The 72089-nt window shown below is 41.8% G+C and overlaps 1 protein-coding gene across 2 annotated transcripts; it reads right to left on the bottom strand.

Annotated features, from left to right (window-relative positions):
• Positions 1-29646: 29646 nt before the first annotated feature.
• LOC308267463 (UPF0547 protein C16orf87) lies at positions 29647-60458 on the bottom strand (the record flags this gene model as incomplete). 2 transcript variants are annotated; one of them, XM_080702192.1, is made up of 4 exons in its annotated part: positions 29647-29765; positions 36899-37081; positions 49965-50061; positions 60393-60458. In XM_080702192.1, 4 exons carry the CDS (start codon positions 60456-60458, stop codon positions 29647-29649), a joined length of 465 nt encoding a protein of 154 aa, XP_080558318.1. The 2 variants fall into 2 exon arrangements, with proteins under 2 accessions (XP_080558318.1, XP_080558319.1); XM_080702193.1 differs by lacking the exon at positions 36899-37081.
• Between the last annotated feature and the right edge of the window lie 11631 nt (positions 60459-72089).

Raw genomic sequence — 72089 nt, 5'->3', positions numbered from 1 at the left:
ATATAAAATAGGTCTGAGAGTGTAGCCCAGAGGTAGAAGGGTTCCATCCCCAGTACCACCACCACAAAAAAAAAAAAAAAAAAAGTTCAAGGTGGATTGGATTGGATCTTTGCCTCTCCCAAATACTGGCTGCTGCCACTGCCATCCCAATTCTCCCCTCAGCACCTTCCTTACATAGTATGTTGTCCAGAATTCCTAAGCATATGCAGCAAGAACAGTCCACCTTTAGGGATAGTTCTTCAAAACTTCAAGGTGGATTAGATAGGATCTGTCTGCCTCTCCCAAATACTGAGCACTGCCATCACCACTGCCATCTTGTCTCCTCTTCAATATGTTTTAGCAAAAGAAAACAGTACTTGTCTTTTGCAGAGGTTGTGAGCCTGAGCACTCAGCAGCAATGGATTTTATCTCCCCTCCAATAGTAGAGATCCACAGCCTGACCATTTAGAGCAGGATCTGCTGTTCTGAGTGTACCATGGCCCCCAGCACAGCAAAGTGGAGCGCAATGGCCAGGAGCATTGAGTCCCCCAAGGCACATGGCTGGGCATTCCACCAGGCAATACTGGGCTTTTTCCATCATGCCTGGAATATTTTTCTTACAGAGTGTGTTGTTAAGAATTCCCAACATGCACGGTTGAAGTGGTCTACTCTCTAATCTCTTCTGGGATGTTCTTCCAAAAATCACTTTTCTTACATGGCAGGTCCCTTGCTGTCATCTTGCCTCTAATTCTGCCATTATCCACTCTCTCTCCTATATTATAGATAGGAAGCAATGACTGGAAATGTCTCTGTATGTTGTCCCAATCAGATATTAAACCAATATCTGTTGGGCAGGGCTTCTAAGAGGAATGCATGTCCTATTCAGATATGCTGGTGCCCGCAGCCACAGCTTCAAGGAGAGAATCTTAAAGGCAATAAAAACAAAATACCAAGTGACATTCAGAGGCAAACCAATTAGAATCACTCCAGACTACCCAAACCAAATCATGAAAGCCAGAAGAGTCTGGGGTGGCATATTTCAAACTCTGAAAGAAAACAACCTGTAGCCAAAAATTTCCTACCCAGCAAAAGTATCTCTCAAATTAGACAGGAAAATAAAAATCATCCATGTGGCAAGCAGAAGCTGAAGTAATTTATGCCTTCCAAACCAGCATGAGAGAAATACTCAGAGATTAACTGCAAAGAAGAAATAAGTAATACACATCAGAACCAGAGAAACAAGAATTTCCATCAAGCAAACAAGTAGGAAAAGAAGAACAAACACTACCTCAAACAGAAGTTAAAACTTAATGTTAGGAATTAATTTTCATCTCTCAATAATCACACTGAACATAAATGGCCTCAACTCTCCAATAAAAATACATAAGTTGGTAAAATGGATTAAAAACTAGAATTCATCTATCTGCTGCCTGCAAGAAACATACCTTAAAGATAGTAACAAGGTAAAGGTAAAGGGCTAGAGCAAAGTAATCCATGCCAACAGAACTCAAAGACAAGCAAGAATAGCAACTATAATATCAGACAAGTTAGACTTTAATCCCAAGCTTATTGGAAGAGACAAATCATGTTATTTTTTTACTGGTAAAAGGAACAATCCAGAAAGAGGAACTAATGGTAGTCAACATTATACCCCAAGCACAGGTGCAGCTACTTTCATAAAAAAAAAAAACTCTTTGTGACATTGTCACACATTATCCCAATACAATAATGCTGGAAGACTTCAACACAACTCTCACACTATTAGACAGATCAAGACAAAAGGCCAGTAAAGATGTCTCACACCTAAAGAATGCTATCAACAAAATGGACCTATTAGACACATATAGAATATTCCACCCAACTACAGCAAAGTTCACATTTTTCTCAACTGCTCATGGAACCTTCTCCAAAATAGATGACATTCTGGGTCACAAAAGGAGCACTGGCAAATTAAAAAACTGTGACATACTTCTTGTGTCTTTTCAGACCATAATGGAATGAATCTAGAAATCAACAATAATATGACCCAGAGAAACTACATAAACATGTGGAGACTGAACACCACACTGCTGAATGAAGAATGGGTCTTAGAAGAAGTAAGGAGTGAAATAAAAAAATTTCTAGAAACAAAAAAATAAAGATAGAACATATAAAAACCTCTGGGACACTCTGAAGGCAATATTTAATATTTTTAAGGAAAATAGCACTGAGTGTTCACATAAGAAGAACAGAAAATTACTAAATAAATAACCTGACACACATAAAAGCCCTTGAAAAACAGGAACAGTCTAATCGCAAAGCCAGTAAAATGCAGGAAATTATTAAAATCAGAGCAGAAATCAATGAAATATAAAATAAAAAAAATATAGAAAATCAACAAAAACAAAAGCTGGTTTTTCAAAAAAATTAAAAAATTAGATGAGCCGGGCGTGGTGGCGCACGCTTGTAATCCTCGCACTTGGGAGGTGGAGACAGGAGGATTGCGCAGGTTCGAAGCCAGCCGCGCTGGCGTAAGAGACCCTGTTTCAAAAATATAAAATAGGTCTGGGAGTGTAGCCCGGATGTAGAAGGGCTTCCAGGAACCCCAGTACCACTAAAAAAAAAAAAAAAAAATTAGGTGAACCACTAGCCAACTTAGCCAAAAAAAAAGAGAGAGAGAGAGAGAGAAAGAGCCAACCAAAATTATGAATCTAAGAAATGAATAAGGAGATATTACTACTGACAGTGTAGAAATCCAGAGGATTATCAGAAACTACTTTGAAAAAAATTATACTCCAACAAAATAGAAAATCTGGAAGAAACTTACAACTTTCTAGATAAATATGAGCTTGCTAAACTGAGTCAAAAAGATATAGAAAATTTAAAGCAACCAAGCAATAAAAAAAGATTCATGCAGCAGTAAAAGGCCTACCATCAAAGAAAAGCCCAGGGCCAGGTGGTTTCCCAGGTGAATTTTATAACATCTTTATAGAAGAGCTAATCCTGCTACTCCTCAATCTATTTTGAGAAGTAGAAAAAATGGGACTATCCCAAATACATTCTATGAAGCCACCATCACATTAATACCAAAACCAAATAAAGACAACTCAAGGAAGGAAAACTACAAATCTTTATCTTTGATAAACTTGGCTGCAAAACTGCTAAACAAAATACTAGCAACATGCATCCAAGTGGAATGCTTGCCTAGCACTGCTAGGCAAGTGTAGCAAGGCTCTGGGTTCAAGCCCCAACACTTTAAAAAATAAAAAAATAAAAAATAAATAAAAAAATGTATTTAGGCTATAGCTATAGCTCAGTAGTAGAATGCTTGCCTAATATGCTAGTTGAATCCCTAGTATTATTTTTAAAAAGTGAATCTTTTCACTATTATTGTATAGAGTGATCTATGATCAGTGATCTTTGATGTTACTATGTTACTACTATAAGTGCTTTGGGGAGTCACAAACTGCACTCATATAGGACAGCAAACTTAATAAATAAGTGTGTGTCACTGCTCCACCCCCACCCCAACCCCCACCCACCACACACACTTCTTGAACCTTACTATTCCAAGACACAATAATGTTAAATTTATGCCAATTAATAACCCTATAATAAGCTGGCACAAAGGTGTGTGCCTACAATCCCAGGTACTCAGGAAGCTGAAGCAAGAGGATCACATGTTTGAGGACAGCCAGGGTAATTTAGTGAGACCCTATCTCAAAATAGAAAATAAAAGGACAGGGAATGTAATTCAGTGGTTGAATCCTTACCTCACTTATACAAGGAACTGGATCAATCCCCACTGTTGTCACCCCCCCAAAAAAAAATCCTATAATGGCCTTTTGATTTGTGTGATGTCTTCACATCAAATCAAAACCCAGAAATGATTAAGCTTAGACAGGAAGCTATGTTGAAAGCTGAGTAAAAGAAACTGAAAGTTAGGCCTCTTGCACTAGTTTGTCAAGCTGTGAATACAATAAAAAGTTCTTGAAGGAAATTAAAAGTTCCCCTTCAATGAACACACAAATGAAAGAAAATCAGATTTATTGCTGTTATGAAGAAAGTTTTCATGGTCTGGATAGAAGATCAAGCCAACCACAACATTCTCCTAATTCAAAGCCTAATCTAGAGCAAGGACTTAAAACTCTCTTCAATTCTATTAAGTCTTAGAGGTGAAGAAAGTACAGAAGAAAAGTTTGAAGCTAGCAGAGGTTAGTTCATGAGGTTTAAGAAGCCACTTCTAAATATAAAAACCCAAGGTAAAGCAGTTCTGACATAGAAGTAAAAGTCCCGACATAGAAGCTGCAGCAAATTATAGAGCTAGCTACAGGGCTGTCTCCACTGCTGGAGATAGCCGCACTAAACAGATTTTTCAAGGTAGATTAAACAGTCTTATATTGGATCTAAAAGCTATCTAGGACTTTCATAGCTGGAGAGAAGTTTATGCTTGGCTTCAAAGAACTGGCTAAATCATGCTAAGGGCCAGTGTAGCTGATGACTTTAAGTTCAAGCCAATGTTCATTTTAATATTCCAAGAAATCCTAGGGCTTTTAAGAAATATGTTATATCTACTGTGTCTATATTCTATAAATGGAACAACAAATCCTAGTGATAGCATATCTGTTTATAACATAATTTACTAAATATCTTAAGCCCACTGTTGAGACGTACTGCTCATAAAAAAAGATCCTTTTAAAATATTACTGCTCATGACAACACCTAGTCACCCAAGAGCTCCAAGGAAAATGTACAAGGTTAACATTTTCATGTATACTTAACAAAATTACTCTGGAGCCTGTGAATCAAGGAGTAATTGTGACTTTGAATTCTTAAGAAATTTTGTAAGGTTATATAGCTGCCACAGTGCTTCCTCTGATGTATTTGGATAAAATGAACTGAAAATCTTCTGGGAATAAGTCACCATTCTAGATGCCATTAAAAACATTCCTATCCAGGTGTGGTGGTGCACACTTGTGATCCCAGTACTTGGGAGGCTGAGAAAAGAGGATCATATGTTCAAGGACAGCCTCAGCAAATAGTGCTACTCTCATTAACCTAGTGAGACTATTTCTTTCTTTTTTTTGGGGGGGGGGTGAGTCTGGTGATGGAACCCAGAGGCATTTGATCTCCGAGCCACACCCCCTTCCCAATTTTTTATTCTTTATTTTGAAACAGGATCTCACTGAGTTGCAGAGGGCCTTACTAAGTAGCTGAGGCTGTCCGCGAATCGCGATCCTCCAGTCTCAGCCTCCCAAATCTGGGATTACAAACATGCACCACCACGCCTGGCTAGTGAGACTATTTCAAAGTAAAAAAATAAAATAGGGCAGGGTATGTGGCTCAGAGGTAGAATGTTCCCAGGTTCAATACCCAGTACTATACATATAAAATAAAATAAAATAAAATAAAATAAAATAAAATAAAATAAAATATGCTGGTATTGGAAAATTGCTCCAGTATTGATTTCCAAAATGTGAAAAGCAGAGTATAGGTGCTGTGCAGGCACTCAGGCAGAGAGAGGCAGCAGCTTTACTTGTTACTCCTCAGAGCTACCCCTCCTCTCTGCCCTTTGTCCAAATGTTTGCCCAAAGTAAAGCCTTTAGCCTTAAAAATACATAAAGACAATTGAAAACCCTAAGATCACACCTTGCTCCTAGAGATTACACACAGATACACAAGCTGTAATTTGTGCCTCTATTCTTTAGGACCCAGAAAGGTAAACCCCATGTGCTACTTCAAAACCCCCATAGTTGATGGGCAATCAATACAGCCCAATACAACCAAGGTAAAAAGCAAGGTAGATTATTGACCCTTGCATCTAGTAAGTGCACTGCCTGGAGACAAAGAGGCCTAAAAATTAAGTTACTAGCCTATTACCTTGGTAACACTGACAAGAACATAGCAATCTATATTTAAAGGCTGGGGTCAGGGAGGGAACTTTCTAGCATGTCTGCAAGGTATGCTGCTTTTCTTCTCTTTTCTTTCTATTTCTCACTGACTTTATAATTAATAAACATTTGTTTGAAGCTGCAACCGAGCTATTAGTTTTAACTCCCCAATTCAATAAATCTTAGTTGAATTGAGGAAAAGTGCCATTACAACCATAATAGAAAACATACTTCCTTTATTTATTTATTTATTTTTTTTTGTGGTAGTATGGATGAAACCCACAGTCATTGTACCTCCGAGCTACACCCTCAGCCCTATTTTTTATTCTTTATTTTGAAACAGAGTCTCACTGAGTTGCAAAGGGCCTCACTAAGGAGCTGAGGTTGTCCGTGAACCCAGATCCTCCTGTCTCAGCCTCCCAAATACTGGGATTAAAAGTGTGTGCCACCATGTCCAGCAAACATTCTTGATTCATTGGTCAAAATACCAATATCAATGGGAGTTTGAAAGAAGCTTATTCCAACTTTCATGGTTGACTTTGAGGAATTCAAGACTTTAGTGAAAGAAATAGCTGCAGATGTGGAGCTTAAAAGCCATGTGTGGTAGCACTTGCTTATAATTCCAGTACTTGAGAGGCTGAGACAGGAGAATCACAGGTTTATGGCCAGCCTCAGCCACTTAGACCCTCTGCAACTTAGTAAGACCCTGTTTCAAAATAAAGGATTAAAAATAGAGAGCTAGAGATGTAGCCCAGAGGATGTCCTTGGGTTCAATCCCCAGTACTTAAAAAAAAAAGTAGAGCTTGAAGATGTGACTTAATTGTTGCAATTCCACAATAAAACTCGAAGGTTCTTTTAAAAAATTGTTCCCGTTTGGTACTGGGGATTGAATCCAGGGGTGCTCTAATGGTGAGCTATATCCCTAGTCCTTTATTATTTTAAGAAAGGGACTCAGCTGGGAGTGGTGGCTCACACCTGCAATCCCAGTAAAGTAGGAAGCCCAGTAAGAGCCTTTTAAAGTTAGCTTCCCTAACTTTATTGTTAGGAATTTAGACTTAGGGGGAAAAAGGAATTCCCAACCCCTTCCCTAGTTGCCCTCAAGTAAGCTGACACTTCCAAAGTTAATGGAGCCATTTCCTAGGAACCTGAAATCTCCCTAATGTAAAGAAGAGAGAGCTTTGCTGGGCCATTTAAAGACTATAGAAGAGCTGGGCATGGTGGTGCATCCTTGTAATCCCAGCATTCGGGAGGCTGAGGCTGGAGGATACAGTTCACAGACAGCCTCACCTCAGCTACTTAGTGAGGCCCTTCACAACTCAGTGAGACCCTGTTTCAAAAATAAATAAATAAATAAATAAATAAATAAATAAAGCTGGGCATGGTGGCACATGCTTGTGATCCCTGCACTTGGGACGCTGAGACAGGAGGATCATGTAGTTTCAAAGCCAGATTCAGCTACTTAGTGAGGCTCTCAGCAACTTAGAGAGACCCTGTTTCCAAATAAAATATAAATAGGTCTGAGAGTATAGCTCAGAGGTAGAAAGCCTCTGGATTCCAACCCAAGTACCAATATAAAGAGAGAAAGAAAGAGAAAGAGAGAAAGAGAGAAAGAAAGAGAAAGAAAGAAATGAGAAAGAAAGGAAGAAAGGAAGAGAAAGAAGTAAAAGAAAAAAAAAGCTGGGTGTGGTGGCACAGGCTTGTAATCCCAGCATTTGGGAGGCTGAGACTGGAGGTTCACGGTTCATGGACAGCCTCAGCTACTTAGTGAGGCCCTTTGCAACTCAGTGAGAGCCTGTGTAGATCCCTAATGGAGCCACAACCCTGGTGGAGTCATGACAGGCTCCACAGTTGCAGAAAACATGCTAGGCCCAAGTTCCAGTTTCCCAGAACTGGTCAGTCTGGAAACCTGGGCCTGGGGTGGAAAATTCCTAACTATCCCAGGGGCCATAAAACTAATCAAGAGTCATTATGCGCCCCTCTCTTACTCAAGATAACCACTGTGGTAAATTCCTTCAGAAACCACAACCCCCGTAACCAAACTGTATAAAACCGACTTTTGGACATGGGCTTGGGGTCCTTGCCAAAACTCCATTACATTGGAGGGGACTCAGAGCCTAGCTCAAGCTAGTTCCCCAATAAACCCCTTCCTGTTGTTTGCATTATTGTGTGTGGTGGTGGTCTCTGTCACCCTGGGGTCCCAGACTTTGAGTATAACACCTGTTTCAAAATGTAGAATGAAAATTACGGCTGGAGGTGTAGCTCATAGGTAGAATGCCCCTGGGTTCCATCCCTGGTACCACAAAAAATAAAATAAATAAATACAAAATTTAAAATACACTAAAAAAAAAAATAAGGCTAGGGGTGTAGCTCAGAGGTACAATGCCCCTGGGTTCTGTACCAGTATTGGGAATGGTTTAGGAAGATTTTAGAAAGTTCTGATTATTAATAGATATATTTCAGAAATAATTGTGTCAAAATGGCAGACCTGGAGAGAGAAAGGCTTGGCTTTGGTCAGGAAGCAAACAGCTATTGAAACTTAGATTGACTTAGCTAAAAGTAATTAGCAAGTCATTAGGAGAGGGGAACTAGGCCTTTCTCTGTCTAAAGGCAGATCTACATGATTAGATAATCTAGCTAGGATAGGAGGAGGGGGTCAACCTCACCTTTCATCATGACCTTCGTGAAAAGAGACCTAGGCGGAAAGGACACCTGGGCTCCACCTTGGCAGGGAAATAAGGGGACTAGGTCAGAATTACGTGAACAAGATGGAGGTCATGTGTATAAAAAAGGCCGGGTCCACGTGTGGTCCCTTTGGTGAATTCGCTCGAATCTCCCCCACCCCCGTGCCATTTCTGAATGGCATGGGGCTTTAACTGTCTTCTGTATTTCTATCTTTTTAATAAACTTCTTTAAATCTTCAGCAAGAGTCCGGGCTAATGTGTATTCACCCTTAGCTCAGGACAAGAACCCGCCGTTTTCCTGTTTTGGGTTTTTTTGTGTTCTGAGGGGAACTGTGGAGAGCCCCTTGCCACGGGACTAGCTATGGAAGAATCTCCAGGGGAGGGGAGAATTCTCCATTAAATAGTATAGGGGACGATATGGGACTTTGAACCTCCTCTTGGCTTAGTGGTGGCCAGTATGTGATCTGGGATCCGCACCCTTCAGGAGTAAGACCCTCACCACCTATGCCCACATAAGGGGAGCAGGACCAGTGCTTGGTCCTTATTGAGGCTTCAAGGAAACCCACTATTGTCTTGTTAGGCCCAATGAGTGCCCATCCATTCTGCCCACATCACAGACAGTACACTCTTTTAAAAGCTCTATACAAAGTTAAATCTGAAAAGAAATGCCCATGGCCCACCTTCAGAAAGCTCCCCAAACAGGAGATGCCAGCTGATAAGTTGGGTCCTGCACTCATGTGACTCTGTGTCACATGACCTCTGCAGGGCAAGGGAGGGGCTGAAACCCCCGCGAGAATTGGGCATTCCCGCGAGTAAACCCCTATCTCGCGAGATGCATACCTTGAAAAGGAGAGCCCGCATCCTCAAGCTTCGGACAGGCGCGCGGGCCCCACGGTGCCTCGCCCTGATCCCCGGGAGAGCCGTGCCATTAAAACTTTACATGCCATGTGTACCGGACCTTTCTCATGTTTTTCACACTCTGCCATACTCACATTATTTTTTATTTTACTCACATTAATTTTTTATTTTACTTATCATTTGGTGCCAAACCGGGAGAACTCTTGGGTTCCTCCTCTTTTTTTTTCTTCTTTTTTTTTTCTCTTTTTATTTTTACTCTCTTTTTGAGCCCCAGACTCTCCGACCCGCCAGCAGCTCAACTGCGAGGTCCCACACCAGCGCTCTGCTTGCAGGCATTGCTCCAACCACTGCCGCCACTGCCGCCCCGTGCCTGCCTGGACCGTAAGCCTTCTTCCCCAGCCCCGCGCTCTCCGGGAGAGCTGGCGGCCTTCTTCCCACCCCAGGCTCTGCTGAGAGTCCGCGGCCATCTTTCCAGCCCCGAGCTCTGCTGAGAGCTCTCGGCCGTCTTTTCGGCCCCGCGCTCTGCTGAGAGCCGGTGGCCATCTTTCTGATCCCGCGCTCTGCTGAGAGTGCAGCCATCATTCCGGCCCGGCGCTCTGCTGAGAGCCAGTGGCCATCTTTTCCCGCCCACATGCTCTCTTCTGGAGCGCCGACGGCCATCTTCCACTGCTACCGCAGCCGCAGCCACCACCGCCGGGGCATGCAGGCTCCGCCGGCCGCCAGGCTGCCAGTTCCACCCACCCCGAGCCAGGCTCCTTGGGTGATGCTGGCACCTGCTCTGCCCACCGACCGCCTGCGTGGGCCAGGACCTCTGCCTGCTGCTTGGACCTCCTAAAACCGCCGTTCCAGCTCGGCGCTCCAGTCACCGCCGGGATCTCTGGCCAGTTTGCCCTGCCTGCCCTGAGCCAGGCTCATTGGGTGGCGCACAGCCGGCCTCAGCATCCGCCGTAGTCACCTGTGCCAGGCATAGCTCTACTCACTGCTGCTGCTCCGTTCCGCCCGCCCAAGCCAGGCTCACTGTCAGTGCTCCTCGGGGCCCAGCCTCAGCGTCTGGCGCACGCCTGGAAGCCATTTTGTCTCCACGCCATGCCGCCTGCGTGCCACCATTTGACCCCGCCTGCGCCAGCCGCCAGTGCCGTCCACACCAGCCACCGGCATCCATGCGCCCCAGCTCCACCGCACCCCCAGCAGCTTCTCAGCGCTTCTGTCGCAGCCAGCGCTGGCTGGCAACACTTCACTCTGGTAAACTGCCTCCTTCCCTTGGTTAGCGGGTTCCGGACTTGGGTCTTCTGGTCCACTGGGACCCCAAAATCCAAGCGCTTGGTGACCCATTGTCCCCTGGTCCACTGGGACCACCCTCCGGATGACCAGGTCATCCTCCGGTTTTGAGAAGGAATGAAGACGTTCTTCCCTATCTCTGAACCTCCATTTCTGAACGATTGAGCAGGGAAATCGGGGACGCCCATTTCCTGTTCTTCGTTTCCACCCGCGAACCAATTATGGGAAGTCGAACCTTTATACTAGCAGATGCCCTGAGAGCCTTGTCTGCCTTGATATGAGTTGGGAAATGGGTTGTGGTGGCCCAGGAATAGTTAGGAACTTTTCTAAGCGGTCTGGTATCCCTCCAAATGCTCTCCCCCATCAGCTTCCATTTATTTTCCCACCAGCTGCCATTTTGTGATGGCGCGTAGTCGCTGCCTGGTGATGTCACAGTCACCATCTTGGCCCGCGCCAGACTGCAATTTTGCTGGGCGGCCCGCTCGGGCGCGCCCTAGGTGCTGCGGGAAATGCCCAGCTGGGGCTGGGGCGACACCCTCTGCCCGCGGGGAGTCTGCGTTGCCATTCTCGCTGGACACCCGCCCCAGGAACGCTCTTTGTGTGTGAGTGTAGGTCCGTCGCAGCTGACAGAACCTTAACATGGCATCTAATGTTTTAATTGAAGAGAGAAACAGGTGGAGATGGAGCGTACACTCCGACTTTGCCAAAAAGCGGATCCCTGGTAGCTGCCCTTCGGCTGGCAGTGGTGGCTCAGCCCTCTGGTGCGCCACCTAGGTGTGGAGGACTGCAACGACGACTACCTTTAGGAGCCTGCCTGAAGTGGGGCGAAGCCATGCCCACCAATCAGACTGTGCCCGGCGTGTGGCCAGGAGGGCCACTGGAACAGTGCCCTTGGAAAAGGATGAGCCCCAGGTGCCTCAACACAGGGAGAGCACCTTTCCAGACCAGGCCCCGCCGCTGGCCCTACTCAGCCTGGCTGAAGACTGACGGCTCCTGGATCCCTCAACCTCCATCCTCTTTGCCAGCTCAGGGTAGCTCTCCAGGTACTGAGTAAGCCAGTCTCCTTTTTGGTCTCCTGCTCAATCTCATGATTTGTTTTTTTCTTTAATAGCCCTTGCCTGTTCAAGCCTCCTCAAGCGCACATCACTAAGCTGTCCAGGGTAACCTCCAATTCGCACTGCAGCTATGCACCCACCTGTACCCCCTTCTGGGGGACTGGACTCCCGACTCCTCCCGTCCTGGGGCCCCTGACGACGCCCCTTGACAGCAGGAAGAAGCTAGAGGGTCCAATCGTCATCCGTTATCCCTACCATCAAAAGGCCGGGATGATAAGTTGGGTCCTGCACTCATGTGACTTTGTGTCACATGACCTCTGCAGGGCAAGGGAGGGGCTGAAACCCCCACAAGAATTGGGCGTTCCCGCGAGTAAACCCCCATCTCGTGAGATGCATACCTTGAAAAGGAGAGCCCGCGTCCTCAAGCTTCGGACAGGCGCGCGGGCCCCACGGTGCCTCGCCCTGATCCCCGGGAGAGCCGTGCCATTAAAACTTTACATGCCACGTGTACCGGACCTCTCTCGTGTTTTTCACACTCTGTCGTACTCACATTATTTTTATTTTACTCGCATTAATTTTTTATTTTACTTATCACCAGCCAACACCAATTTCTAAATTGGTAGTGATTTTTTTTCTTGTAGTTTGAAACAGGTTCTAGGAAGATAAGCTAGCTTGTTTTTAGGGACAGCATGTAGGAAGTGTTGCCATTGGCAACCACAGCCTCATGCAGTAGTTTTGAATCCCCTGCAGCTACTGGAAGCCTGAATGGATAAGTTTCTCCAAGAGCTCAAGAAAAAGCCTAAGTTAAAAGTTTCAACCAGATAACAGGCAGGCCTGCTCAGTGAATGGCCACATGCAGGAGGCATTGTCTGGCACTCAACAGGCAGTTACAGCTCTATTTGCATAAGGAATCCCTCAGGGGAGGAAGCTCAGGAGGAGGACACACCTGACCACTGGCAGCTCAGGATTCTTAGGCCCCTCAGAAATTGGAATAGTTTCAGGGAAGAAAATTAATAAGATTTTGTTGAGAATGGCAATATTTTCAGCTAGAAAACCTCATTGAGAGAAAGGACACAGTGAAAGCTCAGCTGCAAGGCAGAAGGGAGGTGGCTAAAACTTCAAGCTTGCACTGGCTTTCTGGTGGACAGTGATGCCACTTTAACTTCTCCATGTTATCCCAGCTGGATGCCCCCCAGCTGGGCTTCTAGCCTTAGGGGTGCAGGGAACCTCATCTGGACAGAGAAAGGCCACACAGACCCCTCTCTGACTTTGTTTGTTTGTTCTTTTTGGTGGTACTGGGGATGGAACCCAGGGGCCTTCTACCTCCAGGCTATACTCCCAGACCTATTTTATGTTTTTTGTTTGGAGACAGGGTTTCTTAAGCCAGCAGAGGCTGGCTTCGAACTTGTGCAATCCTCCTGTCTCAGCCTCCCAAGCGCGGGGATTACAAACATGCGCCACCACGTCTGGCTGACCTCTCTCTGTCTTAAGATGAGATTCCAGCAATATCCTAAATGCTAAGGTAATTGGTTTTAGAGTGGGAAACTCTGGGAAGGGGGGGGGGCGACCTTGCCCAGACAGGCCACTAAAACCCCACCCTTTCTCTCTCAGATGGGATCCCAGCAATCCAAAGTGAAAGCCGGATCTCTACTCACATGTGTTCTCCAAAACTGGGAAAAGTTTGATCCCAAAATGCGAAAGAAAAAAGCTCTCATTTCTTTCTGCACCCAAGTATGGCCACAGTATGTGCTAGGGGATGGAGACACGTGCCCCCCTCAGGGAAGTCTAAATTATAATACTATATGGCAAGTAGATCTATTCTGGTAGAAAGGAAGGTAAATGGACAGAGATAGCTTATCTTCAGTTGTTTTTCTACTTACAAGACCATCCAGATTTATTTAAAAAGTGCAAGACTGGAGCTATTGTGGCAGCTTTGGCATAAACAGAATCTAAAGAGCAAATAGGACAGGAAAAGCAGAAGAGGGCCTTGTGGGAGCCACAGCCCCCACAGGACCCCCTCTCGTGCCCAAGGGCCAAACCAGAACAAGGTCCCTCCACATCAGGGTAGCAACCCCGATATGCAGGAGACCCAAGAGGTGTCCTATATTGGAAAATGACAGCCTGATTCTCGGGAGCAGAGAGGGATGTTTCCTCTCATCTCAGTAGGGGGAGGAAGGACTGGGCCAAAACTGGCCCACCAGCCTTTCTTGCTAGCAGAATTGAAAGAAATTAAAAAGGATTTGGGAAGTTATATGACTGACCCTGATCACTACATAAAGGCATTCAAATTACTTAGTTCATTGTATGATCTTACTTGGAGGGATGTTAAATTACTTCTTGAGAAAACCTGACTTCAATAGAAAGGGAGAGGGTATATATGGAGGTTAGAGTGGTAGGGGATGATTATTTTGAGGCCTCCATGAATGAGGAATCAGATGACAGACGGAATATTCCCACAGGAGAACAAGCAGTGCCACTCATAGATTCCAAATGGGACCCCAATATCCCTAAAAATGAATGGGATAGAAATCATTACCTGTACTGCATACAGGAGGGATTGAAGTGAGCAATGGTTAAACCCCTCAATTATGGCCAATTGGCAGCTATACATCAAACTCCTGAAGAGGCTCCTATGGCTTTCTTAGAAAGATTAAAAAGAGGCTATGATGAAATTTACTAACATAGCACCAGATTTCGTAGAAGGGGAGGCTATTCTCAGAGACAAGTTTTTAACTCAGTCAGCGCCAGATATAAGGAGGAAACTCCAAAAAGTGACATCAGATCTGGGAAAAAATATGCTAGAACAATTAGTACAGGCTGCCCATTCAGTTTATTACAATAGAGACTTGGACAGGAAGAAATGGGAAGAAAAATGCCATAGAGAAATTCGAGCAGCGATGTATTCAAATACTAAGTCCACAGAAACTCTGGTACTGAGGCATGATGCCCCCATAAAAACCCAGGCATATGGTTGCTTCAGGTGTGGAGAGCCAGGGCATTATAAAAGCCAGTGCCCTCCAAAAGCTTGTCGGCCTCCAACACCCTGCCCAAAGTGCAAGGGGGATCACTGGAAGTCTGATTGTCCCCAGATACAAAGGGATTGAAGGACATCAGCACCAAGCCCCCAGTGATGGGCCCCAGGGCTGCCTCTCCAGGCCCCCACCTCCTGGGTAAAGACCGAGGAACCTTGGGTGACTTTAATGGTGGGCTCACAAACTGTCCGGTTCTTAGTGGACACAGGCGCCAGATTTTCCGCCTTGCCATATTCCCCTGGTCCAAGATCCTCTCGTAAAGTAATAGTTCGAGGCATCTCTGGCAAGCCCTTAGAACACTTTTTTACTAAAGAGTTCCCCTGCTCCTGGGGGGACCTGCACTTCTCCCATTGCTCCTTAGTTATCCCAGAGACACCAGCCCCATTGCTAGGAAGAGATATAATGTCAAAAGCAAAGGTAAAATTGATCCTCCCCTCAGATACATCGGGGTGCTTCCCTTTGTTAGAGGTGGATATTAATCCAGCAGTGTGAACAGATGGGAGAACAGTGGGACGAGCCTTGTCAGCTAAGCCTGTACTCATTAAGCTTAGAGATCCATCTGCCTTTCCCAGGCAGAAACAGAAACTTCTTAGGCCAGAGGTTAAGGACAGATTGTTGCCGATTGTAAATCGTTTACTAGGCCTAGGTCTATTAAGAGAGTGCGCCAGTCCATATAATACTCCTATTTTGGGTGTAAAGAAAGGAAAGGAAGGACAAATGGCACTTGGTACAAGGTCTCAGACTGGTGAATGAGCTAGTAATTCCACCCCATCCAGTAGTCCCTAACCCTTACACTTTATTGACTCAAATTCCAGGTGGGACACAATGCTACTCAGTACTGGACCTTAAGGATGGGTATTGGTGTGTTCCTTCCCACGAAGAAAGTCAATTACTCTTTGCCTTTGAGGATGGGGGGGGGTGGTGGTGGTGACAGGGGCTCAGAGACAGTCCGCACATATTCAGACCGGTATTGGCTAAGGATTTAGAGGACTAGGACTTTCCCAAGGTCACGCTCCTTCAGTAGTAGATGATCTACTGATTGCCAGCCCCTCAAAAGAAAGCTGCGAGAAAGCAACACAGTCTTTTCTCAACTTCCTCACAGAGAGAGGTTATAAAGTTTCAAGAGAAAAGGCTCAACTCTGCGAGGCTAAAGTTACCTACCCGGGAGTCATACTTGAAGGGGATTCACATTCCCTGGGACCAGAGAGGGTGCAGCCTATTTTGGGCTTCCCCTTCCCCTGTACCCCAAGACAGCTTAGGGGATTTGGGAGAGCATCAGGATACTGTCATACATGGATACCGGGCTTTGCTAAAAAGGCCCGACCTTTGTATCACCTTCTTAAGGAATAGCAAGAGTGTTCTAAACTCCCTGAGTGGTCCACAGAAGCTAAGCAAGCATTTGAAATTTTAAAGCAAGCCTTAAGCCGAGCTCCAGCTTTGGGATTGCCTATCCAAAAGGAGTTCACTTTGTATACCTCGGAAAGGAGGAGGGTTGCCTTAGGAGTGTTAACACAGGACCAGGGAGGAACTCCACAGCCATTGGCTTATCTCAGCAAAGAAATTGATTCCATGGCCCATGGATGGCCAGCTTGTCTCAGGGCAATGGCAGCAGTAGGGATTTTGATTCCAGAGGCCCAAAAACTAACATTAGGGTGACCTCTCATGGTACAAACCCCTCATGACCTCTGAAGCTTATTAGAATCCAAGGGACATTTGTGGCTGTCAGATAGCTGCATTCTTAAATACCAGGCTATTTTTATGGAGGGGTCAGACATAGCACTCAAGAAATGCACTACCCTTAACCCCTCCACCTTTCTGCCTGAGGATTCCAAAGGCCCGGCTCATTCTTGTGAAGAAACATTAGCCCATCTCTGGGCTCCTAGACCAGATCTTTCAGACAGGCCTCTTCTAAACCCTGATGTGGAATTATTTACTGATGGCAGTGCTTTTGTGAGAGAAGGAGTACAATATGCAGGCTAAGCAGTCACCACACCCTTTGAGGTGAAGGAGGCAGAACCTTTGCCCCCCTCCACCAGTGCTCAGTTAGCAGAGCTCATAGCCTTGCCAAGCGCCCTTAATCTGGCAGGGGGAAAGAGGGCAAATACTCACACCAATTCAAAATATGGCTTCCTAGTTATCCACGCTCATGCAGCCATCTGGAAGGAAAGGGGACTGCTCACATCATCGGGATCCCCATTAAACATAAGTCCCAAATTCTAGACTTATTAGGGACAGTCCAAAAACCCAAGCAAGTGGCTATCTTACATTGTCAGGGTCATCTGAGGGGAACAGACCTTGTTTCTCAGGGTAATAACTTAGCCGATAAAGCAGCACGAGAGGCTGCCAGCCGTCCATGTCAGACACTCTGCCCTGTCCTGTGGGAAGGGTCCTTGCTGCCTGATGTGAGACCAGTGTATTCCCAAGAGGAAAGCGCTAGAGCCCAGCAGCAAGGATGTAAGATGGATAGTAGGGGATGGTGGATTACGTCTGACAATAAACTCTGGGTTCCCCAGAGCATGCAGTGGAAGATACTTAAAACTCTCCATCACATGCACCATTCGGGAAGGGATAATTCCTTAAAACTGGCTACAAGGTTGTTTACTGGAGAAAAGTTACAGGAAACTATGAGTTGTATTGTGCAGGGATGTGAAATTTGTCTTAGAGTTAACCCTAAAAATAACTTCTTAAGCCTGCCAGGAAAGCACTCTAGAGGCACATATCCAGGTGCGGATTGGCAGCTTGATTTCACTCACATGCTCCAGGAGGTTGTAAGGGTACTACTCCAAGAAATTATTCCCCGTTTTGGAGTTCCCTGCTCATTACAGAGTGATAATGAACCAGCATTCAAATCAGAATCACCCAAAATATCATGCAAGCTCTGAGAATAGATTTTAATTTGCACTGTGCGTGGCATCCCCAGTCCTCAGGAAAAGTAGAAAGGACAAATGGGATTTTAAAGTGGCAGCTTCTCAAACTAACCCAGGAGTTACAGGCCCCCTGGTGACAATGATTTCCAATGGCCCTAATACGGATTCGTAATATGCCTAGCCAACTGAATCTCACCCCCTTTGAAAAGCTATATGGAAGACCTTTCCTGACTCAAGATATAGTCTTAGATACAGAGTCTCAAATATTAACAGACTATGTTACCCAATTGGCAACATATCAACAGGTCTTAAGTAAACTCCAAACAGCACCAGAGGGAAAAGGGGACCCTTTGTTTTGTCCAGGGGATCTGGTACTAATCAAGTCCATAGGAAAACAGGAAAACCTCTGGACTGGCCCATATCCTGTTATCATTTCTATTCCCACTGCTGTTAAGGTACCTGGCATTGATTCATGGATACATCATACTAGGGTTAAGAAGTGGACAGCAGAAGGCCCGCTACCTGCTCCTGCTGTGACCTCTGAGGTTCTAGAGACCACCCCAGACTATTCCTGCGAGCCACTGGAGGGACTCAGACTTCTTTTCAAGAAGAAATCTCCTGATAAGTAGTCACAATTAAGGGGGACAATTTAGTATGCCCCTTTCTCCACAAGAATTCCATAGGTTTCTCCTGGACTTCACCCACCCAAGAGCTCACTTTGTTCTCTCGTGGCCCCTTAGATACTCCAGAACAACTCTTGCAGGTGTTCCACAAGGGTGGCTCCAGGGTACTTTCCAGGAATATACAGACACTCAAATTTGTTTCTTTTCACTTTTCCTAATTATACTCGTTTATCTGGACTAAACAATGAGGCAATTCATTTTTGCTATTTTTCCAATTGTTATGTGTTCACTTCCTGAAGGATGTTATCTTTTTTTTTTTTTTTTGTGGTACTGGGGTTCCTGGAAGTCCTTCTACCTCCGGGCTACACTCCCAGACCTATTTTTGCATTTTTATTTGGAAACAGGGTCTCCTAAGCCAGCGCGCGGGGCTAGCTTCGAACCTGCGCGATCCTCCTGTCTCTGCCTCCCAAGCGCGGGGATTACAAGCGTGCGCCACCACGCCCGGCCATGAAGGATGTTATCTTATAGCCTTTAGCTACAGCGGTGACACAGTGGTGATAGGAAGTTCCTTGATATTGCAGTGCTGGACAAATTGTACTTCTCCCATAGGCCTGGTAATATGGGTAAAAGATTCAAAAATAATATTTTCTTATACAACTCAACAGTCGAGATTTAAAAATTTAACAGATCAATCAAAGCCTTCTAATACCAATTTTTCTATTACTTTACCTCAAGCCACTATAATAGATACTGGCACCTATAAGTGCATTAAAATCCCAAAACAGTACTCTAATGATATACCATATAAGGAATCTTCTAAAATATTTATTCAAATTACCCCAAAGCCTCTTTCAGGTCTCCACAGTACTAATTTCTGGGTTCACATGGCACAAAATATACTAAATACATCCCACTTCTGTATGTTTAAGCCAAAGTCAGCAAAACAGGTTTTAACATCTCATTTAATTGGTTTAGGGCTAACTGAAAAGGATATTAAGAGGCAAACAAATCTTAATGTAATGTCATTTCTGAATTTTCATGGTTATAAGTCTAATAAAAATGTTCAGACAGTGGAAGACCCTATTCCAGCCTCAATAGCTGTCCCAGGAGACTGTGTGTGGGACCTGGCCATGTAATCTCAAATGTAATCATATGATAACCGGTCCCATTCCAGCATCAAACTTGCATCTCCTCTTAGGCAGGTCAGTTTTATGCTTTAATTTTTCTTATTCTGGCTTTCAAAGCTTCTGTTATATAGGCAAACTCGGGATGATTCTACCTACTCCACCAGTGTCCTCCCATAAACGAGTCACTCGGTCACTTCCTTCTTTACCCCCAGATTGTAATGACAACCTCCATCTTTGGTCCCCAGGCCTTGTTGCAGGGTTGTCAGTCACCTTATTAGCCATCCCTGGATTAGTGTTAGGGGCCTATATACGAATCAATGAACTTGCTTGTTTATTCACTAAAACAATGATTCAGCTTTGGCTTTGGCAGCTATCAATATGGAACTGGGTGAAGTATGCCAAGCCACTCTAGAAAACAGGGCCACCATAGATTATCTGCTTTTGCTTCATCATATAGGGTGTCAAGAATTCCCTGGAATGTGTTGTTTTAACATTACTGACAATTCAAAAAAGATAACCAGTCTAATATCAGACATGCAGAAAGAATTAACACATATTCAACAATAAAAAGGTTTGTTTGGATATGGTTCCTCATGGATGACATGGCTTATGCCATTTATAACTCCCCTTCTCATCATCCTTGTCGTTTTACTTTTGGGGCCATGTGTACTAAATTATATGGCAAATTTCATTTCTCATAGGCTGGAAGCTTTCAGACTTCAGATGGTATTACAGACAGACCCTGACAAGGACATCTATCAAAGCCCTTTGGATGGTCATAGAAAACATACAACATGGGGCCATCTGATTCCTCCATACTAATTACATACATGTGTGCCCTAAGCTGGGGCCCCCTTACGTCACCCCTGTTTAGCTCGAAGAAGCCAGATGAGTCGTCGCCCTTATTCTTTTGCTATGGGTACACGTATGTAATAATACTAATGGGAGAAAATTTATGGGAAATTAGCTCATGTTAAATATTTGTAAAATTGTAAAAGTCAAAATGTACTTTCTATATTTACCTTTACCCTGACAAGTGTCAGGAAGTTACTAGACAGAGGGGGGAATGTATCAGTATTGGAAATGGCCTAGGAAGATTTTAGAAAGCTCTGATTATTAATAGATATACTTCAGAAATAATTGTGTCAAAATGGCAGACCTGGAGAAAGAAAGGCTTGGCTTTGGTCAGGAAGCAAACAGCTATTGAAACTTAGATTGACTTAGCTAAAAGTATTTAGCAGGTCTATAGGAGAGGGGAGAACTAGGCCTTTCTCTCGCTAAAGACAGATCTACATGATTAGATAGTCTAGCTAGGATAGGAGGAGGGGGTCAACCTCACCTTTCATCATGACCTTCGTGAAAAGAGACCTAGGCGGAAAGGACACCTGGGCTCCACCTTGGCAGGGAAATAAGGGGACTAGGTCAGAATTACGTGAACAAGATGGAGGTCATGTGTATAAAAAAAGCCGGGTCCACGTGTGGTCCCTTTGGTGAATTCGCTCGAATCTCCCCCACCCCCGTGCCATTTCTGAATGGCATGGGGCTTTAACTGTCTTCTGTATTTCTATCTTTTTAATAAACTTCTTTAAATCTTCAGCAAGAGTCCGGGCTAATGTGTATTCACCCTTAGCTCAAGACAAGAACCCGCAGTTTTCCTGTTTTGGGTTTTTTTGTGTTCTGAGGGGAATTGTGTCCAGAACCCTATCAGGGGTCCTCGGGGACAGTTTCCTCAAAACCATATCATCTCACACCGTAACAGGTTCCATCTCCAGTACCTAAAAAAAAAAAAAAAAAAAAAAGACTGTAGAGGGCTGAGTATGTAAATTTACCACCTTTCCTACTTTCTGTATCTCGTTTATTCTAGGTGTAATAAATCTCGTGCTTATCCAGAATATAAGAATCATGTGAGTCCTTTGGGGATCAGTCTTTACTGGTAAATAAAGAAATCTGTCCCTGATTTCCTTTCACAAGAACCAGGGGTAAACTGAGGGTTCTACAACAACAGGGCAAGTGCAGCCACTGGGGCAGAGGCAGTCTCCAGTAGGCTGGTCTCCATGGTTCCTGTGGCCTGCTTACCTGCCTGCCTGCCAGGCTTCTAGGTCTCCAGGGTACCCTGCTGTGATGGGATTTGCTCCAGTGAGCAAGCTGGCTGAGTGCTAGGGCCTACATCTGGAGGTGCTGCAGCCACCTGAGTAAGTGCAGCTAAATTTATATATAAATAAACCGCTTTTAACCCAAGCTCACACAGCCAGAAGATTGCTGGTAGGTCAGCCTCAGCTTCTTAGTGAGGCCCTTCACAACTTAGTGAGACCCTGTTTCAGAATAAAGAATAAAAAATAGGGCTGGGAGTGTAGCTCAGAGGCAGAATGCCCTTGGGTTCCATCACCAGTACCAGGAAAACAAAAACAAAAACTGAGCTGCTTGGTTCACCTAGACTCTAAACAGTAGAAAGAGCTCCCATTGGCCAGTTTCTGGCTATAGGGGTGGGCTTAAACCTTCACTACACATTGTGTGGTGGAAGGAAAACAATGGAGAGTTTTCCACTCCCTCCCAAATTTAATATGCATAGGAAGGGAAATGTCTGCTGCTGTCTCTGGAAGAGGCTCTCAAAAAAAAAAAAAAAAAAAATCTTCTGCCTAGGTGGATGGATGCTTAAGTTTAAATGTTTCTTGTAAAAAGCCTGTAGGATAATTCTATTTTCCAATGTGGTTTGTTCTGTTACATTCTAAAGTCAATTCTGATTCTAGGGGGGCAACCTAGGGGGAGAGGTGGTGAGCCAGGCAACTTTGCAAAATCAGGGTGAGAAACACCATCAGGGAAAGTGGCAAAGCATTTTGTCATTTCAAAGGCTGTGTGAGTGCAAAACCTGTCCTGAAGACACAGGGCTAGCGTGGGATTCCTATGAGTGGTTTTGGGTGCTGATTCTATACAGCTCAATAAGGTAGTGAAGAGGTATCTAAAATCCCCCAAGGGGATGGGGCCCTTAGGAATTAAGCTTCACCTGGGGAGGGAGGGGACTGACTTGAAAAAGCTCATGCTTGTTAGGAGCCCCCTCTCTTACACAGTAGGGGTACTTATGGGGCAGAGGGCAGGGAGATGGTTAGAGGTGCTTCTCTCTTCTTTTCTGCAATTCCCGTTTAATGTTAACAAAAATAAAAACTGATTTATCCCCCTTCTCCTTTTCTCCTACCAGCTGCTCTCACCAAGCAGCTCAGGGCAGGACTTCCAGGGTTAACTGCTAGCACTGCCAGTCGCCTTGGTAACGCCTTGGTAATGCCTTGGTAACGCCTTGGTAACGAAAATATGCTGTAATTTCAGCTCAGATTTAAAGAGACAGGATCAGGGAGAAAGTCTTCTCCTAGATACTTGTCAGGCCAGGCACTTGGACTTTGTAAAGGATTAGATGTTAATTACTTCCCAGGGCTTGGGAGGCTGAGACAGGAGGATCACGCAGGTTCGAAGCCAGCCTCAGCTACATAGTGAGGCTCTCAGTAACACAGTGAGAACCTGATTCCAAATAAAGTATAAAATAAATAGGTCTGAGAGTATAGCCTGGAGGTAGAAAAGCCCCTGGGTTCCACCCTCAGTAACACACACACACACACACACACACACACACACACACACACACAATGTTAAAAAATTAAATGTAGGTAGACTCTTAGTTTAAATAAAGTTGCCTTCCGTCCTTGTCCAAGGGGGAGGTGTTTCTCACACCCAGCTGCGAACACTTTCCTTCTTTACTCCTCTGCAAACCCCAGCCATGGAATGCAGAGGTAATAAAGCAAATTGACCAAATGTGGGATGGTTTAGCAAGGAGCAAAGGGGAAAAGGGAGAGAGGGAGAGGGGGGAGGGAGATGGAGAGAGAGAATGCTTAAGCGCTGTTGTCATGGGAACCTGATGGGGGGGCCATGGTTTAAGAACCCAGGGACCAAGCAGAGTTTTGAGTTCCTTTTCAGAGCTCCCTGCTGCTTCCTTGGAAGAAGTGGCACTCGTTTCCTATCCTTCGTCTCCTTCCTATCTCTATAATACAAAAGCAGCACCCAGATAAACTGCCACCCATTCTGAAAGCCCCCTCCACAGATAAAAAGGGGGTTCCACCAGCCCAGAGGTTACAGCTCTTGGCCCATTGGAGGGGCTGACAGGCTGTTTTCCCCCTGGTCTGTTGTTGGAGGCTGCAGTTCCTCTACAGTCCTAGGTGGGTGGGGGGTAAATAGAGCCATAGGGGCCAATGGGACCCTGGAAATTATGGCTAACACTACTCCAATCAAGATTTATGTAAGAAAAAAATAATTAGCAGAGATCAGCTTCTTTTGCGGACTTTTAAAATATAGATTAATCCAGTTTTACCCATTTCCCTACACTCTCCTGACTAAAAGCTAGGTAATTATGGCTGGTTTATAGCACTGGACAAAAAAAAATGCATTCTTCCAAATCCAACTAAAAAAGATATGCTACTGTTTGCTTTTAAATGACAAGACCCCAGTAATTTCCCAGTATTGCTGTTTCATTCCAGGGATTTAAAACTCCCTTGCTGTTTAATAAAAGCCTAATGAGGGACTTGGGAGAGTTGCAGTTAAGCCATGGAGCTCTTCTGTAATATGTAGATAACTTGCTTGTAGCCAGCTCAGATTATGAACAGTGATTTTTTTTTTTTTAATGGAACCCAGGGGCATTCTACCTCTGAGCTACACCCCAGCCTGTATTTTATTCTTCATTTTGAAACAGGGTCTGAATTGCAAAGGGTGTTAGTAGCTGAGGCTGTCTGTGAACCACAATCCTCCTGTCTCAACCTCCAGAATTACAAGTGTGTGCTACCACACCCAGCTCAGACAATGACTTTTTTTTTTTTTTTTTTTTTTGGTGGTACTGGAGGTGGAACCCAGAGGCTTTCTACTTTGGGCTATACTCCCAAATCCATTTTATATTTTATTTGGAAACAGAGTCTCACTAAGTTGCTGAGTGCCTCACTAAGTAGCTGAGGCTGGCTTTGAACCTGCGCGATCCTCCTGTCTCAGCCTCCCAAGCGCAGGGATTACAAGCGTGCACCACCACGCCCAGCAGACAATGACTTTTTAAAACACTATTACAATATCAACTGTTGGGGTGAGTCCTCAGCTCAGTAACTCGGGGTCTGCAGTGTCCTTGGCTAATGTGACGGAAAAGAATTTCACATGCGCCAGTTAGAGACACAGAGGTTTATTTGGGAAAAGGGGAGGAAATACGCATTCAAGAGAGAATGTGGGCCACCTCAAGATGAGGAAGGCATATTGGAAAATTCAGGGTTTTCTTCTTATAGGGGACTTTCATGAGGGGTGGGCTAGAGAAGGTACATGAGGATGAGCTCAGTCCGGTAGTCCCAAGGCGGTTTATGGTGGGTAGGTGTTCTGGTCAGCCTTCGGGTGGATGAGCTCAGTCCAGTAGTCCCAAGGCGTTTCCTGATGGTCTGTGGTCTGGTCCGCCTTAGGGTGGATGATATTGGGTCGATTGGGGTCCTCATTAGTTGATTGACGGATAAAGTGGGATATCCTAAATTATAGATTTTCTCAAAAAATATTGTTAACTCAAAAAATATTGTTAAAAAATCTACAGGTTTCTGAAGAATTTATGGGAGAGTCAGGCCCGGGAAAGAGAATTGGTTTGTGGACTAGAGGCTGAAGCACTTCAGCTCCAGGTTCTTATATTCAAGTTATATTTTTACTTTTCCTTCCTGTCTCCTTTCTACCTACTTATTTCTTCTACCCTACATCAGAACCACCTGCAGTATTGGGAATCGAATCCATTCTAACTCCAAGCTGGGATTATACCACCGTGCCCGGCATGTACATTTTAAACAATGCTATTGCACACTTAATACGATAATAGTGAATAAATAATTTTACATGTCCTGAGAAATTTTAAAAAGCTTGTGATTTGACTGCAATATTCAGTTTATTTTGAATATTCAAAATATTCATTTTATTGCAGTGGTCTGGAACAGAACCTGTTAACACCTCTGAGGTGTTCCTGTAATTTTCAACAAAGTCATCAAGACACAAGAGAGTTTCTTGAATAAATGGTGCTAGGGCTATGCGTGGTAGTGGATCTCTTTAAGTCCAGTACTTGGGAGGCTAAGACAAGAGGATCACAGGTTCAAAGACAGTCTCAGCAATTTAATGAGACTCTTAGCAACTTAGCAATACCCTTTACCACATAAAAATAAAATAGAGCTGACGGTGTAGTTTGGAGGTAGAATACCACTGAGTTCAATCCCCAGTATAAATAAATAAATAAATAAATAAATAAATAAATAAATAAATAAATAAATATACTGGGAAAACTAATATTCATGTGAAAAGGAATAAACTGAACCTTTTAACTTACGGGATACATAACAATCCACTCAAGATGGACTAAAAGTTTGATGGACCTGAGACCATCAAACTACTAGAAGAAAATCAGGGACAAACTTCTTGATATTTATTTATGGCTATGGGGATTGAACTCACGGGTATTCTACCTCTAAGCTCCAGCTTCAGCCCCTTTTATTTTTGTTAAGGCTGGTCTTGAACCTTCTCAGCATCCCACGTACTGGGCATGACCACTACATCCTGCTTGCTCCTTAATTTTTTTTTCTTTCTGATAGTACTGGGGATTGAATCTAGGGGCACTGAATCTACCGCTGATCTACACCACCAGCACTATTTTATTTTATTCTCCTATTTTATTTTTTGATACAAGGTCTAATTTATGGAGGGTCTCACTATAAATTGCTGTGACTGGCCATGAAGTCACATGTCTCATGAAGTCTTCCTGTCTCAGCCTCTCAAGTACTGGGATTACAAACGTGTGCCACCACATTCAGCTTGATATTTGACTTTGGTAATAATGTTTTGGATATCACAGGCAAAAAAGCAGAAATAAGTGGCACTACTAAAAAGCTTCTGCAAAGCTGGGCATCTGATGGCGCATACTTGTAATCCCAGTACTTGGGAGGCTGAGACAGGAGGACTGAAGGTTCATGGACAGACAGACTCAGCTACTTAGTGAGGCCCTCCACAACTTAGTGAGACTGTTTCAAAAATAAGAATAAAAACTAAAATAAAATGAAGGCTGGGGATATAGCTCTATCACCAGTAACACACACACAAATAATAATGATTTATAATAAAAGGGCTAAGGGTGTAGCACAGAGGTAGAATGTCCTTGGGTTCAATCTCCAGCACACCCTACACACTTAAATATAGATGATAGATAGATAGATAGATAGATAGATAGATAGATAGATTAGATAGGTAGGTAGGTAGGTAGATAGATAACACTCTTAGGACATCTGCTGACAAGAGAGGTTTCTTCAACATCAATTACAAAATAATATTTTCTGGCAAGCTAAGCATGGTGGTGCACGCTTGTAATCCCAGGATAGGAGGATGGAAGGTTCATGGCCACCTTCAGCTACTTAGTAAGGACCTCAGCAATTTAGTGACAGCCTGTTTCAAAATAAAGAATAGAAAATAATAGGGCTGGGGGTATAGCTCAGAGGTAGAATGTCCCTGGGTTCCATCCCCAGTACCCCCCCACAAACACCCAGGCAAATTAATTTTAGCTTTATAACAAGCCAGCTTATAAGTACATCTATCAAAGAACCTAACTTTGAGAAAAAATAAAGAGTTTCATCACCAACAGGGAAACCTAATTTGCTCCTCCACCAAAGAAATTTTCAAATAAGCCAACAAGAACATTTCCATTGACATTAAATGGAAAGCTCAGGTCTATCCTTTACTTTATCCAATGACTAGACCATTAGAGACTTTAACAGTGTCTTCAGCTTTAAGTATCAAAAATTCTTCAAAGAGATGCCTACTCTACAACCTGTTCCTGCTTTTACTGAAGACACATTTATGTTCAAATTCTTAGCTACTAATCACTTTTTAGCTTTCTTGCTCAAAAAAGATTTTTTTGCTTTTTTGTGGTACTGGGGTTCCTGGAAGCCCTTCTACCTCCGGGCTACACTCCCAGACCTATTTTATATTTGGAAACAGGGTCTCTTAAGTCAGTGAGGCTGGCTTCGAACCTGCGCGATCCCCCTGTCTCCGCCTCCTAAGTGCGGGGATTACAAGCATGTGCTACCATGCCTGGCCTTCAAAAAAGTTTTCATACAGTATACATCAAAGGTAAAAACCATTACTCCTAGGAGTTTAAAATGCATGCAATTTAGGAAAATATCTTGAAAAAAAGGCATGTATAAGCAAAAAATAATAATTGATTCCTTTTTGCATACTTGTATATCTTTCTAGAAACAGAAATAACCTTTTGCATACTTTTACTGTTCTAACTTTTGAAGACCTATTGTTTTTAATGTAGGTCAATAAACCAAAGGTGTGCTACTAAAAAATAAAAAACACAAGATGATTGCAGTGGTACCTACAAGTAGGTATGGGATTAAGAGAAAAGGAATTGTAAGCGCCCTCTGCTGGCTATCAATTTAAATAAAGGGGAAAGCCAGGTGTGGTGGCACATGCTTGTAATCTCAGTTCTTAGGAAGCTGAGACAGGAGGATCGCAGGTTTGCAGCCAGCCTCAGCAACTTAGTGAGAGCCTATTTCAAAATGAAGAATAAAACAGGGCTAGAAGTATAGCTCGAAGATAAAATGCCCCTGGGTTCAATCACACACACACACACACACACACACACACACACACACACACACACAAATATTAAAAAGAAAACAAGGGGAAAAATGTTAACAAAACGTCTGAGGTGATGGACATGCCAATTCCCCTTGGCCCCATAAACATTATTTACTTGTTAAACACATACATAGTCAGGCGTTATGGTGCATGCTTGGAATCCCAGTACTTGAGAGGCTGAGACAGGAGGATTGTAGGTTCAAAGCCAGCCTCGGCAATTTAGCAAGGCTCTCAGAAACCTAGTAAGACCCTGCTTCCAAATAATAAATAAAATTGGGCTGAGAGTATAGCTTGGAGGTAGAATGCCTCTGGGTGTGTGTGTGGGGGACACACCAGGGATTAAATCCAGAGGCATTCTACATCCAAGCTAGACCTTTTTAATATTTTTTCTTTGTTTTGCTGAAAGTCATACTAAGTTGCTGGGGCTGGTCCTGAACCCGTGATGCTCCTGTCTCAGTCTCCCAAATACTTGGATTACAGGTGTGTGACTCTCTTAAATAGGAGCAAAGTCTAACTAAACTATCTCCCCTAATTAGAGGAGGAAGCGTTGATAAGGAGTTATTGCCAAATTTGAATATACTAGCCATTAAATTGGTATGCCCAAATACAAAAGCATTTAGTATAATGACTTATACTATGAATAGTTGTGATTTAACACTAGAAAAATAAACTACAATTTCACTAACTTCACTAGGACATAAAGTTTATACCACACTACTTAACCTTAGTTTCAATATTAAAGTTTATTTTTTTCTTCCAGAGTGAGGTTAAGTAACAATTTAAATAATTATCAGGATATATAAACGAATATCCACTCAGATAAAGCATCACTGCTTAAAAGTTGCTATATAAGAAATACTTTGCATGTAATAAATATATTTTATGTTTAGGTTAACAGGCACCATTTTGAGAGCAAAAAAAGTTGTCTTTTAAACCAATAAATAAAGTACATTCAAGAAAACAAGGTGTTTATATCTGAAATATATCTTTAACTGTTTTACTTCATATAGCACCCAAACTTTCAAACTGCCTAGAAAGCATCTTCTAAAATGTAACTCATACCTTAAGTCATAAAAATGCCAAAGAAAACAATTGAAGACAAAATTTAATTTATATTCTTAATTCCCCATTCAATAAAATATCAATTGCCAATTGATTAAAATCAAATTAACTATATATGCAGTTTGTTAATGCTGAAATCTGAAATATATATTTTAAAAATCACTTTTTCTGACAGTATTTAAAATATTGCATCTCTAGTGGCAAACCTGAAAACTATCAATCATTTTATTTCCCTAGTTTTCACACTTCAACCCCTTCCCTGACCCCTTTTCATCATTTAATATACATTTAGTACTTTTGTTTTGTAAATACATTTACTTACATCCCAACGCAAAACACTGACAATACTCCTTGGTAAACAAGGAAATCCCCAAACAGTCCAAGCCTACAGCTTTGCTCCCAAAGTGTGGCACAGGCTAAATGAGTTAAAAAAAAAATCAATGGCCCTTATTGATGCAGTCAGAATGCTCCTGAGAGTCCACAGCTGTTTGACAATTTGCTGATGTAATCCTGAAGAAAGTTTCAACAAATTTTGCAACAAGTATCAGAGAATAAGTCTTTGATTGATAATTTTTCTATTTATTTCTGCCAAGGCAACTGAAAACACGAAAGCCTTTTCATCAGAGAGGTTAGCATAGATGTCGATTTCCTTTTCCTGTTTCTCTGTTAAAAGAAAAAGAGAAAGCTTAATATATAGGCAGCAGATACAGAAAGTTAAAAAAATTAAAGCTTTCATGTGCTTCTTTAAATGAAAAATATTTTGTATTATAGTACAGTATACATTCAATATTATGCTATTAACTAATAGTTTAAATTACACAAAACAGGTACAGAAATAAAGATCAAATGGGGGCTATATCTAATTGTACACACAATCTAACGGTCCCAGAAGATGCTAATATATCTATGTATTTCTTTCTCCTTATTAGAATCAACTGTATCAATCACAATATTCTAAATCTAGAATATGGTCCTTCTTGGAACAACTTTATAGCCAGGCGTGGTAGCATATGCTTGTAATCCCAGTACCTGGGAGGCTGAGACAGGAGGATTGCAGGTTCACATCCAGCCTCTGCTACTTAGGTCATCTGCAACTTAGTGAGACCCAGTCTCAAAATAAATAAAAAATATCGATGGGGATTTAGCTCAGTAGAATGCCACTAGGTTCAATCCTCAGTACCACACACATTTAAAAATAAAAAAAAAACCGAGCATGGTGGCGCATGCTTGTAACCCCTGCGCTTGGGAGGCGGAGACAGGAAGATCACGCAGGTTCGAAGCCAGCCCTGCTGGCTTAAGAGACCTTGTTTCTAAAAAAAAAAAAAGTATAAAAAATAGGTCTGGGAGTGTAGCCAGAAGTAGACAGGTTTCCAGGAACTCCAGGACCACCACAAAAACAAAAACACAGTAACTTTATGAATATTATTAACACTTTCCCCTTTGGAAACAAGAAAAACTAACATTTAAATTCTAACTTTTTTCAAGCTGGGCATGGTGGTGCACACTTGATCTCAACATTTGGGAGGCTGAGACAGGGGATCTCAGTTGGAGGACAGCCTCAGATACTTTGTTGAGGACCTTTGCAACTCAGTGAGACCCTCCTTCAAAATGAAGAATAAAAAATAGGGCTGGGAGTGTAACCTGAAGGTAGAAATGCCCCTGGGTTCCCTCCCCAGTACCGCAATAAAGATAAACAAATTCTAACTTTTCTCTGATTACAGATGGAATTCAAGTTCATGGTAGAAATTTTGGAAAATAAAGGAAAAGAAAAGCCCCCTATTATTAAATCATGAGCCCTGGGGAGAATGCCCCTCTGGGTTCAATCACCAGTATGAAAAAAAAAAAAAAAAATCATGAAGCTAGAATGAAGCAGATAGAATTCCCTTTTTTGTTTTTACTGTTAAACATACATATAATCAAATAATTTTTATAAAACTTATTACAAAAAAAGTCCATCCCTTCATGCATATTTCCTACTCTTATATGTAACTACATTTTTTAAGCTGCTCCTTTTTGTTTTTACAAATCAAATCTCTTAACATTTTCATAAGATGCTAATTCTTAGTTTAGGCATTAAGTATTCACTTTCTATCATGGAAAAGTTAGGTTTTTACTGTTTTTACCTCTTGCCCCCACCACACTCTGCTATATCCCCTCATCTTCTCACTACAGTTAAATCACAATCTCACTAACATATATTTCTAATGTTTATATTATTTAATGTGAGTGATGTTACTTTTCCTGTACAATATTTTGCCTGAAGTGACTCCTTCCATCTGTTTAGTGTCATTTCTAATTCAAATCAAGCTATTTCCTAGATGTATAAATCTTCCTTCAGAATGCTTACACATACTGGGTATTTTATCAATTTATCTTCTGGAAGAAACCTAAGTCTTTCAACTTGAATTGCACAATTATTTTGTGATCCTTCATCGACATCAAATTGGAGATTCTTTTCTCTCTCTTGAATAGGATCCTCTTTGTCCTGGATCATAGTACCCCTTCTTGGTTTACCCCTTCATTTTGATGGTATATAAAATGCCATAGCACCTGAGAAAAGGGGTATGAGCAGCAAAATTTTTGAGAGCCTGACTATCAGTAAGAATCATTAGTCTATGTTGACATTAATTCAGTTTGGTTGAGTAAAGACTTAGCAATTCCCCTTAAAATTGTTACAACTGTCTTCTGAATACTGGTTCCACTTTTGAGAAAACTCAGAATGTTTTTATAATCATTTTGTACATTATTGTTAAGTGTACATACAGTGAAATACACAGATCTTTTAAGTGGACAAATGGATGACTCTGACAATGCATTCACTCATATAACCCGCACCATATTTAAGATATTGAAAATCTCCTTTGCTCCAAAAAATGCCTCACTCTTCTCTAATCAACCTTTCTCTCCCCCAACTATAACCACTGCACTGATTTCAATTACCATAGATTCATTTTGTCATTTCTCTTTTTTTGTGGTGCTGGGGATTGAACTCAGGGGCATTCTACCTCCAAGCTACACCCCCAGGCCGGGCGTGGTGGCGCACGCTTGTAATCCCCGCGCTTGGGAGGCTGAGACAGGAGGATCGCATGGGTTCGAAGCCAGCCTCAGCTACTTAGTGAGGCTTTCAGCAACTTAGCGAGACCCTGTTTCCAAATAAAATATAAAAAAAAAAAGGTCTTGGAGTATACCCCGGAGGTAGAAAGCCTCTGGGTTCCACACCAAGTACCACACACACAAAAAAAGAAAAGCTACACCCCCAGCCCTACTATTTTTTTTTATTCTTTATTTTAAAACAGGGTCTCACTAGTTGCAGAGGGCCTCACTAAAGTAGCTGAAGCTGGCCAGGAACCCGGATCCTCCTATCTCAGCCTCCTGAATGCTGGGATTACAAGCATACGCCACCACACCTGGCTTTTGTCTTTTTTTTTTTTTAACTTTATATAAATGGCATCATATGGTAATGTATTCTTTTGTTTAACTTTCATTCAATATGTGTTTGGCTTTTTTTTTTTTTTTTTTTTTTTTTGTAGTACTGGGGATGGAACCCAGGGACATTCTACCTCCAAGCTACACACACCCCCAGCCCTATTTTCTATTCTTTATTTTAAAACGGGATCTCACTGAGTTGCAAAGGACCTAAGTAGCTGAGGCTGTCCATGAACCGAGATCCTCCTGTCCCAGCCTCCCAAATGCTGTGATTACAAGCGTACACCACCATGTCTAGCTTTAACTGGACTGTTTCTTTGTGAATTCATTGATGATAGTCTTTTCATTTTGGTCCTTTTCTCTTGGGCTCTTCAGTTCCCTAGAGAAGTTTACTTCTGATATCTTCTACAGGAAATATATGCCTATCCAGAAAATATTTACCATGTACAATTTTCACAGTCTTCCTGAGTTTAATATAGTATCCTTGCCCTCAATAATATATGGTGTTCCCTAGACAAGAAACTCTGTTTTATATAATCCTTTTTAAAGTGTAAACGTGGAAGGTTGAAGCTGGGCATGGTGACACATACGTAATTAATCCCAGTACTTGGGAGGCTGAGACAGGAGGATCACAGGTTCACAGCTAGCCTCAGCTACTTAGGCCCTCTGAAACTTAGTGAGACCCTGTTTCAAAATAAAAATAAAATAGGGCTGAGGCTGTAATTCAGAGGTAGAATGTCACTGGGTTCAATCCTCAGTACCACAAAACAACAACAACAAAAACAACTAAAAAGCTGAGAACTTTCCTTTTCCAGTCTTTCTATTAATTTTCCAAATAGAAAACAATACAGTCAGTTTTTAAAGCTTTGTTTTTAGACATATTGCCAGGTTTACCTTACTTTATATATTTAAAATAAAGTTAAAGCTTGCTTCAAATTTTCCAAAAAGCTGGGCATGGTGGCACATGCTTGTAATTCCAGTACTTGGGAGACTGAGACAGGACTGAAGGTTCACAATGAGCCTCAGCTATTTAGTGAGGCCCTCTGAAACTTAGTGAGACCCCGTTTCACGCACACACACGTGTGTGTGTGTGTGTGTGTGTGTGTGTGTGTGTGTGTGTGTGTGTAACTGGGGGTAGAACCCAAGGGCTTTCTACCTCTGGGCTACACTCTCAGACCTATTTTATATTTTATTTGGAGACAGGGTCTAAGTTGCTGAGAGCCTTACTAAGTAGCTGACGCTGGCTTCAAACCTGCACAATCCTCCTGTTTCAGCCTCAGTACTGAGATTACAAGTGTACGCCACTATGCCTGGCTGAGACTCTGTTTCAAAATAAAGAATAAAAACAGGGCTAGGGGTGTAGTTCAGATGTAAATGCCCTGGGTTCAATCCCCAATACCACAAAGAGAAACAAAGAAAAGAGAAAAGAAAAATAAGCGTTTCAAGAGCCTTAAGAGCAGGGAACTGAGCTGGGCATGGTGGTGCACACTTGTAATCCCAGTGCTTGAGAGGCTGAGAAAGGGGGATGGCAGGTTCACAGCCAGCCTCAGCTACTTAGTGAGTTCCTTTGCAACTTAGTGAGACCCTGTTTCAAAATAAAGAATAAAAAACAGGGCTGGGGGTATAAGTCAGAGGTAGAACACCCCTAGTTTCCTTCCCCAATGCTGCCAAATAATAAATAAATAAATAAATAAATAAAGAAAGAAAGAAAGAAAGAAAGAAAGAAAGCAAGCAAGCAAGCAAGCAAGCAAGCAGGGAATCAATAAAAACAATTAAACTAAATAGTTCGTCTGTATCAAAGATTGTTAAACTAATACTTTGCGTATCACATCTCACCCACCTCTTCTTTTTATAAAGTCTTTCTGGACCTAGCTATGCCCATTCATTTACATACAGCTTACAGGGCTTTCAAGTGACAATGAGAGTAGCTGTGACAGATATGGCATGCTCCACAAAGCCCAAAATATTTATTATTTGTCTGCTCACAGAAAGTTCACTGACATCCCCCCATAAAAGGTTAAAAAATTCCAGTTTATGCTATGAAAATTGCTTTTAGTAATTTCTTACAACATGTATTTCAAAAGCAAGTAGTGTGTGTGTGTGTGTGTGTGTGTGTGGCACTGGGGATTGAATCCAGAAGCATCCTATCTCTGAGCTACACCCTCAGATCTATTTTATTTTGAAACAGGATATTACTAAGTCATGGAGGGCCTTCTTGTCGCTGAGGCTGGCTGTCAACCTGCAATCTTCCTGTCTCAGCCTCCCTGCAGGTACTGGGATTACAAGTGTGCACCACCATGACCAAAAAAATCTGCAGTAATGGGAATTGAACCCAGGGGCATTCTATTCCCAGCTACATACCCAGCCCTATTTTTTATTGTTTATTTTGAAACAAGGTCTCACTAAGTTGTGGAAGGCCTCACTAAAGAGCTGAGGCTGGCTGGGAACCTGCAATCCTTCTGTCTCAGCCTCCCAAGTACTGGAGCAAATAAATTTAAAAGAAGATTTTACTCCAAAAAAATCTTCCCTCCCTCCCTCCTTCCCTCCCTTCATGTATGTGTGTGTGTGTGTGGTAGTGGGGATTAGAACCAGGGGCATTTGTTTATAATAAATTGAAAACGCCTAAACTGAAATTACAACTAACGTATTTAAGTCTTTGCACAACTATATGAACTTCATCTATCCAACTAAAAGACTGTCTTTTTCTCATCTCCTTTTACCACCAGAATTTCTTCTCTGTTCTTTATATTCCCTTTACTTCAAATGAAAAGAGTATTCTTTTTTTTTTTTCTTTTTTTCTTGGTGGTACTAGGGGTAGAATCCAGGGGCCTTCTACCTCTGGGCTACACTCCCACACCTATTTTATTATTTTTAAAATCTGGAAACAGGGTCTCTTTAGCCAGCAGGGCTGGCTTCGAACCTGTGCGATCCTCCTGTCTCCGCCTACCTCCCATGCGCAGGGATTACAAGCATGAGCCACCACGCCCGGCTATTCTTTTTGGTTTTTTGGGGGGTTTTTTGGTGCATTGTTGTCATACAACTTAATGGGGTACAAGATATTAAAGGCATAATGTATTTAGGCCTTCTTCAAGAATGTTCTGTCTTCTGAATCAAGTAGTATTTCTCTCTTCCTTCCTCTACATTAACTTTTCTTTACCAGTTCTCTTTCTTAAATGGTCTTTGAAATAGATTTTCTGATAATCCTATTATTAAAGCACATTGAAATTAAGCAGCCAGGGATGGTGGCGCAAGCTTGTCATCCCAGCATTCGGGAGGCTGAGACCAGAAGATCACGGTTCACAGACAGCTTCAGCTACTTAATGAGGCCATCTGCAACTCAGTAAGACCCAGTTTCAAAATAAAGAATAATAAAGGAATAAAATAATGCTGGGGGTTGTAGCTTAGAGATAGAATGCAACTGAGTTCCACCAAAAATAATAAACAAATAAACCTTATTCCTTTAGTCACACATTATTAAGATATTTTTAACCTTGACAAAACAAAGGACCATGCCAGTAATTCCAGTACTTGGGAGGGTGAGACAGGAGGATCAAAGGGTTGCAGCCAACCTCAGCAATTTAGTGAGGCTCTGTTAGAAAATAAAATAAAAAATAGAGCTGGGGGTGTAGCTCAGAGGTAGAGCACCCCAGGGTCCAATCCTCAGTACCACACACACACAAAATAAAATAAAAAATACAACCATTTTAATATGCTTCTTAAGGATGTTATATATAAATTATTATTTCTGAACTCTACTATCATCAGTTTATAGAAAGTGGATTTAGCTAACTTAAACCTTTAGGTTTCCAGTAAGAATGGGGGGGGCGGCTGGGGATTGAAGTCAGTGATCTTCTATCTCTAAGATATACTCTAGCCTTTTTATTTTTGGTTTTGAAACAGGGTCTTAGTAGGTTATTGAATCTCATTAAGTTCCTGAAGCTGGTCTCAAGCCTGTGATCCTCCTGTCTCGCCTGCATGTGTGTATCTGTGTGAATCTGTGTTGTTTTTTGGTGTGGCACTGGAATTTAACCCAGAGACATTCTAACTTTGAGCTACACCCCCAGCCCAATTTTACTTCTTATTTGAAAAAATGGTCTTACTAGTTTGATGAGAGTCTCACTACTTGCTGAGGCTGTCCTTGAACCTGTGATCCCCCTGTCTCAGCCTCCTAAGTACTAATATTACTAGTGTGCGCCACCACGCCCAGCTTTCTGTACATTTTAAACTAAGCATCTACCACAGAGGAAATACTTTCAAACTAAAATATAGATGTGATTTTAAGTCCAGGAGCTCAATGCCTTATTTTCATCCAATTAAGATCTGAGATCAATTTAATACTTGAAACAAAAGCTGCTTGGATTTATTCATACCTCTTTCTTCCTCATGTTTTTTGGCAGATGCACTTTTAGGTCTTCCTCTTCCTCGTCTGATATGATCTGAATGGCTGTTATTTCGAGACCTCTTTCTGTTTTCTAAATCTTTATTTACTGTAGAATTTACCTTCTCTCTCCTAACTCTCTCTGTTCGTCTCCTCTTGGCTTCATGCTTGTTTTCTGTATGGGTGAATAAAAGTGATACATTTTAAGTCTTAGCAAGAACTGGCGGCCCAAGTTCTCTTTGTCTTCCTTTTTTGGGAGGGGCAAGTATTGGGGATTGAACCCAGGGGTCATTCTATCTCTGAGCTACACCCGCAGCTCTAATTTTATTTTTAACCTTGAAACAGGGTCTCCCTAAGTTGTGGAGGGCCTCATTAAGTTGCTGAGACTGGCTGAACCTGCCACCTCCTGTCTCAGCCTCCCAAGTACTGGGATTACAAGTGTGCACCACCACGCCCGGCTCCTTTCACCTTCTAAATAGCACTAGGATATGCCTCCTCGCTTATTTTATAAGAACTACAGCCACCGTATGCTTCCTTCACACACACAGGAAAAAAAGCACAACAGAATTCAGAGCCACATAACACATCAAGTAGAAGAATCTTGGAAGGGAACTTAAGTTTCACTCGACAGCTTTAATTTCAGCCTCCAGAAGTTTAAACAATTCCAAAGCAACCTTTCTTTGTTTTCCTCCATTTCCAACCTAAAAATGGGAAAATATTAGGAAAGGGGGAAAAAATCCACTTTTTTCTCCCTACCTGAATTACAAATTATGTCTAATATACAGAGAGAAAACTGACCTTAGGCATAGCATATTAAGCTTACAAAAAACCTTATCCATAGAAAATATTTAAAAAACACTAAAATTAAGTGAGTAGTTTTCACTTCAGCCAAATAAGGTACTACTGATCTAAGAGAATGTTGTTCCATAAATGAAACAGCAATAGAGGAACTTTACTAAATATGTCAATTTAATTAATTCAAAGACCACCTCTCCCACTCCAAACAAATAAAAATGCTGGATAAGAAGCAATTTTTTTTCCATGGTACTGGGGTTCCTGGAAACTCTTCTACCTCCAGGCTACACTCCCAGACCTATTTTATATTTTTATTTGGAAACAGGGTCTGTCTCTTAAGCCAGCGAGGCTGGCTTCTCGAACCGCGCTTGGGAGGCTGAGCAGGAGGATCGCACAGGTTCAAAGCCAGCCTCAGCTACTTAGTGAGACCCTGTTTCCAAATAATATATAAAAAAAGGTCTGGGAGTATAGCCCAGAGGTAAAAAGCCTCTGTGACCCACCCCCAGTACACCCCCCCACACACACAAACATGAAAAAAAAATTGCCTTAATACATATCAAAATTCAAAAATAAAGAGAATCACGGAGCACCTAAAATCACAGTGGAAAAGGGCATAACAAGTAGGGTAATTCATCCCAAGAACTAAAGAAAACAAATTTGAAAGACTATAAAATAAGTTTAATATGCTACTTTAAAAAAATAAAAAGTAGACGGGCGTGGTGGCACATGCTTGTAATCCCAACATTTGGGAGGCTGAGACAAGAGGATCTAGGTTCCAGGACAGCCTCAGCTATTTAGTGAGGCCCTTTGCTACTCAGTGAGACCCTGTTTCAAAATAAAGAATAAAAAAAAAATAGGGCTGGGGATGTAGCTTGGAGGTAGAACGCCCCTGGGTTCCACACTTAGTCACACACACACACACACACACACACACACACACACACACACTAAATTTTTTAAAAAAGTAAGCCGGGTGTGGTGGCACACACTTGTAATCCCAGCATTCAGGAGGTTGAGGCTGGAAGATAGCAGTTCTCAGACAACCTCAGCGAGGCCCTCTGCAACTCATTGAGACCCCGTTTCAAAACTAAAGAATACAAAATAGGGCAGGGGGTGTAGCTCAGAGGTCGAAAGCCCCTGTTTTCCATCCCCAGACCCACAAAAAAATTAAACAAAAAAAAAGTAATAGGTATATTTAAATACCATACCCAAGCCGGGCATGCTGGGGCAAGCATGTAATCTCAACATTTGGGAGGCTGACAGTAGGACTGTGGTTCAAGGACAGCCTCAGCTACTGAGCGAGGCCCTTTGCAACTTAGTGAGATCCTGTTTCAAAATAAAGAATAAAAATTGGGCTGGGTTGGCCGGGCCTAGTGTCTTAATAAAAAAGTATAAAAATAGGTCTGGGAGTGTAGCCCGGAAATAGAAGGGTTTCCAGGAACCCCAGTACCACCAAAGAAACAAAACAAAACAAAAACAGGGCAGGGGTGTAGCTCAGAGGTCGAATGCCCCCGGGTTTCAGGTGTAGCTCGGAGGAAGAATGCCCCTGGGTTCCATCCCCGGCATATAATAAACAAACAAACAAACAAACAAACACATACATACATACATATAATAAATAAATAAATAAATAAATAAATAAATGCCATATCCATGGAGAATTAGTTAATTCTAGGTCTAGATGATATGAGAAGTAATTATTCCAGACTACAAGAAAGTTCTCAAAGACAATCAAAGTTGTGCTAAAAGACTCAGGGACTAACTTGAAAAGGCTCCCACTGACAATGATAGGATAATCTGAGAATCAATAAAAATAACTGTAATAGACTCAAACATACCAAATATACCTAAAACCCTGAAAACTGCTGGGCCACTATCAGAAGATACCAAAGAACCAATTCATTATTTTAAAAACTTAAAGGAAAAGAAAAAAGCATTAATCTTGCTTTTTCTATTCAAACTGTATCACTCATTCAGTCAGTAACCATAGAGCAGATAAAAGAAGCTTTTCATTTTAGAATTACTAAAGCCAATAAAGAAGGAATGACAGCATCATTTTTAAACACCATTTTTAACCTGCAATGAATGAATTATGTACTTATATATATAATTTTTGTGTGTGGGGGTCTGGGGATGGAACCTCGGGGCATTTGACCTCCGAGCTATACCCCCTGCCCAATTTTTTTATTCTTTATTTTGAAATAAGGTCTCACTATGTTGCAGAGGGGCTCACTAAATAGCTGAGGCTGTCTACAAACCGCGATCCTCCGTCTCAGCCTCCCAAATGCTGAGATTACAAGCGTGCGACACCACGCCCAGCTTGTACTAAATATTAATAACTGCTAATATCACTAAAAGAGAAATAAGAAGTTAATGACAGAAGTTACTCATCATTATTAGGTATTTAAAAAAATCTACAGAGGATCCAACTTAAAAACAAGCCACTTAAGGAATGTAATAACCCGCACCATGAAGCAGGTTTTCAACATATAATTTGCATTTATATAATATATAATAGCATTTGAGAGGCTGAGACAGGAGGATCGCAGTTCACCAACAGCCTCGCTACTTAGTGAGGCCCTTTGCAACCCGGTGAGACTCTGTTTCAAAATAAAGAATAAAATATAGGGCTGGGGATGTAGCTTGGTGGTAGAATGCCCCTGGGTTCTATCCCCAGTACTGCAAAAAAAAAAAAAAGAAAAGAAAAAAAAGAAAAAAAAAAACCTATAAATTCACTGGGTATGCACCTATAATCCCAGTACTTTAGAGGCTAAAAAGGGATCTCAGGCTCAAGGTCAGTCTCAGCATCTTGGCAAGACCCTCAGCAACCTTACGAGATACTGTTTCAAGCAGAAAATAAAAAGGGCTGGAAGCATAGCTCCAAGATAGAATATGCCCCTGGATTCAATCCCCAGGACCAAAATAAATAAGATCATTTATGGAAAATTTGAAAATTTGAATACTTAAGTATTTGATATTAAGGAAATATTTTTATATTACAATGGTATTGTATTTATATTTAAAGGCATATCTTCTAGAAACATGGGATTTGTTTAAAAACAGTAATCAAGGAAAGGAGCTTTGGGTGTGGTTAAGACAGTATTGGTCACTGTCTACTCTTGTGAATGCTTACAATCTCACTCTCAAAAAAAAAAACAGGCTAAAAACATTCATTTAGATTTTTTCCTCCAGCTACCCACCCATTTCTGCAAACTTCTTTATAATTAAGCTTTCTACCTATACTTTTAACCATTTGCTTTTCAATATACTCTAGTATAATTTGGGGTGTGTGTGTGTGTGTGTGTGTGTGTGTGTGTGTGTGTGTTACTGGGGATGGAACCCAGGGGCATTCTACCTCTGAGCTACACCCCCTAGTCCTATTTTTATTCTTTATTTTGAAACAGTCTTACTGAGTTGCAAAGGGCCTCACTAAGTAGTAGCTGAAGTTGTCCTCAAATCACAATCCTCCTGTCTCAGCCTCCCAAATGCTGGGATTACAAGCGTGCGCCACCACACCCAGCCAAAAACACCCTATTAGTATAATTCTGAACTCAATGGAACTCATCATCAAGGACAAAAGAACATCTCACCTGTCATTATTTTTTGCCTTTTTGCTATGTCTTCCCCCATTCCTGCTTTCCCAATCTCTAACATCAAAGCCCCAGAACCTGTCCTTCTCTTTACCTATCACTTTCTTTTAATATCATAACCTTCTATTGTTATGACAGCTACAAAGTTTAGACCGTCTACTGTGATCTCCTTTCTAAACTGCCTACATAACAAGGTCATTTGGATGTCTAAAAAGTATTTCAAATGTATTAAAAAAAATAACTTTGCCAGTGTGGTGGTCCATGCCTGTAATCCCAGTACTTGGGAGGCTGAGATAGGAGGATGGCAGGTTCAAAGCCAGCCTCTCTACCTTATTGCAGCTCTCAACAACCTAGTGAGACCCTATTTTCAAATAAGAAATAAAATCCAGCTAGGGATGTTACTTGTAGGTAGAATGCCTCTGGGTTCAATCCCAAGTACCAAAAAATAACAAAATAAAATAAAAGTTAACTTCTTGTGTGCGCGCGCGTGCATGTATGGCAAGCAGGAGTGCTGGTGATTGAACCCAGTCTACCTCTGAGCTACACCCCAGCCCTATTTTAGTTTTTAGTTTGAAATAGGGTCTCACTAGGTTGCTAAGAGTCTCATTATGCTCGAGGCAGTCCTCAAACCTGCAATCCTCCTGTCTCAGCCTTTCAAGTACTGGGATTACAAATGTGTGCTACCATGATTGGCTTTCCTCACTACCTTTAAAAAATCCCACTCAAAAAACAAACAAACAAACATGGGAAAAAGGAAAATAAATCTAGTACAGAGAAAAAGGGGAAAAGTGTAGTAATGATCCAAAATTGTAGAATTTTAGAAAACTGAAAAGCTGATGGTTTTGATTAAGGAACCAGAATAAAAAAAACTATAATCCAAAATATGAGTAAGTAGTCAGGCGTGGTGGCGCACACTTGTAATCCCCTGGCTGAGACCAGAGGGTCACAATTTGTGGACAGCCTCAGCTACTTAGTGAGGCCCTCTGCAACTTAGTGAGACCCTATTTCAAAATAAAGAATAAAAAATAGGGCAGGGGGTGTAACTCGGAGGTCAAATGCCCCTGTGTTCCATCCCTACACCCGCAAAATAAATAAATAAATAAGTAGGAATGTGACAGCTCTTACAGAAGAAGAGACACAGAGGAAGAATGCCCCTGGGTTTAAGCTCCAGCACAAAAAAAGAGGAGAAGGGGGAAGAGGAGGAGGAGCTGTTGTTCCCAAGGAAGTTCTAAAGATATTTAGACAACAGGACAAAAGTACATCAAGAAAAAAAGGACACTGTGAGATCATCAGAAAAACTACGAAACTAATTCAAAATATGTCAAACACAGAGCAACTAACATAAGGACTTAAGCTCAGGAAATACAGCAATATGCAAGAGAACTTTTTTTGTGTGTGTGCTACTGGGGGTAGAACCCAGGGGCTTTTCTAACTCTGGGCTACACTCCCAGACCTATTTTATACTTTATTTGGAAACGGGGTCTCACTAAGTTGCTGAGAGCCTCACTAAGTTGCTGAGGCTGGTTTTGAACTTGTGCGATCCTCCTGTCTCAGCCTCCCAACTGCTGGGATTACAAGCATGCGCCACCATGCCTGGCAGTAAGATCTTATTCAAAACAAAGAATAAAAAATTTAAAAAAATAGGGCTGGAGGTATAGCTCAGAGGTAGAATGCCCCTAGGTTCCCTCCCCAGTACTGCAATAAATAAATAAATAAATAAATAAATAAATAAATAATCTCCATAATAGGAAAGAAAAGGTACACCATCACATCTTTTGTGAAACTTTTTCCCAGGTATGAAACAATTAATGAGAAATTTGTTCCAGAAATAAAAAATACATGAGTTAAAAAAAAATCCCAAACACAGCCAGGCGTGGTGGGCGCATGCTTGTAATCTCAGCATTTGGGAGGCTGAGACCGGAGGATTACTGTTCATGGACAGCTTCAGCTACTTAGTGAGGCCCTCCACAACTTAGTGAGACTGTTTCAAAATAAAGAATTAAGCTGGGCGTGGTGGCACACGCTTGTAATCCCAGCATTCAGGAGGCTGAGACTGGAGGATTGTGGTTAACGGACAGCCTCAGCTACTTAGTGAGGTCCTCTGTAACTCAGTGAGACCCAGTTTCAAAATAAAGAATTAAAAAATAGGGCAAGGGGTTGTAGCTCGAAGGTAGAATGCCCCTGGGTTCCATCCCCAGACCCGCAAAATAAATAAATAAATAAATAAATAAATACTAAAGAATTAAAAAAATAGGGCAGGGGGTGTAGCTCAGACATCAAATGCTCCTGGGTTCGATCCCCAGACCCACAAATAAATAAATAAACCCAAACACATAGTATATGTTACGGTTTTGGAGGAGACGGTTACTGTACTAGTACTGGGGAGAAGTTTTAAAATGTATTAATGTACCAGTATTGGGAAAGATTTCCAATTTTGAAAATATATCGTTTGTACTAAAGAAAGCCAGGACTGGCAGGAGGAAGGGAATTGTAATTTACATTTCTAAAGAGAAGGAAAAAGCCAGAGCCCGGGAAGAGGTCTCTTTACATTTCTAAGAAGAGACAGATGGCCTAAGGGATGGGGGGAAATTCCAGGTCCCAGAGAAGCAATTTCACACATCTTGGGAGAGTAACAAGAGGTGTAGAGGTCTGTGTTCAGAGACAGGGCTGCCCCCCCCCCCACTACAGGGCAAATCTGGCTGGAGACAGCAGAAAACTGGGCTAAGATGGGCTGGGATGGAGACAGCGGATAGGGCAGCATATCTACATATCAAAAGACCTGCGCAGACTTGATCAGGATAAAAACACTCAGTATCCTGAAATTCTTTGGTGAATTCATTCGAATTGCCCTCTTGTGCCACTCTCGGGCACAGGGCTGTAACTATCTTCTGTATTTGTTTTTAATAAACTTCTTTAAATCTTCAGCAACTGTCCAAGCTATGCATATTTATTCTTAGTTCAGGACAAGAACACGCGGTTTTTTCTGTTTTTGGTCATTTTGGGTTTTGTTGTGGTTTGAGGGAAAGTGTGTCCAGGACCCTAGCAGGGGTCCCTGGGGACAGTTTCCCCACAACTATACTCTCCCAAACTGCAACAGTTACTGTCTGGGGGAACCCTCCCCAGGGATCCTTGTTTGACCCCTGGGAATAATTCCGCCAAAAAAGAAAAAGATAAAAAGCGCGGGTTCTTCTCCTGAGCTAAGGATAAATACACATTAGTCTGAACTCTTGCTGAAGATTTAAAGAAGTTTATTAAAAAGATAGAAATACAGAAGACAGTTACAGCCTCATGCCACTCAAGAGTGGCATGGGGAGGATGGTTCGAACGAATTCACCGAGATACAAAACACAGAACACATTTTATACACGACACCCTCCATCTTGTTCACATAATTCTGACATAGTAAAAATCCCTGTAAGGTACCTCCCCTTACTTCCCGCCAAGGTGTACTTTCCCACCAAGGTGTCTCTTTTCACGAAGGTCATGGTTGAAGGTCGACCCCCTCCTCCCATCCTAGCTAGATTATCCAATTATTAGGTAAACCTGTCTTTAGAATGAGGATGAGGAAGTCCTAGTTCCCCTCTCCTACGGACTTGCTAATTACCTTTAGCTAGGTTAATTTACATTGGAATAGTTGCCTGCTTTTTTTGGCAGAAACCAAGTCCTTTCACCAATTTTTGGTGAAAGAGCTTTCTCAAATCTTCCTAGGCCATTCCCAATACTGGTACAGTATATAAGAAAGAATAGAATTAATCTGGAAATATATTGGAAAGAAATCCTAGTACAACAGCTGTGAAATAGACTTAAAAATAATCAGTCTTAATTAGAAGTCAGAATTCTATGAAAAATGCCTTAAAGATATAGCTATCACATAAGTAATATGATTTTTTTTTTTTTGGTGGTTCTGGGGTTCCTGGAACCCTTCTACCTCCGGGCTACACTCCCAGACCTATTTTTACATTTTTATTTGGAAAAAGGGTCTCCTAAGCCAGCGCGTGCGGCTGGCTTCGAACCTGTGGGATCCTCCTGTCCCTGCCTCCCAAGCACAGGGATTACAAGTGTGAGCCACCACGCCTGGCATAATTAATATGATTTAAAAAACCAAATACAAGAACATGTGCCACCACACTAGCAACGTACAGCATTTAAAAGCAATTAATATGTAAGGAGAATGGTGCATTCTGTTGTTGGTGGGTTTTTTTATTTTTGTTTTTGCAGTACTGGGGATTGAACAAGGGCATTTTACCTTCGAGCTATCCTCGCAGCTCTATTTTTATTCTTTATTTTGAAACAGGATCTCACTAAGTTTTGGAGGGCCTAAGTAGCTCAGGCTGGCCACAAAATCACTGTCTCAACCTCCCAAAGATTGGGATTACAAGCATCCCAAGTACTGAGATTACAAGCATGACCATGACCCACCATGCCTAGTTGAGCAATGCTTTTTATGTACGTGTGTGTGTGTGTGTATGTGTGCACATACACAGTAGAGATTTAACCCAGAGGTCTCTGGCTCCAAGCTACACCCCTAGGCCTATTTTTTAATTTTATTTGGAAACAGGGTATCACTAGTCCTACTACTTCCTGAGGCTGTCCTTGAATCTGTGATCCTCCCCCTCCCGCCTGAGCCTCCCAAGTACTAAAAGAGTACACCACCATGTGTGGCTGAACAATGCCATCTTAAATAACAAAATCAAATATCTATCTCAGAGTTGAGGACCACTTACTGTACCAGTATTGGGAATGACCTAGGAAGATTTGAGAAAGCTATGATTATTAATATATTCCAAAAATTGGGTGAGGGGCAAATCTGTGAAAGGACTTGGTTTCTGCCTAGAAGCAGGCAATTATTCCAATGTAAATTAACCTAGCTAAAGGTAATTCCCAAGCCTATAGGAGAGGAGAACTTGGACTTCCTCATCCTCATTCTAAAGACGGGTTTACATAATAATTGGATGATCTAGCTAGGATGGGAGGAGGGGTGGACTTTGTGAAAGGAGACACCTCGCCACACCTTGCAGGGGGAGGAACCTTACAGGGACGTTTACTAAGTCAGAATTACACGTAAACAAGGCCGGGCGTGGTGGCGCAGGCTTGTAATCCCCGCGCTTGGGAGGCAGAGACAGGAGGATCGTGCAGGTTCGAAGCCAGCCGCGTGAGCTGGCTTAGGAGACCCTGTTTCCAAATATAAAACGTAAAAAGAAGTCTGGGAGTGTAGCCCGGAGGTAGAAGGGCTTCCAGGAACCCCAGTACCACCAAAAAAAAAAAGAATTACGTAAACAAGATGGAGGCCATGGGTATAAAAAGTCTGGTCCACATGTTATATCTTTGGTGGGACATTCATTTGAACCACCCCCCATGCCATTCTTGCATGGGGCTGTAACTATCTTCTGTATTTCTATCTTTTTAATAAACTTCTTTAAATCTTCAGCAAGAGTGCGGGCTAATGTGTATTTGCCCTTAGCTCAGGACAAGAACCCACGGTTTCTTCTGGTTTTGGGGTTGTGTGTTTTGAGGGAAATTATGTCCGGAACCCTAACGGGGGTCCTCAAAAACAGTTTCTCCAAAACCATATCATTTCAAACTGTAACACTTACTAATGAATTAATATTCAATCAAATTTGGTTTATAAAAGGGATAAATAACAGTATCTCCATTTTTCTTAACCAAAATGAATTAATCCTTCTTTAGACTTATTAGCCTCTGTCTGTTATCTTAAATAATAATTTGAAAAAAAAAAAAGTTCAGGTCTGGTTATTCTCTTTTTCTCTCTCTCCCATTAAAAACTCAGGAGGGCTGAGCATGGTGGCACCTACTTGTAATCCCAGAGACCGGAGGATTGCAGTTTGTGGACAGTCTCAGCTACTTAGTAAGGCCATCCACAACTTAGTGAGACCCTGTTTCAAAATAAAGAATAAAAAATAGGGCTAGGGGTGTAGCTCGGAGGTAGAATGCCCATGGGTTCCATCCCCAGACCCACAAAAAATAAAAAATTAAAAATTAAAATTAAAAAAATAAAAAAATTCAGGAGGTTTTTTGACTAAGCTTACCCCATTCCCACTGAGAAATATACAGTTAAAATACCAATAAGAGCTGGGTATGGTGGCGAATACCTGTACTTCAGAGGTGGAGACAGGGAGGACTGTAGGTTTGAGGACAACCTCAGCAATTTAGCAAGACCTCAGCAACTCAGTAAGACCGTGTTTCAAAATCAAAAATAAAAAGGAACTAGAGTGGCGTAGTTCAGAGGCAGAGTTCAATCCCCAATGTATTTTTAAAAAGAAGCAATACTAACTTTTTGATGTCTTCAATCTCTTTTCTCTCCTTTAGAGGAACTCTTTTTTTTTTTTTGGGGGGGGGTAATCTCAGGATGGAACCCAGGGGCATTGGACCTCTAAGCTATACCCCCTGCCCTATTTTTTATTATTTTGAGACAGGGTCTCACTAAGTTGCAGAGGGTCTTACTAAGTAGCTGAGGCTGTCCGCGAACCGCGATCCTCTGGTCTCTGCCTTCTGAATGCTGGGATTACAAGCATGTGCCACCACACATGGCTAGAGGAAGTCTTTATTTTTTATTGGTATATTGTAATTGTACATGATAATGAAATTCATAGGGATACATTATATATGCACATAAATTATTTCATCTGTTCCCTTCTCCATGCCTCTCCCACCCCTTTATATTACTCTACCGGTCTCTCATATAATTTTCATAAGGTCCCTTTTCTTCCCCCCCCCCCCTTCCACACATGAGAAAAAACATACAATCTCTGATTTACTTAGTCTGGTATATCTCATTTAGCATAACATTCTCAAGTTTAATCCATTTTTCTGCAAATGACATAACTTTGTTCTTGTTTATGGCTGAGTAAAATTCTACTGTGTGTATAGACCACGTTTTTTAAATCTATTCATCTGTTGACAGACACCTAGGTTGGTTTCATAATTTGGCTACTGTGAAATGTGCATGGGTATGCATGTGTCACTATAATATTCTGACTAATTCTTCAGAAAGACATTGAGGAGTGATACAGCTGAGTCATGTGGTGGTTTTATTTTTAGTCTTCTGAGGAACCTCCAAATGAACTAGTATCTCATTTGAAACTTCAGTTTACTTAAGCTTTTATAGGATTTATAACTAAAATTTTAGAAAGAAAAAAATACGTAGTTATTTAATATAGAATGGCACCCCTGATGTTACTAATCACCCCCATCTGGAAAAGCAAATTTAAAGATCTACACCAAACAGCTAATTAACCAGGCTGATGAGAGTTGCTAAATCTGTCCTTCAACCTACAATCCTCCTGTCTCAGCCAAATACTGGGATTACTGATGTGTACCACCACACCTGGCCAAAATTATTTAAGATATTTTCAGAGAATTATGAAATATAACCAACAAAAAATTATATTCATAACAAGACCACATTATATTTTTCAGCCATTAGTTAAACAGAAAATTTTAAAGTTGTTGCAGATTTTTTTCTTTTTTGGTGCTATTTGGATTGAACCCTAGTGTTTTACCTCAGAGCATCCAGCCCTATTTTATTTTTTATTTTGAAACATGTTTTCATTAAGCTGCTGAGAGCCTCACTAAATTACCTAGGCTGGTTTCTAGCCTGTGATTCTCCTGTCTCAGCTTCCCAAGTACTGGGATTACAGATGTGGGCCACCATGTTCAGTGCTAAATTGTTGCAACTGTTACCAGCACTATGAGAGAAAAAAAATCCAACAGGTGAATGGATAAAAAAATAGTGATACATCCACAAAAAGAACACTCTTAGCAAAAGAGGCCAGGCAAACTAGCATGGCACACACTACTGCCTCCATTAGTGACAAAACACAGAAGTGGTTATATGGGATGGGAAGCAGTGGGGGGGGGGCTTAAAAAGGGAACTAGGAAGCGGGGTGTGGTTGCGCACACCCTGTAATCCTAGTACTTGGGAGGCTAAGACAGGAGGATTAGGCAGGTTCAAAGCCAGCCTCAGCTATTTAGTGGTACCATGTTTCCAAATAAAATATAAAAGAGGTCTGGGAGTGTAGCCCAGAGGTAGAAAAACCCTGGGCCTTGAGTTCCATCCCCATTACCACACACAAGAAAAAGGGAACTAGGAAACTTTTTGGAATGACAAAAGTTTACAATATTGACTATAGTGATTGGTGTATACATATGTCAAAACTTAAACTGCACTATTTTTTTTTTTTTTTATGGTACTGGGAGTGGAACCCAGGCTATACTCCCAGACCTATTTTGTGTTTTATTTAGAAAGAGGGTCTCACTAAAGTTACTGAGAGCCTCACCAAGTATCTGAGGCTGGCTTCAAACCTACAAGATCCTCCTGTCTCAGCCTCCCAAGTACTGGGATTACAAGCCATCCTGCCCGGCTCTAAACAGCACATTTTATATACGTCCATTTTACTCAATGTCAACTATTACTTAAGCTTTTTAAGAACTTAAATAAAATTATTAATTGTATAGACATTATAAGGAAGTTAAAATTTAAATGGAATAAACCAATGATTTCCAAAAGCTAAGTTTGTTTTCTGTTAGGTTGCTTAGTTTTTTTGTGCTAAGGAAACTCAGGGCTTCGAGCATTGCCAAAGCTTTGTTTTGCCACTGATCTATATTCCCAGCCCTCCAATAACTAATATTTTAATATTAAACTTTCACAATTACCTGTAGAAGGTGGTGATTTCTCTGAGTGCTTTGCATTTAAAAGCTTTCTGCTAATAAATACATAACCACAAGGACATGATTTACATGCAACAGGAACCTGTAGGAAAAAAAAAAAAAGAAAAATGTATTAGTTTTTTGTTTTGTTTTGTTTTTGCGGTACTAGGGGCATTCTGCCTTCAAGCTACACTCCCAGCCCTTTTATTCTTTTGCGGTACTAGGGAGGGCATTCTACCTCCAAACTGTAATCCCGCTCCTATTTTTTTTTTGTGTGTGTGTGTGTGTGTGGTGGTACTGGGGTTCCTGGACGCCCTTCTACCTCCGGGCTCCACTCCCAGACACCTATTTTGTATTTTTATTTGGAAACAGGGTTAAGTCTCTTAAGCCAGCACACGCGCCTGGCTTCGAACCTGCGCGATCCTCCTGTCTCTGCCTCCCAAGCGCCGGGATTACAAGCGTGTGCCACCACGCCCGGCTATTCTTTATTTTTGAAACAGGGTTTCACTGAGTGCAAAGGGCCTAAGTAGCTGAGGCTGTCCACAAACCGTGATCCTCCTGTCTTAGTCTCCCAAATGCTGGGATTACAAGCATGTTCCACCAAGTCTGGCAGTGCTTTTTCTATTGTTAAATTTCTCAATGTTTATATAGTCTCAGGTGAACAAATTACTTCAAGTAGAAGTCATATTTAAACTTTACCTCTTTACAGCAAAGCATCTGAGATACCGATGATATTTTATACATATTCATACTTTCCTAGTGCTTACAATACCATGGACACCATATATTTCCATTAAGAGTAAATTCAATGACAAATATGTTGTAGATGTGAATGGATAGAAAACCTTTATAGAGTTGGACCCAGAGGAGGTATATAGGGAAAAAAAAAACACCCAGCATTTCCTAAAATGTTAACCTGACAGCAATTTATGGTATACAACAAATCAGGAAAAGGACAATGGTTGGGAAGTCATTAAAGAAATCCCAGCTTAAGATTTAGGAAAAGTGAGAATGGAAATGGAAGAAAGGTAGTTCTGCCAGATGCTTCAAAGACAGGAAAAACAAGAATCAAGCTCACATTGACCACTAGTGATAAGGAGGGAAAACAGAAACCTCAGTGTTCTAACACAAGAGAGGAAGCTGCCAATTACCTCTGACAAATATTTCACAACAACCAGTTTGCAGGGGGAAAGTGTAATATGAACAAAAGAGAATATAGGAGTCCAGTCCAGATCCAGAATCTGAACTCCAAGAACCTTGGACAAAACACTCAAGTTATTCAGGCATCTGTTTCCAAACTTGCAAAATACATATGGTTGATTCCTTTCTCTATTTCATGTGTACAAGTTTATTTTCTCCAAGGATTGCTGGAACATGTCAGTGACTACCATCTGAGGATGAGGTTACCACTGGGTTGGGTCTTTGTTTTTATGTGTTTTCAATGGAGATAGCTAGGAAATGCCTACTTTCCAGAAACAAGTAAGTTCATATTTACTTATAATATATTCCAAATACTGTAGGGTTTATTTCATTTTGTATCTGTATTGATCATTTTGAAATTTGTGTTTTCTGGTCATATTAACATAATTACTTCTTTTCTTTTTGTCATGCTAGGGACTGAACCTAGGGGCATTCTACCTCCAAGCTATACCTCCAGCCTGATTTTTCTTCTTTATTTTGAAACAGGGTCTCACTAAGTTACTGAGGGCCTAAGTAGCTGAGGCTGGCCATGAACCTGGTTCCTCCTGTCTCAGCCCCCAAATACTGGGATTATAAATATGCGCAACCAAGCCTAGCTCTTAAAATAATTACTTCTTTACTTTATTCTTCAATCTATGTAACAGTTTCCAAAGTGATAGTTATAATATTGTTGCTAATATTGCACTACTAAGTACAATTTGAGATTTCTTCCTGGTAGTTTTAGTTCTTAAGATAGCTACAATTAGGGATATATAAGCAATGCTGTTTTTCGTTTTGTTTTCTGTCCTATTGGGGGCTGAACGCAGAGGCACTCTATCTCTGAGCTGGATAGCTCTTTTTATTTTTATTATTTATTTTTATTTTGTCATTTATTTATTTATTTATTTTTATTTTTTTATTTTTTTGCGGTCCTGGGTCCTGGGGATGGAACCCAGGGGCATTCTAACTCCAACCCACTCCCTCGGCTCTATTTTTTATTCTTTATTTTGAAACAGGTCTCACTAAGTAGCTGAGGCTGTCTGTGAACCTGGATCCTCCTGTCTCAGCTGCCCAAATGCTGGGATTACAAGTGTGCACCACCACGCCTAGCTCTATTTTTTCTTTATTATTGAGAATTATTTTTTTAATTTTATTAATGCATTGTAGTCATACATCTTAATGGAGTACAAGACAGTAGAGGCACACATGCACACATCACTCCTTTAACCCTTCCCCAATTTCCACTCCATTCCCCCCCCCCTCATGTTTGGCTTAGTGATTGACTGTGATATGTTTATGAATGGACATCATGTTCATTAGGGAATCTCTCTCCCCCACCTCCTATCCTCCTCAGTTAGGTCACCTTATTTGCTCATCTGTGGTTTCTCCTTCTTCCTCTAGAGATCCTCCTATAAGACCCATTTTCTCCCTAGCTTCCACATATTAGAAAGAGCATCCAATTTCTTACTTTTTGTGATTGACTAACCTCACTTAGTATAATGTTCTCCAGTTTGTAAAATTACATTGTGTAAGACGGGCGTGGTGGCGCACGCTTGTAATCCCAGCATTCGGGAGGCTGAGACCTGGAGGAATGCAGTTCGCAGACAGCCTCAGCTACTTAGTGAGGTCCTCTGCAACTCAGTGAGACCCGGTTTCAAAATAAAAAGATAAAAAAATAGGGCAGGGGGTGTAGATCTGAGGTAGAATGCCCCTGGGTTCCATCCCCAGACACCCTCCCCCCAAAAAAATTACATTGTGTACATATCCCATATTTTGTAATCCATTCATCTGTTGATGGACATCCTGGCAATTTTGAATGGTGTGGCTATGAACATAGATATGCATGCAATAGTTTGGTAGTTTGGTTTCCATGAAATAGTATTGCTAGATCATATGGTGGGTTCATTCCTGTTCTGAGGATCCTCCATACTGTTGTCCAAGGTGGTTGCACCAATTTGCAATCCCACCAACAATTAAGAGTTCTTGCTTCTCTACATCCTTGCTAGCATTTGTTGCTGTTGTTGTTGGGGGGGGGGGGTACTGGGGATGAGACTCAAAGGCATTTTACCTCCGAGCTACATCCCCAGCCCTATTTTTTATTCTATTTTAAAACAGGGTCTCACTGAGTTGCAAAGGGCCTAAGTAGCTGAGGCTGTCCTCAAACCCAGATCCGCCTATTTCAGCCTCCCAAATGCTGAGCACATGCCGCCGTGCCCAGCTCTTTTGCTTGCGTTTTTAATGACTGCCATCCTAACTGAAGTTAGGTGAAATTTCAGGTCAGTTCTTTCTCTTCTTTGTACCTCTGAGCTACACCCCCAACCCTATTTTTTTTTAGTCTTTTTTATTTTTTTGAAGCAGGTCTCACTGAGTTGTGAAGACCTTGTCAAGTAGCTGAGGCTGTCCGCAAACCGCCATTCTCCAGTCTCCACCTCTACCACTTGAATTCTGGGATTACAAGTGTGTGCCACCATGTCTGGCTCAGGGTAGTTTTGATTTGCATCCCTCTGACTGCTAATGATACATTTATTGGCCATTTGAATTTCTTCTTATGTGACATGTCTATTTAGTTCACTTGCCCATTTTTTAATTGGGTTGTTTTCTTAGTGTTGAATTTACAAATATTTTAAGGCAAAATATTATTAAAAGTCATTTAAAAGCTTTAGCCTCCTCCAACTCTTAGAATCCAGACATTTCACAAAAAATAGAAATTAATATTAACAAAAAAATACTTTTAGAATAATTAGAACACATTAAGTCTCTCTATAAGCATAGCCAATGAGGTCCTTGTACTTTCTTATCTTGGCAGATAATAAAAAGCTCTACTTTTTGTGGAATTGTGACTTTAAGATTGGTTTTTGTTTATAATTAATGCTATAAAAATACTGTTTCTTTACTCGAGGCCCTACAGTTGATAGTCATATACTAAAAGCAATTGGTTAATTTTTGTCTTCCTTAAATTCAGCTCTGCCCAGAAAGAGCTTCCTAAATATTTCTAGGCTGCATCATTCTTTTTTGTTTTGTTTTGTGTTTTGTGGGTTTTTTTTTTGTGTGTGTGGTACTGGGGTTGCTGGAAACCCTTCTACCTCCAGGTTACACTCCCAGACCTATTTTTATATTTTTATAAAATATAAAACAGGGGCGCGGGGATTACAAGCGTGCGCCACCACGCCCGGCTAGGCTGTGTCATTCTTGAAGTTATGAGACAGTTTTTAGAAAAGAGCAGGATATAATTATACAATTGTATCTCAAGAGAACTGAATCATCTAAGGAGAAAACAGGATGAATTTCATTTGCTGGCTGCTCTGCTTAAGTTATAAAGCTTTTTACCCACATATGTAGAAAACATCTCAGATTCTAGAATATACTCCATCTAATTAAACTGAATTTAGTTTTTGGCAGAAGAGTTCTTTTTCTTTGTATAAGAATACTGCACAAGCTGGGCGTCGTGGCGCACACTTGTCATCCCTGCATTTGGGAGAATGAGACTGGAGGATCCGGTTCACAGACAGCCTCAGCTACTTGGTGAGGCCCTTCACAACTCAGTGAGACCCTGTTTCAAAATAAAAAGAATATAAAATTGGGCAGGGGGTGTAGCTTGGAGGTCGAATGCCTCTGGGTTCCATCCCCAGACCCTCCAAAAAAAAAAAAGAGTACTGCACAAGCTAGGCCTGGAGGTGCATGCCTATAATCCTAGTACTTGTGAGGCTGAGACAGGAGGATCTTAGGTTAGAGGCCAGCCTCAGCAATTTAGTGAAGTAGTGAAGTCCTCAGCAACCTAGTAAGACCATTTCAAAATTAAAAATAAAACAAGGCTGGGGTGTAGCTCAGAGGAATGATGCCCCTAGGTTCAACTCCCCATACACATACAAACAAAAAAAAAATTTTTTTTAAATACTAAACAAGGATCTCTAATTTGCATTTAAGAAACGTAACAATGACTACTATACAAAGATATTTATAATAGCTTCTTTTTTTTAAGAATGTGATGAGAAGCCTGGTTCATGCCTATAATCCCAGTACTTGGGAGTCTGAGATAGGAAAATCATAGGCTCAAGGACACTGTCACCAACATAGCAAAACTCTCATAAACATTATTTCAAAACTAAAAAATAAATGGACCTGAGCATGGTGGTACAGGCTTGTATTCCCAGCACTGAGGAGGCAGAGACAGAAGGATCCCAGGTCCAAGGCCAGTCTCAGCAATTTAGCAAGGCCCCAACAATTTAATGAGATCCCCATTAAAAAAAAAAAAATAGGGCTGGAGATGTAGCTTAGAGGTCAAATACCCTTGGGTCCTCAGTAACACACATATACAAAGAATTTGATGAGAGCCCTTCAGACCATGATGGAAAATGTAATGTTGCGTTTATTTTATTGTTTTTTTTTAATGTTGTGCTTATCTTATTGCATTTATTGTATTTTATAAATATACCCAAAGTAGACTGACAATGTTAAATTCACATCTTCAGAGACAGCACACTCAAAAGTACTGACTTATTTCATTTATACTAAACATGTCAGTAATGGTATCCACGGTAATGTAGATTGTTCACGCTACGGAAAAAACACAAAAGCATGACATTTTTACTCAACAGCCGCTTTGCTAATCAACAAGCATTTTCTTCTACCTACTAAAACCCAATAAATGTAGGTCTCTGTCATAAACAAGAAAATCATACAACAGTACTACAGTTAGATGAGAAATATATGTGGCTTTGGGATCCAGATACATAAACACTAATTCAATTGAGGGTTCTATTTTTGTCCCCGAGTTTCACTTAAGAAACCTCCATGTAGCTGAGCTAATTCATTCCAAAGTCCTATTTAATAGGTGATGGCGCACGCCAAGCTTGGGAGGTGGAGAGAGGAGGATTACAAGCCTGTGCCACTAAGCCAAGCCCAGCTATAATTTAAATTTTATAAGGCATATATGTAGAGTGAAAACAGTACATTCAGGGTTTCATAGTGAGGTTTCAGGTATCAGGTAAGTAATCTTGAGATATATTTACCACAAATAAGGGTAGATTATTTTTTTTTCTTTGTTCAGTACTGGGGGATTGAACCAAAGCACACTCTACCGCTGAGCTCCATCTCCAGCCTTTTTATATATTTACTTTTATTTTGAGATCAACTGTCAAGGCTGGACTTAAACATGCAATCCTCCTGCCTCAGCCTCAGGAGTCTGGGATGAGAGGCCTATGCCATTGCTCCTGGTTAGACTACTGTATATCATTTACTGCTAAGAGAACCAAAGTTACCTAGAGCACACATTTTCTATATATCATATAAATTTCCTATTAATGGAAGAAAAAAAGTTGCTTTAGTTTACAAAAATGAAGGTAAAACCAGATATATTCACCTAAGATACCAGAAAACTGGGAAAATTTTGAATACAAAAAAAAAAAGTGGACTGAACCCCCTTGAAAATGAAAGTATTGTGGCTTAGATATTTTAGAACTATATTTTAAAAATTGGCTTGCGCCAGGAGTGGTGGCGCACGCTTGTAATCCCACGCTTGGGAGGCGGAGACAGGAGGATCGTGCAGGTTCGAAGCCAGCCTCACTGACTTAAGAGACCCTGTTTCCAAATAAAAAGTATAAAATAGGTCTGGGAGTGTAGCGCGAAGGTAGAAGGGCTTCCAGGAATCCCAGTACCACCAAAAAAAAAAAAAAAAAGAAAAAAAATAGGCTTGCAAAGGAGATGTTTAAAAATGGCTGAAATTCTAGCTCTTTTTTTCTCTGTACCAGTTTTTGTTTGTTTTGTTTTAGGGGGACTGGTGATTAAACCCAGGGCCATTCTACCTCTGAACGACATACTACTCTGCCCTTTTTATTTTTGAAACAGGGTCTCACTAAGTTAGAGGGCCCCACTTAGTTGCACAACCCTTTGATCCTCCAGTCTCGGCCTCCCAAGTACAGGAGGTTACAGGCATGTGCCATCATGCCCAGTTTTTTTTTTTTTTTTTAAAGAGAAGATATGCAAATCTAGTCAACTAAAGAAATGGAAAACTTTAAAGATTTTACATATATGTTTTGTAAACTACACCTATTTTCTAGTTTAATGTTTGTTAAGTAGCAAAAGTCACAGCAAAGTTGGGCATGGTGGTGCACACTTGTAATCCCAGTACTCGGGAGGCTGAGACAAGAGGATCACAGGTTTGAGGACAGTGAGATTCTCAGCAACCTAGTAAAACTCTGTTTCCAAATAAGTAAAATGAGGTTGGGGATGTAAGTTGGAGGTAGAAATTCCCTGGGTTCCAACTTCAGTACCGAAAAAAAAAAAAAAAAAGTCACAGCAATTTTCTAATATGTTGTTTAGAAAATGGGTTTCTGAGCCAGGTGTGGTAGCACAGGCTTATAATCTCAGAATTTGAGAGTCTGAGACAGGAGGATCACGGTTCATGGACAGCCTCAGCTACTTAGGTCCTTCACAACTCAGTGAGACCATGTTTCAAAATAAAGAATAAAAAACAGGGCTAACGCCGCCGGGCGTGGTGGCGCACGCTTGTAATCCCCGAGCTTGGGAGGCAGAGACAGGAGGATCGCGCAGATTCGAAGCCAGCTGTGCTGGCTTAAGAGACCCTGTTTCCAAATAAAAATATAAAATAGGTCTGGGAGTGTAGCCCGGAGGTAGAAGTGCTTCTAGAAACCCCAGTACCACCAAAAAATAAAAATAAAAAAACAGGGCTGAGAGTGTAGCTTGGAGGTATTATGCCCCTGGGTTCCATCCCCAGTATGACGAGAAAAAAAAGAAAAAAGAGGAAAAAAAAAGAGAAAATGGGTTTATTTCTAGATTATATTTTTTCCAGTTTAAAACTAAAATAAACTCACACTTTTAAGATGTAGCTTTCTAGTTAAAAAGCTAAAATTAACCTATGAGTTTCTTCATTTACTTTTACTAGAAGAAAGAACAATTTAAAAAATCACCAAAATGTTTTGGCCATTTTCCACTGCTATAAAGAAAACATTCCAGACCTTTTTTCTGGAACATAACCCTTTGTCATGGCATTCTCTCAAACTGTACCCTACTTCTCTAAATAAACCTCTTATATTCTACCAAAAAAGATCACCAAAAGTTTTAATTCATCATTATGTACATTACGGTAGGTTCTCTCGAGTATTTAGAAGGACAAAACACACCAACATCAAAAATTATGTACTTATTTGCTACAGATTGTCTCCCCCATCAGAAAACAAAAATCATATACTGAATACTTAATATCCAGTGACACAATATTGGAGGCGAGGCCTTTAAAAGAATAATTAAGTTTAGATGAAGTCATGAAATGGGCCTTAGTAAAAGGATTAGTGATTTTAAAAGAGATGAGAGTTTGCTCTCTCTCTGTCTTGCCACAAGAGGACACTCAGAAGAGAGGTAACCCACCCGCAAGCCAAGAGAGCCCTCACAGAACACACCCTGACCTTGGACTTCAGCGTGGCAAACTGTAAGAAAATTAATTCTCTTAATCCACCCAATCTATAGTATGTTGTGATTGCAGCCACATCAAACTGCTTTCTACAAAAGAATACACACATGTGCGTATGTGCATGTGTGTTTAACAAAACTATTGTGTTCCTTCTGAATAAAACACTGACCATATTTTGCTGAACAATTCTAGGAGCTCCTACAAGTTTATTATCCTTCACTCTGTCTTTAACTAAGGTACTGAAAAGATTATTTTTCCTGAAAGATTACTTTATATCAAGTGAAGTAAGGACAAGATTTGCAGTGACTTGTGTTCTACAGAAGCTGGAATGCATAATGAATACCATCTAAATCTTATACTTCTCCACAATTAAATGGAATAATGGGAAGTAATTTAAACATTTAAATAATCTGTTGACAGACATATCACAGTCTAATCTTGTTAGGATTTAACAAATTTAGTCTACGAGTAACAATGAAAGTAACTCTTTGCTTTGGAAAACATGACTAAATTATTTTTATAGTGCATACTGGTAGAGCTCAATAAACTATTCTTACACAATCTCTGATCAGCATTTTTACCACTGCCTAGGAATGATGCAGAATAAAATACTTAACATGTTTTCTGTTACAAGATTTCATCAACCTACAAGATTGCTCCTTAAAGAATACATTAAAATCAGCTGTTTAGCCAGGGGTGGTGGCACAGTTTGTAATCCCAGCACTTGGGAGGCTGAGACAGGAGGATCGCACAGGTTTGAAGCCAGACTCCGCTACTTAGTGAGACTCTCAGCAACTTAGTGAGACCCTGTTTCCAAATAAAGTATAAAATAGGTCTGAGTATAGCCCTGAGGTAGAAAGACCCTGGGTTTCATCCCCAGTACCCCCCCCCCCCCCCACACACACACACCAGCTGTTTACAAAAGTCTCCTTTGAGTTGAGGATGTAGTTCCGTGGTAGAGTACTCGCCTACCCACCATGCATTAGCCCGGCACCATCGGAAAAAAAGGGGGGCGGGGGAGGAGGGATGAGAGAGGTAGTCATTTTGAAAAAATTCACTGAGTGGAAATGGAAAAAACACACCCAGATCTGCATGCTGGCTTAAAATGAGGGCCTTATGAGTGGTTTGAATTGAGAGAGTTTTCACTTAAATTTTAAAGCTCTGAGAAACGTCATAATATAATACATTAGTAAAGAATAAAGCATGCTAAAATGTAGGAAACATGAATGAGGTTTAAAAAAATTACAACAAATACACCATGAGTTCAATACAGACAGGAATCATTCATTTCAAATTCAGGAATCATTTCAGATTTATAAAAACACAAATTTTTCTAAAGTGTAAGACACGCCAAATTTATAACTGAATACTGCGACCGGTGGGATGAGAAGCGCCCAGAAGGGAAGGGTTTCAAATGCGGGTGTTCTTCAATAATGTTCATTAAAAACAATGCAAATAAATGATTTGTGATTACACAACATTAAAAACAATGCATGGGGGGGGGCAAATTCACAAAAACTTAGCATTTCATTGCAGTCCCTTTTGTCATATTTAAGCGCCCACCCAGGACGCGGGGGGCACGATTTGGGGACCCCCAGCGTACACATCTGGACTGGGGACAAAGCAACCCCGGGCGGCAGGAGGGGCGGCGCGGCCAAGGCCTGGCCCGCGAGCCCAAGGGGGCTGGGGACCGCGGCGCCCGCCCGCCCGGCCGACCCCGAGGACCCCAGCCGGAGGGCCGCCGCCCCGCGTCTCCCGGGCAACCGCGCCCCGCCTCCCCCGCCGCCCCCGCCCCCGCCCGGCCAGCGCCCGCCCGCCCGCGCGCCCACCTGTTGGTCGCACTCGGGGCAGGATTTGGTGGCCATCTTCACTTTCTTGGCTCGAGTTGCGGACATGCTCCTCGCCTCGCCGGCGGCGGCGGGCTCCTCCCCCACCACCTCGCGCCGGCCTCCCGCCCCGCGCGGCTCGCGGGGACCCAGGCGCCGGCGGCCGGCGCGCGTGCGCGGGCGCGGGGCCTGCGTGCCGAGGGGCGAGGCGCGGCGCGGCTGGGCCGGGAACCCCCGCGCGGCTCGCGCCCCGAAGCTCCGCGGGCCCCAACCCCGCCGCGCCGCCGGGCCGGGCCGCCGGGCCTCCGAGGGAGAGCGCGCCGCCCCGCCTGGCCACGCCTCCTCACGGCCCGGCCCGCGGCGCGGGGCGTGGCGGGGGCGGGACTCGCCGCGACCGGCGTCGAGCTCGACCAACCAGCGTGCAGCTCGCGGGGCCGCGGGGCGGGGCACGCCCCTTCCCGGCCGGGGCGTGAGCTCCCTAGTTCTCGCTAAGCACCTCCGAAGACTCCATCGCTGAATTTCGTAGATTAAACTTCCACCCTCTTGTTACTTCACCAAGGGGATTAAACTCCAGCGTGAGCTCTGAAGTGGAAAAACCATAGTCAAACTATAGCATACACAAAAGAAGCTGGGACTCGCAGATTATAGCAGCATTATTCACAGTAGCCAAAATAACCCAGATGAGCTGAACACAGCGTTACACACCTGTAATCCCAAATTTCAGAGGCTGAGACAGTAGGGTCTGTCTCAGCACAGAGTAATTTAGTGAGAACCTGTTTCAAAATAAAATTGGCGCCGGGAGTAGTGGCACACTCTTGAAATCCCAGCATTTGGGAGGCTGAGACAGGAGGATCTCGATTTGCAGCCAGCCTCAGCTACATAGGCCCTTTGCGACTCAGTGAGACCCTGTTTCAAAATAAAGAATAAAAATAGGGCTGGGGCTGTGCGTGGTGGCGCACCCTTGTAATCCCAGCATTCAGGAGGCTGAGACCAGAGGACTGAGGTTTGCAGAAAGTCTCAGCTACTGAGTGAGGCCCTCCGCAATTTAGTGAAACCTTGTTTCAAAATAAAAAATAAAAACCGGGAGTGGTGGCGCAAATTTTTAATCCCAGTGTTTGGGAGGCTGAGACAGGAGGATGAAACAGGTTCAAAGCCAGCCTTGCTGGGAGACCTTGTTTCCAAATTAAAAACAAACAAACAAAAAAAAAAACATATATATATATATATATATATATATATGTGTGTGTGTGTGTGTGTGTGTGTGTGTGTGTGTGTGTGTGTGTGTGTATAATAGGTCTGGAAGTGTAGCCCGAAGATAGAAAGGTTTCATCCCCAGTACCACCAAAGCAAAAAAAAGAAAGAAAGTAATCCCTGCCCTTGGGAGGCTGAGACAGGAGGATCACACAGGTTCGAAGCCAGCTTCAGCTACTTAGTGAGGCCCTCAGCAACTTAGTGAGACCCTGTTTCCAAATAAAGTATAAATAGGTTTGGGAGTATAGCCTGAAGGTAGAAAAGTCCCTGGGTTCCACTCCTAGTACCACCAAAATATGAAAGAAAGAAAGAAAGAAAGAAAGAAAGAAAGAAAGAAAGAAAGAGAGAGAAAATAGGGCTGGGGGTGTAGCTTGGAGTTAGAATGCCCCTGGGTTCCATCCCCAGTACCGTAAAAATAAATTAAATAAATAAATAAATAAATAAATAAATAAATAAATAAAATGGTCTAGGAGATGTAGCTTAGTGATAAAGTGCCCCTGCCCCAGGTTTCAAAAAAAAAAAAAAAAAAAGAAAAGAAAAGAAAAAAAGAAAGAAAGAAAAAGTAAAATAGGGCAGGGAGTGTAGCTCAAAGGTAGAAAGCCCTGAATTCAATCTACAATACAGGAAAAAAGAAGTAAATTTCAACCTCTATTCATTCTAAGTGAAATAAGGCAGATAACAAAAGGACAAATATGTGTGATCCCACTTACCTGAGGTACCCAAAGAGAGGGGAGGGCTAGGGGCATATAGTTCAGTGGCAGAGCACTTGCCTAGCACATGCAAAGTCTTACGTTTGAGCCCCAGGACTGCAAAACAAAGCAAAATATCATGAAGACAGAACCTAGAGGAAGGGGAGAGGGGAAAATCTTATTTAATGAGTACAGAGTTGAGTATGGAATAATGAAAAAGTTCTGGAGATGAATAGTGATGATGGCTGCACAACAACATAAACATACTTAACACCACTAAATTGTACACTTAAAATAGCTATAATGGTGTGGTGGTGCACGTTTGTAATCCCAGTATTTGGGAGGCTGAGACAGGAGGATCACAGGTTCTCAGCCAGCTTCAGTGAGGCCTTCCACAGCTTAATAAGACCTTGTTTCAAAATAAAGAATAAAAAATCGGGCTGGGGGTGTAGCTTGGAGGTAGAATGCCCCTGGGTTCTATCCCTAACACCACAAAAGAAAAAAAGCTAAAATGGTAACAATTATTATCTCGTATCACAAGGAATAGGAATAGAACTAGAAACTTACTCAACATGACTAAAGGCCATATCTGAAAAATCCACAGTTGACATCACACTTAGTGGTGAAGGGCTGAAAGATTATCCCCTAAAATCAGAAACAGAACAAGGATGCACAGTTTCACTTCTATATCTGTTCTGCAATACATGTACTAAAATTGGATGATACAGAGAAGATAGTGCGGCCATTACACAAGGATGACATGCAAATTTATAAAGTGCTCCATATTTTCCCACATTATAATAAAAATGTGTAACATAGATGCTAAGGAGAGAATACTAAACCAGGTAACTTTCAGAAGTAAAACAATAAGAATCACCCCAGATTTCTTGACCCAAAACTGAAAGCCAATGAGGCATGGAGTGATACACTTCAAGCCTTTGCAGATAACAACTTCCAACCAAAATTGCTATATCCAGCAAAGCTATTCTTCAAAATTGATGGAGAAATGAAAACTTTCCAAGATAAGCAAAAGCAAAAGAATTCATGCCAAATAAACCAACACTCAAAAATAAAATAAAATAGAAACTTAAAGAAATGAACCACAAAGAAGAAATAAAAAACAAGCATCAGAACCAGAGAAAGGACAAATACCGCCAGATGAGAAACTAAGCAAAGGAGAACTAATATTATCTCAAATAGAAAACATCACTCAAAATGACAGGAAATAGCCAGATGGTAGCCCATACCTATAATCCCCAGCAACTTAGCAAGACCCTGTTTTAGAATAAAAAATAGCCAGGCATGGTGGCACACGCTTGTAATCCCAGTACTTGGAAGACTGAGACAGGGGAATCGTAGGTTCAAAGCCAGCTTCAGCAACTTAGCAAGGCTCTCCGCAATTTAGTGACACCCTGTTTTGAAATAATAAATAAAATCAGTTTGGGAGTATAACTTGGAGGTAGAATGCGTCTGAGCTCCATTCCCAGTACCACAATAAATGAATAAATAAAATGAAAATAAAATAGGACTTGAAGGTAGAATGGCTTGTAACTTGGAGGTAGAATGCCTCTGGGTCCAACGTTCAGTACAAAAAAAGGAAAAGTCATTTCTCCATAATAATAGTTGAATGTCAGTGGTCTCAACTCTCCAATTAAAAAACATAGACTAGAAAATTGGATTAAAACTCATAATCCCCAAAAAAACTCATAATCCAACTATATGCTGTTTATAGGAAACATTTTATAGGCAGAGAGAGTCAAAAGCTGAAGGTGAAAGAATGGAAAAAGATATTCTATGCAAATGGAGACCAAAGCAAGCAGGAGTAGCTATCCTCATATCTGATACAGTAGACTTCAAGCCAAACTTGTCAGAAGAAACAAAGAGGGTCACTTCTTACTGATAAAAGAAATCATCCAAAATGAAGACATAAGCACTCTTGTAATCCCAGCATTTTGGAGGCTGAGACAGGAGGATCCAGGTTCACAGACAGCCTCAGCTACTTAGTGAGGCCCTTTGCAATTCAGTGAGACCTTATTTAAAAATAAAGAATAAAAAATAGGGCTGGGGGCACAGCTCAAAGGTAAAATGCCCCTGGGTTTCATCCCCAGTACTGGGGAAAAAAAAAGAAGACATAACCATATTAAATATGTATCCTAACACTGATGTACCTGCCTATATAAAACAAACTCTTCAGGACTCAAAGACCCAGATAGGCCCTGCTACAATAATCCTTGAAGACTTCAACACACCTCTCACATCATTTGATGGATCATCCAGGCAAAAGATTAGTAAAGACACTTCAGACCTAAAACACACTATAAACCAATTAGACCCAACTAACATTTACAGAATATTCCATTCAACAATAGCTGAATGAATACACATTCTTCTAAGCTGCTCATGGAAGCTTCTCCAAAATAGAGCATATTCTAGGCCACAAAGCAAGCACCAGCAAATTCAAAAAATTATTATAATTCCTGGCATCCTTTCAGATGATAACAGATTGAAAGTAGAGGTTAACAAAAAGAAGATCTAGAGAAACTACACAAATAAATGAGAATGGATGCTACACTACTTAATGAAGACTGAACCAGAGAAGAAATAAAGGGAGAAATTTTTAAATATCTAGACTCAAATGAAAATAGAGGCACAACATACCAAAATCTATGGGACACCCTGAAGGCAGTATTAAGAGGAAAATTTTAGCATGGAGTGCCCATAAAAGAAAAATAGACACTTCAAGAGCACCTCAAGGCTCTTGAAAAACAGGAACAAAGTAACTAACAACATCAGCAGAAGGCAGAAAATAATCAAAATCAGAGCAGAAATTAATAAAATAGAAAAAATTCATAAGATTAATAAAACAAAAAGTGTTTTTCAAGATAAATAAGATCAATAAATCCTTAGCCAACCTAACCAAAAAAAAAAAAAGGGAACAGACTTGAATTTCTAGGATAAGAGATGAAAATGTCGATGGCACCACAGATAATGTGGAAATCCAGAACATTATTAGAATTTTTTTTTTTTTTTTTTTTTTTTGGTGGTACTGAGGGTGGAACCCAGGGCCTTTTCACCTCCAGGCTATACTCCCAGACCTATTTTATATTTTATTTGGAAACAGGGTCTCACTAAGTTGCTGAGAGCGTCACTAAGTAGTTGGGGCTGGCTTCAAACCTGTGTGATCCTCCTGTCTCAGCCTCCTAAGCATGGGGATTGCAAGTGTGTGCCACCATGCCCAGCTTATTAGAAACTATTTTGAGTGAAAACTTATACTCCAATAAACTAGAAAACCCAAAAGAAGTTGACAAATTCCTAGACACCTGCAACCTAAATAAACTGATCCAAGAGGATGGAGAAAACCTAAACAAACAATAGGAAACATCAAAATAGCAATAACGTCAGCTGGGCATGGGAATGTAACCTAGGGGCTTTCTACCTCTGACCTACACCCCCAGCGCTATTTTACTCTTTTGTTTTGAAACAGGGTCTTACTGTTTGCCGAGGCTGGCCACAAACTTGTGATCCTCTTGTCTTAGCCTCTCAAGTACTGGAATTACAAGTGTGCACTGTTACGCCTAGCTGAAACTAAAGGTTTTAGAAGATGGAAAGACCGCCCATGCTCTTGGGTAGAAAGAGTAAATATCATCAAAATGACCATCCTACCGAAAGCAATCTACATTTTCAATGCAATTCCTTATTTTTCACAGATCTAGAGAAATCAAATATAAAATTCATAGGGAAAAATAAAAGGCAGAGCTTGTTTGTAATTTCAGTACTTGGGAGGCTGAGACAGGAGGATCACAGGTTCTTGGCCAGCCTTAGCTACTTAGTGAGGCCCTCTGCAACTTAGTGAGACCCTGTTTCAAAATAAAGAATACAAAATAGAGCTGGGGATGTAGCTTGGAGGTAGAATGCCCCTGGGTTCAATCCCCAGGATGGGGGTGGGGGACTGAGCTGAATAGAGACCTCTCAAAAGAAGAAATACAAATGGCCAATAAATATATGAAAAATGTTCAACATCTTTAGCAATCAGGGCAATGCAAATAAAACTATACTGAGATTTCATCTAACTCCAGTTAGGATGGCAACCACAAAGAACACAAACAATAATAAATGCTAACAAGAATGTGGGGAAATAGGAACTCATACACTGCTGGTGGGACTGCAAACTAGTATAGCCACTATGAAGATTGGTGTGGAGGTTTCTCAGAAGATTGGAAATGGTACCACCATGACCAGTGATAGTGTTCCTAGGCATCTTTCCAAAGGTATTAAAATCAGAATATTACAGTGATACTTACATATGCATGTTCATAGCAGCACAATTTATAATAGCTAAATCATGGAACCAGCCTAGATGTCTATCAGCAGATGAATGGATCACAAAACTACAGTAGATACACACAACGGAATTTTATTCAGCCATAAAGAACAAAAATCAGTCATTTGCAGGAAAGTGGATGAAAGTTGAGAATATTATACTGAGGTTAGCCTGTCCCAAAAAACAAATAAATATATGTTTTCTCTTATATGTGAAAGCTAGAAAGAAACTAGGAAATAAGAGTAACATCAGGTAGAAGAGCAGAGACACCAATGGGTAATTGAGGGGGTTAGGGAAAGGAGGATGGGGGAATAAAGATGTACAAAATATAACAGTTGAAATGATGCTACATATAGAGCCAGCCGTGGTGGCGGTGGTGCATGCTTGTAATCCCAGCATTCTGGAGGCTGAGACAGGAGGATTGTGGCTTGCAGACAGCCTCAGCTACTTAGTGAGGCCCTCTACAACTTAGTGAAACCCTGTTTCAAAATAAAGAATAAAAAATAAGGCAGGGGGTATAGCTCGGAGGTTGAATGACCCTGAGTTCCATCTCCAAATCTGGATCTTTCCTTCTTTTCCAGAAGGAAAGAAGGAAAGAAGGAAAGAAAGAAAGAAAGAAAGAAAGAAAGAAAGAAAGAAAGAAAAGAAGAAAGCAAGCAAGCTAGCTACATATATATACATAAAATTACCAAATCCAAGCTCAACAACATGCATGGGCAGGGGGAGGGAGGTAGTAGGACCCCAGTTCATATATATATATATCCAAGTGTGCTTTATTATGGACAGATGGTAGAAAAGGTGCTGAAACGAACTTGCTCAGTCCTCAGTCCTGTGGGGCAAATCTGGCACTGAGTCCGTTTGGAACCGAGATCCTCAGAAAAATGGACAAGGGCTTAGGTTGCAGTTCTGCAGCCACTTATCTGCAGCGATTTTTTCCCTTTTATGAAATAAACTCCTTTAAGTTCCTGTTCATGGCGCTAAAAGTAGAGATTCCTCTCCAGGAAAAAATCTGAAATAATTATTGACATGGACAACCGCCTTCTGTGCAATTGACAATGTTTTAATTTCCATCACCAGTATTTATACCCTATACCCTGTGTAAGCACCAAAGGACAATAGTGAGGCATTAAGTGTAAACAAGATAAGATTTGTCTGGGGCTAGGTGATTGAAGTCAGCCCCCTTGGCCTTTGTCATTGGAATCAGGTTTCTAGCCTCACAGGTGAGCCCTAGGGGGCAAGGTCCCAGAAAGGCATCTGGGACAGGCAGGCGTCACACCCAAAGTCCGTTTTAGGGAAATTCAGTCTTCTAGGATCTCCTTTGATCCTTCCAGAGTCTTTTTGTCTCTAGGGCTTAGTCCAGGCCCTCCTTTATCAAGATCCATGGGCTGCGTTGCAGATTTGTCCGGTCCTGTCTGCTCCGCCATTCCCTATGAGGCAATACTTATATTACAGTTAGTAAAACAAGGCAAAAACATTATAACACAAGTGATTGGATTTCTATAATTGTTCTTTAATGCATGATTTGGGGGCAGACTTTTGAGTTTTTTACTGTCCTGCTGCTGAGTCCTAACCGATAGGCTTGTTAAGGCCAGATAAGAGCTTATTAGCATCTCTTAAGAGGAAAAACAAATGACCAAGGTTCCAGAGACAGTTTTACATCTCTTTGGGAAATGGGGCAAGCAGCTTCCCTTGCTGGCAGAGAGGTGCTGGGAGCTCAAAGGACCTGCCTGCGGTGTGTGTGTGTGTGTGGGGGGGGGGGGCTGAAAGGAATTTTGCAGCCCCTGAATTCTGGTTGCCCTTCACTAGAAAATATATCTTTCATGGACTCAATTTTTTCCACAGTCCTAATTCTTGGGATCCTGTTTTACATCATTGGAGCTTTTTAGTGTAGAAATCTGAGAGCAGGGAGTATTTCTGCCAGAGATGACGCCTCTTTCCTCAGGGTGTGGCCTCCTTGGACCTTGCCGATTGATACAAGCGTTTGTCATGCTCCTATATGCTGAGGTAGGTGGTGGCAAAAAGGTATTACTAGTATCCAGAGATAAGTTCCTTAAGTCACATGTAAGGAGAGACTGTTAATAAAAGTTTGCTTTATTTTCTGTGGAATATGCACTAGTTTCCACTTTCAGTTTATTATTATTATCATTGTGTGCCTTCTAAATGTTAGCACAGTTAGTATTTCCTTAACATTTATCAAACTACAGGCTAGGTCCCAGTGGTTATGTCCACATTTAGATTATTCAGGTGATAAGAAACTCCTTTACTTGACTGCTTTAGCTTAAAAGCTAAAAGTATTGCCTCAGTTCTTGTTAATATCTCCAGATACAAAAAATGCTGAGAGGCTCCTGCTCCCCCTACAAAGAAATTTACAGCAAACAGACTCCAATTTTTTGGCATAATTACAAGTGAGTATCTTGACCAAATAAGACCTCTAACCATCAAAACAGCAGAGTGAGCGGTGCTGAGTTTTTCTGCAGGTCTGGCCATGTCAGCCAATCCAGTAACCACACTACCATTTCATAATTGGAGCCCAGAAAAAAAAAGAAAAAAAAAACTGTTCTAAGGCCGGCCAGGTGGTTGTACAGTGGCCTCAATTTCTTGGGAAGCATCAGCTCCACTTGGCGCCAACAGCTGACATCTCAGCGGCCTGGGGTGGTCAGCTGGGTGGGAGGGCTGCTGGATCCTGGTCCCAGGCGGGCAACCAAGGGGCAGCTCATCACTTTCCCCTGCCATGAGCCTCACCTGCACCTCTGCCCTTTACACATCTCTCCCCCAAGTCTTTTTTGCTCAAAGAGGTGTGTGTGTGTGTGTGTGTGTGTGTGTGTGTGTGTGTGTAATTTTTTTCTTTGGGGGGGTATTGGGGATGAAACCCAGGGGCATTCTACCTCCAAACTAAACCCCCAGCCCTAATTTTTATTCTTTATTTTGAAACAGGGTCTCACTCAGTTGCAAAGGGACTCACTAAGTAGTTGAGGCTGTCTGTGAACTGCAATTCTCCTGTCTCAGCCTCTCAAATGCTGCCTCACAAGTGTGCACTACTATGCCTGGCTTGTGCATGTATATTTCTATCACTCTATTCCCCAGTATGATGTATAATTATAATGAACCAAATTTTAAAAATGAATAGCCTTTCTTGGCTATCAGCTGTGACCCGGTTTGTGTCTCATTTTGCAGAACTGTGAGTAACTAAGGTTAATCTAATAAACGCATCTGTGTTAAAGTGAATTATTCTCAGGCATCTTTTTTCTTTATAATGCTTTCCTGTTTGAATCTGAAGGCATTTGTGAATTTCAGGTGCCTAGAAGTTTCATTTACACGGAGACTGGCTGAGAATCTCTTGCACTTTACAAAGCTGGCAGCCCCCATTTCCAGTCCTCTAAAGCTCCAGGATATTTTATGGATGAATAATGACTGGGGCTTCAGTTCTTTGGGAGTTTGACAACTTTGGAGTCCATGATAAGATGACATGCACCACCACACCTGGCTTGCAAACAATCTTGAAAAATGAAAAATACAACCATATTAAAGAGAGCCAGTCATGACATCTTAAAAAAATGATTTTCTCACAATTTTATAAATCAGGAACGGTTTGGCTGGGTTGACTGGGCTTACTCAATGGATTCATCTGGAAATTGGACTAGGCTGGAAGGTCGAGGACAACTTCACTCATATGCCCAAAACCTTGACAAGGATAGCTAAACGGCTGGAGCCAAGCTGGGTGTGGTGGTGCACGCCTGTAACCCCAGTTACTTGGGAGGCTTAGACAGGAGGTTTGCAGGTTCCAGGACAGCCTCAGAAGTAGTGAGACTTTCATCAACCTAGAAGGACCCTATTTCAAAATAAAAATAAAAGCTGGGTGTGTTAGTGTATGCTTATAATATCAGCGCTTGGGAGGCGACAGGAGGATTGCACAGGTTCGAAGCCAGCCTCAGCTACTTAGTGAGGCTCCCAGCAATTCACTGAGACCCTATTTCAGAATAAAGTATAAAAAAGGTCTGGGAGTATAGCCTGGAGGTAGAAAAGCCTCTGGGTTCCACCCCCAGTACCACAAAAAATAAATAAATAAAAATTAAGAATGAAAAACAGGGCTGGGTGTCAGTGTCTAGTGCACTGGAGACCCAAGGGTAGAGCTGCTGAACAGGACGTGGGTGAAAGGTTCAAGCCGCCCCTGCCCCACAAGGGGCAGGGCCGGAAGCTAGGAGGCGGAGCCCGGTGATTCCGAGAGGGGACCACGCCTCCCGGTCAGGAAGAAGCGAGTGCAGAGTTCAGAGGGGAGCCTGAGAGAGAGATGCACTCTCCCCCACCAGCCCCCGCTGGTGGGCACGCGGGGGCTGGCGGCCGACTTCCCACGAATAAAGGTCTCTGTGCAACAGGGGGATGCGCCAAATATCTTTCAATGGGATGCAGAGTTTCATTACAACTGCATGTTTTATTGAGAGAGCAATCAGACTTTTATAGAGAAAGCTTCTATCGATTACATTAACGAGTTAACTATTTCAGACATTACAAGGTTATCTTAAAGCAACAATTGGTGTGTGTAAGTAAAGCCAAAGGACTAATCTCAAACTTAAAGCAACTCTTTGTTTTACAAATAGAAGCAAGGAACACCTGTGACCGCTCCTAACATTTCAAGCTGTATATCATACCAATAAATTTTCTGAGAGATGTCTAGACTGGGACACATGCAAAGAGGCCTGGAGCCGCTTCCTGACCTTCAAGGGAACTTGGCAAAATACACAACTGACTGATTAGAGGAAGTGTGCTTGTCTCCCAGCCTGGCATTCCAAGCTGCTTCTCAGGAGCCAGAGTTGTTTCGTTAACCCTTTAAGCAGGAGCCTGCATCTCAGTACTCTCACAGCTGGGGGTGTAGCTTGGAGGTAGAATGTGCCTGGGTTCCATACCCAGTACCACTAAAATAAATAAATAAATAAATAAATAAATAAATAAATAGGAATGTGAGTGTAACTCGAAGGTAGTTTTCTCCTTAATTCAGTCCCTACCACCTCTCTCTCTCTCTCTCTCTCTCTCTCTCTCTCTCTCTCTCTCTCTCTCTCTCTCACACACACACACACACACACACACACACACACCACCACACAGGGCATGAAGGTGTATGCTGGTAATTCTAGTACTTGGAAGGCTGAGACAAGATGATTACAGCTTTGAGGACAGCCTCAGCAACTTAGACACTCAGCAATTTAGCAAGACACTGCTTCAAAACAAAAAATAAAAAGAGCTGGGACTGTAGCTTCAAGGTAGAATGCCCTGTACCACAAAAATAAATAATAAATAAAGAAAGAAGTAAATATTTCTAAAAAACCAAGGCAGAAATTGCAATGTTTTATGGGCTGAAAACACAAGGTTAGGACAAATTCACTGGCCTAGTGAAAGGAAACTACACAAGAGCATACAGGCATGCAGTTGATTCTCATTATTTAT

The sequence above is a fragment of the Muscardinus avellanarius genome (genome assembly GCF_963383645.1).
Source record: "Muscardinus avellanarius genome assembly, chromosome: 10".
Lineage (NCBI taxonomy): Eukaryota > Metazoa > Chordata > Mammalia > Rodentia > Gliridae > Muscardinus > Muscardinus avellanarius.
This window is presented reverse-complemented; position numbering and strand designations above follow the sequence as displayed.